Source organism: Dromiciops gliroides, chromosome 1 (assembly GCF_019393635.1).
Source record: "Dromiciops gliroides isolate mDroGli1 chromosome 1, mDroGli1.pri, whole genome shotgun sequence".
NCBI classification, from domain to species: domain Eukaryota; kingdom Metazoa; phylum Chordata; class Mammalia; order Microbiotheria; family Microbiotheriidae; genus Dromiciops; species Dromiciops gliroides.
In genome coordinates, this window is record NC_057861.1 from 656,402,993 (window position 1) to 656,475,081 (window position 72,089).

Genomic DNA, 72,089 nt, shown 5'->3' on the forward strand with positions numbered 1-72,089 from the left:
GTCACACAGCTAGTAAGTGTCTGAAGTGAGATTTGAACTCGACCCCAGGGCCAGTACTCTATCCACCTAGCTGTCCCAAATCCAATAACATAAATTAATGGAGGAAATATTTCAATTTTCACAACAATTTCTGGAAAGCAGCTTGGCAGAAATTAGATTTATACCAGTATCTTGTACTACATACCAAAATATGCTGAAAATTGATACAAATTAAAATACAAAGTATAATAACACACACATGCAAAATTAGAAGAGATAACTTTTACAACTCTACCAATGGGGGAAACTATTTACCAAGCAATGGCTAAAATAGCTCCTAAAAGATAAAGTAGATTATTTCAGTTGCATGAAATTAAAAGGCTTGTATAAACAAAAGCCATGGATGTAACATAATAAGAGAAACTTTAGAGTAGGAAAAATATTGTATCAAATATCACTGATAAAAATCTGTTATCTAAGATATATAAGGAATTGAAGCAAACACAACACCACAAATCATTCTCAGAAACTTTGAATGCTTTAGGAGGAAAAAAGAATAACAAACTATAAATGGTCATCTGAAAGCATGTTCCAAATCACTAATAGTAAAGAAAAAGCAAATTATAATAAATTTGAGATTACATCTCTCACCTGCAAATTGGCAAAAACAAGAAAGCAGGAACAATGTTGGATAGATGATGAGACTAGAGATATACTAGTACATTGCTGGTGAAGATGCTAATTTTTCCTGAATATTTGGGGGGGGGGGGAGTGGAGACTAAAAGGAAGCAAAACTGAAAAACCAGTGATGGTTCCAGAGAACAGATAATGAAACATGTCTCCTCCACCTTATGGCAAAGAATTGGATCCAATCAATCAAAAAGCAATTATTTGGCACCAATTATGTCAGGCACTGGGAATAAAAACATTAGAGAGTGAAACAGTCCCTAATCTCAAGGAATTTATGTTTTAATGGGGAAGGCTTCAAGGATATATAGAATAAGTATGAAGAAAATAAATATTAACACATTCAAAGTAAATAAATGCAAAATAATATGAGAAACAAGGCACTAGCATATGGGGAGATTAGGAAAGAATTCAAGTAGAACGAGAGTTTGTAACCTTCTTTGTGTCACAGATGCCTTCAGAAGTCTAGTGGATTCAGGATACTGTTTTTAAATGCATAAAATAAAAGGCATAACATTACAAAAAAAAATTCTATTTTCTCAATCTTCAATCTTCCTCACCTCTTCAACCTTTGACGATGACCCTCTTCTCTCTAAGTTTCTGTGACACTGTCCCACCCTCGTTCTCCTACTTGTTTAACATTCCTTCTTGGGTTCCTTTGCTGGATCTTCATCTAGGTGGTGTTTGCTAATGATGGGTATCCCAGAGAGTTATGTCCTGGATCCTCTTCTCCCTCTCTACTATTTCACTTGGTGATTTCAGCAGCTTCCATGAATTCATTGATCATCTCTATCCTAATCATTCTTATGTCTATTTATTCATTCCCTAACTTCTCTCCTAATCTCTAGGCGCACACCACCAACTACTTGTCATCTTGAACTGGATGTCTTCTTAAAATTAACTTCTTCCTGACTCTGTTTCCTCATCTGTAAAAGAAGGGTAATAATAACTCCTACCTCCTAGAGTTGTAAGAATAAAATGAAATAATATTTTAAAGTACTTTAAAAAACTCAAAGTACTGTGTAAATGACAGTTATTATCATCATTATTAATCTTAAACTTCAGAATTTAACTCATTATCTTTCCCTCTAAACTCTCCCCTTCTTCTAAACTTCTCAATTATTACCAAGGACACTACCACCTTCCAGTCACCCAGGCTCACAACCAACGTATCATTCTCTATTCCTCACTCTCTCTCTCTCATCTCCTCATAGCCAATCAGTTGTCAAGTCCTATAATTTCTCCTATAATAACATCTCTCATATATGCTCTCTTTTCTCCTTTGACACTACCACCACCCCAGATAGAGTGATGAGAGGCAGACAGGCAGGCAAGCAGAGACAGATACAGACAGACAGACACACAGACAGGCAAACACAGACATAGATGATAGATCTATAAATACCATGTATATGTGTGTATACATATATATATATATATGATGCATGTATGTATTTTAAGTAGGCATTACAAAGAACAACGAACTTGGGGATCAGATTGGATCACATTTAAGAAACTTCTTGATATTTTCAATGATCCCCAAGCTGTTGGCTGTAGTGAAAATCTATTTCTTTAATGCCAAAATTCTCTTATTGACACTACATGGCTGCAAATTATGAAAATCACAATATCAGACAAAAGAAATTAATAAATAACCCAAAGGGAAATTTTTTAAAAACATAGTGAAAAGAAGGTTTCCTTCCTGCTTTGGAAGAAGCATCCATAGGCATCACAAAGGAGATGTATGCCTAGTAAAAGAGTTGAAGTAGTCACAAGATAGGATAGCAGATAAGATTTGGATGACCTGAGATGGATGTAGAGGTACTAAAACAGAAGGTCTCTAGATCATTGGTTAGATCCTGTATGTAGCATTTATGAAGAGACATGGATAAGACGTTGACATGGGATGAAGTGTAGACCTGCTGTGCTCTGCATTAGTAGAGGAAATAGATATACCAATGAAATTTTGAATTCATTTAAGTATAAAGTCCTTTAACACAACAATGTCCCTCACCCCTGAGACCATGGCAGTATATGAGGATATTTGAACCAGCACTAAATGGTTCTAGACATCTGTGATTTTAGCTCATAATGTCTACTTTTTGTCATTTTCCATTTCATCCTTCACTCTCTGATTGCTAAATATCACTTTTTGTTGATTTCAGGATACCTGCCTCTAGCAACAGCCTTTACCCTCTTCCAGTTTGCTGTTTCTAGCATGTTGGGAAATATACGGGAAACCAGTTGTCTAAGTTTGTTAGAAATGTCTCTCAAATATGAATAAGTAAGAGTTAGGGTCTAAGATTCTCTTATGTAAATTGACTTTCATGCATGGATTCTGCAACATCACATTTAACTCTCAGAAGTTTTTTATTGCTGATTTCCCTTTAAAAAAAAAAAAAAGCTATGTCCAGAAAAGCAGTCTCTCATAAATAAGTTGTCACTCTATTTTGCTAGGGTTGTCAGGCTTTATAAGGTGACAGGAAGAGCTTATCTCTATTTAGTAGTAGGTAGCTAGATACTATAGTGGATAGAGTCTTAGACTTAAAGTCAGGAAGATCTGAGTTTGAATCTTGCATTAGACACTGTCTAGTTGTATTGTTGGTCATTAAGCTATTTTGGTCATGTCTGATTCTTCATGACCCCATTTTCTTGGAAGAGATATTGAAGTGGTTTGCCACTTCCTTCTCCAGCTCATTTTACAGATGAGGAAACTGAGGTACACAGAGATAAGCAACCTCCCCAGGGTCACACAGCTAGTAAGTGTCTGAGGCTGGATTTGTACTCATGAAAATGACTCTTCCTGATTCCAAGCCCAGTACTCTATCTACTTGATTATCTAGCTACCCATGATCTAGCTGTGTGACCCTCTCACTCTCAGTTTCTTCATCTGTAAAATGAAGATAATAATACTTACCTCACAGATTTGTACTGAGGAGGTACATGTAAAATATTTTGCAAACATTAAGCACTCTATAGATGCTAACCACTAGCTCTCAGTAGTAGTAACATAAATAAACCTTAAGCAATAGATGAAGGGGGGTTCAGAAAATAGGGTAGGGAGAGCACATTCCAAAAAAAACCAATTTCTCAGTTTATAAGTCATCTGTTGGCACAGAAGTCAAATTTCAATCATTTTTAAGACATTTTTGTTCTCCCATAACTCTCAAGTAGCTGTTTTCCTTTTTAAAGGGTATTTGTAGGCTCGCCTGTTTTATTATTCCATAACATGAAATGGTTTGGGGAGCGGGGCTGGGGGGGAGGAGGGTCCCTTCATGTTGGAAGAATAGCCTTGGTCCTGATTAGGCAGGCAGGCTGTCTGGTTTCTAGGTTGTAAAAGACTGAGCAAATCAGTGCCACCTGTTCACGCCTCACTCCAGAGTGGAAACTTAGGATCAGCTGCTTTTCTCAGGAGCACTTAGAGTCTCAATTGTGACCCGGGGCCAAAAGGCTCTGGATTTCACATGCCAGTCCCCCCCTCCCCCCTCCCCCCCCCCCCCGCCATGGTACTGCAGGCCATTAGACCCCAGAACAGAAAGGAATCTGGTTGCAGGTCTTCGTTGGCACCCTCTCTATTTTCAGATGTTTAACTCAGATTAAAAGGGTGTTAAATGAAGAAGCTCTTAATAGAGGAACTCCCCTGGTCCACAGTAGAGCCCAAGCAGGTGTGGGCTATAATGTACATTCAGCTGCTGTATTCTCTCATTACAATCTCCAGCTATATGGAGGAATGTCACACCTGCTCTCTACTGCTGGGTAAACCTTGATTCTACCCGTGCCAAAGAAAACTCTATCACCAGCCCCACTCGGATCCCCGTGGTTCCACCTTTTTACAGAGAAGAACTTCTGACTTCCCTACAAGCCACAAATGAATCATTTGGTTCCTTGACACGAACAAATGGCACACTGAAAAATCCCAAAAAGTCTTGAGTCTGTGAAGCCATACAGTGGCTAAAGCTCCTTTTGCTCATAGGCACCTGTGCAACTGAAACATACCTTTGGATTGTCTAGCTTAGTTTTATACATATATACATACATATATATACACATACACACACACACACATATATATATATATATACATACATATACATGCATACATATATATTTTGGGGGGAAACAGGGCAATGAGGTTTAAGTGACTTGCCCAGGGTCACACAGCTAGTAAGCATCAAGTGTCTGAAGCTGTATTTGAACTCAGGTCCTCCTTAATCCAGGGCTGGTGCTTTATCCACTGTGCCACCTAGCTGCCCCCATTAGCTATATTTTTTAATGGCAAAAATCTCACAAACATGGATCATTTGGAAGAAAAATTAAGTCACACTGTCTCCTCTAGATGCCTAAAAAATGAAAAATTGAGTGATATATTATTTGTAAAGTACTTAGCAACAGGCTGGCTACAGAGTAGGCACTTAATAAATGTTTATTACCTGCCCTTTCCCTAGAATGGAGTTATTTCTGTTATCATTTCTGTTTTATTCACCAAAACTTATTAGGCACATTCTATGTGCCAGGAAACTCTATTCAGAATACACGAAAGAATTCAATATATGTTATGGTAAGTTGGGGCCATCATTGTAAAAGGCTTTGATACCAAAAAAGAGTTTATGTTTGATCCAAGAATCAAAATAGTTTATCAAGTAAGGGCATAATGTGGAAAGACCTTGCTAGGTGAAAATCATGGAGATTATTGTAATAGCCCAAGTGAGGGGTGATGATGGTCTGAGTTAGAATGTTAGCTGTGTGAATGAAGTGTGGGGGATAGGTGGAAGAGAGGTTACCAAAACAGATACCATATTGTTTGTTTGTTTGTTTATTTGTTTTTTGTGGGGCAATGAGGGTTAAGTGATTTGCCCAGGGTCACACAGCTAGTACATATTGTCGTATAAGAATGTTGAAGAGTTAGAACTGGAAGAATTTGGTAACTGATGGTTGAGGGGAATGAGGGAAAGAAAGAAGGGAAGGACTACAGTGATTCCAAATCACAAACCTGGATAACTGGGCAGACTGTGATGTCTTCAATAGAAAGTAGAGGAGTAGAGATAGGCTTTGTAGGGAAGATCAGGAGTTCCATGTTAGACATGCTGAATTTGAAATCTTTGGTAGATCATCTGTGATAGGGAGTCAGAATATAGAAGAGGTGCAGATGTCCTAAAATTAGGTCTGGATATCCTACATAGAAGTAATGGTTGAATATATAGGAGAGAATCTCATAGACAAGGGAAGAAAAAGAAATGAGGGAAAGAAGAGGGGAGGGAAACAAAAGAAAGGGGAAGGGAAAAGAGAGGATAAAGACAAATCTGTTTGGAAGTGAGAAATGAATAATGATGAAACAAAGGAGCCTGAGAGATGTTCAGAGAGGTAAGAAAAGAACAAGGAAAGGAGTATCAGAGAGAATACCTAGGAGGAAGGAATGGTAGACAATGTTAAAAGCTGTATATAGGGGCAGCTAGGTGGATACATGATAGTAAGGATTCAGGGTCAGAGTACTGAAGCTAAATTAAAATGACCCAGAGCCAGTATGTCTTAAATGAAAAGAACTGCTATACTTTGGGAACTATAATGGAATACTTACTAACATCATAGGAGGAAACAGAAAAAGATAATGCTATGGGGTTTTGAAGTGGCTTCCTCTAGCCTTATATGCCACCGCAGCCACTTCCAAAATAAGATGGCTCCCACAAGTTATCACTGAAACATAATAATAGGTACAACTCACATGACTCTATGCACCTTAAAAGGGTTTGATCAATGAAACCTATTGGTTTCTTTTCTCAAATATAAAAAATATTAGAAAGAAAATTACTCCAGTTGATGACCTATTTCCTTTCACTACATCTCTAGGCTGTTTATTTGGACAGTCTAAAAACTGGTCAAAAACTCACATTTTTAGGGCCGCTAGGTGGCGCAGTGGATAAAGCTCTGGCCCTGGATTCAGGAGAACCTGAGTTCAAATTCCACCTCAGACACTGGACACTTACTAGCTGTGTGACCCTGGGCAAGTCACTTAATCCTCACTGCCCCACAAAATAAATAAATAAATAAAAATTTTAAAAAATAAAAACTCACATTTTTATAGCACTTTAGGCTTTCAAGGGCACTTTCATCACAACCCTGTGAGGTTGATAGTGCAAGTACTGTTATCCCCATTTTATAGAAAAAGGAATTGACATAGCAGAGGCAAATTGACCTGACGGTGGGCCCACTGTTACTTAGTTCCAGAGCAAAGATGTGAACCCTGGTCTTAACTCGAAATCCTCTATTATCTTGCATTATCCCTCAGTTCTTGAATGACTTCTTTCTTGAGTTCTTTTTGCCAAGAGTCTCAAGGTTTCCTTGAAAATGTTGTTACTACTATATTAAGTTTAATGTACTTTTTAAAAAAGATATTATTTTGGACAAGTTCAGAGTTTCATAAATAATCAACATTGATCATAAACAAAAGATGATAGTAGCTGACAAATGCTTTATGTACTGAAGCACTAGTGTTTGTTGGTATTTAAGTTCATAGTGAAAAATGAAGCTTTTTATTTTTAAAAGAAAAACAATAATAATGATGATGATGATAATAGCTAACATTTACAAAGACCTAACTATGTGACAAGCCCTGTGCTATATGCTTTGTAATTATTATTTCATTTAATCCTCAAAGCCAGTCTGAAAGATAGGTGCCATTATTATCCCCATTTTGCAGATGAGGAAACTAAAACAAACAGGGTTTAAGTTACTTGCCCAGGGTCACACAGCTAATAAGTGTCTGATGCCAAATTTGAACTCAGGTCTTTCTGACTCCAGGCCCAATGCTCTCTATCCATGAGCCACCAACTGCTTAATTAATTAGCCTTGTGCAATCTTTGAACCTAAACAGAAAGTTGGTGTGTCATTCCCAATCCTTCAAGACAGATCATTGAATGTTGAACATCACATAGCTCTCCTCCACTTTCTAAAGTGGGTATATTGGAGTAAACTGGCCACTTTCCCAGAGGTGGTAGTGTCTAGTGCAAGATTTCCAAATGATGCCCCTCCCATCTTTAAATCTATGGTTGTATGCCAGGAAAAAGGTAGTAAAGCTAATGGAAAAAACAATGTTCTAAGATTTGGGATAACTGGCTTTCAGGCCTGTCTCCACCAATATGTCTGGCTTTAGGAAGTGATTTAAAACTCAAGCTATGGGGTAGCTAGGTGGCACAGTGGATAAAGCACCGACCCTGGGTTCAGGAGTACCTGAGTTCAAATCCGGCCTCAGACACTTGACACTTACTAGCTGTGTGACCCTGGGCAAGTCACTTAACCACCATTGCCCTGCAAAAAAGCAAAAAGAAAAAACCAACCTCAAGCTATGCCCTTCATAGGCCAACCCCCAAGTTTCTTAGTTTCAAAGAGTACCAATTCCCTCCCCCGCAATATTCTACTACCTGTATAATATATGTGTGAAGAGATACATCACTTAAAAAAGCCAATTCCCCAAAATATGTTTTATTCATCAACCTTGTCAGGATTCAAGTCTAATTTCATCATTAATACAATAACTGAATCACCATAATAGATCCAAATGTAAGAAATTAGCTTCTGAGAGAACCCACTCCACCTTTAAGAAACATAAGGAAGCACAGAGTTTGGGAAGTATGGGGTTGGTGGGAGAGAGGGTCAAGAGAGGAAATTAGTCAATCATCAGTGATTAACTGTCATTTTCCTATAGTGAACTGAATCTCATTTATTCAGATTTTCCAGCAGGAACTAACCCCTGGGAATGATCGAGAAGGTCAAAGTTTTTTGAGGAATAAATCTCAACAGACTGTGTAATAAGTACTGTGAATTTTAGAAATTTTGTGAGAAAATTTTCAAAAAGGAAAAAGAATCAAGCTGTCACTGCTAGCTCTCTTTGGTTGGGACCATCTGGTCTATTTGCAGAAAGGCAACTGTTCTTCCTTGAGCCAAGTTGGTCCAAGTGGGACACAGGGCGGTATACTCTGTGGCCAAATGCGTCCACTTCATCAAAGGTGTAGCCTGGTGGCTCAGGAAATGAAGCGAGGCATTTCACTGGTTCCTTAGGAGTATAGCTGACGTTATAGGTTGTTTCGCCTATCAGAGGAGCCTGACACCGAGCAGGAGGAATAAAAGGTTTACAACTCTTTGTGATAATTGGTGGATGAGGCACAAAGTAGGTCTTGGTTGTCGTGAGGCAGTCCATGGGATCCTTGGGCAAATTGAATTGAGCAATGGGCTTGATGGGCTCTTGCTTGGCCGTGGGCCACTGCTTGAAGTCATCTCTGTTGGTAGTAGAGCTTTCGAAGCGCCCTGATTTCTTAGGTTGTATCACAGGACGGCAACACTGGGCAGGGCCCCCTTTCTGATATGTGTAGTGAGCCTGCACTGTTGTCATGAAATCCATCTTCTCATCTGGGGGGACATAAACAGCAGGGGGCCGAGAGAACATTTGTGGTATTGGCCACACCTGGTACTTTTCCCGAAACTCAGTTGTATTGGAGAAGGGGCCCTCACAATTGTTAATCTTGGGGTTAGGTTTCAGGGACTTGGCAGGCTCCCCAACCAATCCCCTAAAGGCCTCCTTGTGAGTAGTGAGGCCATCAAAGGGGATATCACAGGGCTTGAACTTGCTAACTTCCACTGGAATTCGTTTCTCAAGCGGATGTGCCACATAATTCAGCCTATAGTTAGTCAAGTCTTCCAGGGGTAGGTTGCACATCTTTTGCTGATAATTGGGCTTGCAACTCACTGTGGTCACTAGGCCCTTGAAGGGAAAATCATCCTGGTGAGTGGTTCTATAATCAAACTTTGTTGCTGCCGGGCGATAGGCTTGATCTGGTTTTATAGGCTCCCGTTTTGGTTGGTTCCAAGGCAAATAATCAGCTGAAATGAAAACAAATCAATATAGGTCATATCTTCTGGCATGCACCATATATATGTGCGTATACATATGGATTACTGAAAATTAGTAATCTATTACTAAATAGAATTTTGTTTCATAAAATACAAGAATTACCTAGCTGCTAGTTGAATTAAGGACTTCATGTTTCAAATAGATGACATTACTAAACAATGGACAACTTTATTTCTCACACCACTGTACACCCCTTGCATCTAGAAGATAACAATAAAAACAACAATAGTAACCTGATGATAAAAACAGTCTTGAAAAAAAGCAGCATGGTGAACTGGAATGGACAATAGATTTATAGTCAAAAGACTTCGTTCCTATCTTACTTCAGCTTCATCCTAGCTCTGTGTGGTCTCAGGCAAGCTGCTTCATTAGTGTTGACCATGCACAAGTCATTAGGTTTCATACCAGGATAGCTATGACCCGGTCCCCGGATCTCAAGAATCACATATTATAGTCTAATGGGGGCAGGGAACAGCAAGTGCCAAACATTTATGACACAAAAGTTGAGTTAGACAATTCAGTTAAATTTAACCATCAATTATTAAGGGCCTTTATATGTAAGGCACTGTGCCAGACAAAGAATAGGTCCAGGCAAAATGAGAAACAAAATGAGGAGGGAAAGCTCATTTTTACACAGGGGAAGGGTTAGGGGCAGAGAAGGCTTCCTTGGGGAAAAAAGTATATGGGATATTAGTTGAGCCTTTAAGATAAGGCTGGATAGATTATAGAGGGCCTTAAATTCTAGGAGCAGGAATGTCTACTTTATTCAAGATGTACTGGGGAACCACTTAAGGTTTTTTTGAGTAGAGGAATGACATGATCATAGCAGTGCCTCAGTTTCCACATTTATAAAATTAACCAAGGCCTCAGTTTCCACATCTGTAAAATGAGGGTAAATGACATATACCTTTGCCTCACATACCTTATTTTGTTAAGATTACATGAACTAATGTGCTCGTAAATTGCAAAGCATTATCTACCTCCTATCTAACATTATTATTGAATTATGGCTTAGGTAGGCAACAGAAATATTTTCCAATATAATCATTTATACATTTTAAGTAAATTACAGTTGTGAATTTCATCATTAGATCATCAATCTCCCAAGAATTCATTAAGTGTCCCAATATCGCATGTGCTTTGCTATACATGTGGAGAAGAGAAGGGGAAGAAGGGAAGCGAAAGAACATCTATTCAGTGCCTGTCAGGTGCCTGGTACTGAACTAAGTACTTTATAAATATATTCTTGGGGCAGCTAGATGGCGCAGTGGTTAAAGTGCTGGCCCTGGATTCAGGAGTACCTGAGTTCAAATCCAGCCTCAGACACTTAACACTTACTAGCTGTGTGACCCTGGGCAAGTCACTTAACCCCCATTGCCCCACCCTAAATAAATAAATAAATAAATATATTCTTATCTGATTCTCACAACAATCCTGGCTGGCATTTTACAGCTGTGGAAACTGAGGCAGGCAGAAGTTTAGTGAGTTGCCCAGGGTCACACAGCTAGTGAGTGTCTGAGGATGGATTTGAACTTGGGTCTTCTCAACTCTAGGCCTAAAGCTCTTATACATTGTACCACCTAAGGATTATAGAGTTCCTGACCTCAAAGAGCTTACAGTCTAAACCTGGTGACATTATAAGCTATTTTTCTAAAAGGCAAATGACTAAAAAGGTAAAATACTGAATAAATATGTTGCCATTAGAAGTAAATGTGGGGGGGCAGCTGGGTGGCGCAGTGGATAGAGCACTGGCCCTGGAGTCGGGAGTACCTGAGTTCAAATCCAGACTCAGACACATAACGCTTACTAGCTGTGTGACCCTGGGCAAGTCACTTAACCCCAATTGCCTCACTAAAAAAAAAAAAAAAAAAAGAAGTAAATGTGGGGCAGCTAGGTGGCGCAGTGGATAGAGTACCGGCCCTGGAGTCAGGAGTACCTGAGTTCAGGTCCAGCCTCAGACATTTAACACTTACTAGCTGTGTGACTCTGGGCAAGTCACTTAACCCCAGTTGCCTCACTTAAAAAAAAAAAAAAAGAAGTAAATGTTATTTGGTTGGGTGGCAAGTAAATACCACCACCACATTTCAGAGAATAAAGACAAGAAGAAAATTACCACACCTCTTCCAAGGAAATGGAAATGACCTTCCTGGAGAAGGCTGGGAGAGCTAGACATGAGGCCTCTAGGGAAGAAACTCTGACATGAGAGTCTCCTATCTCTGCCATAATAAAAAATAACAGCTGACATCTGTATAGTATTTTACAGTTTATGAAGCATTTTTACCAACACCTTGTTTAATCCCCACAACATCATTGTAAGAGAATACAGAGATGATCACCCCCACTTTACAAAGAAGAAACTGAAGCTCAGACACATTTAAGAAGCTGGGTATAGTCTATGCGACTTGTCTATATACTAGACAAGATAGGAAGAGACCTCAATTCTTCTGATGCCACATCTGATTGTCTCCAGAGAAGACAATCAGAGCCCTGAGCTGTGCAGACTTTATATGCAAAATGTCACTGACTAACTCAGCCAGTCATCCAAAAGACATTCACTGAGGTCCCTCCCTCTATTTGCAAGGTCCTAGGCCAGCAGGAATTCCTCCTAGAAGCATATACAGTTCTCAAGGTGACCAAGAAATAGGACTTCAGAAGAAGCAAAATAACAACTTAACTTCATCACTAGCATACTGTGTGTGATAAAAGACCCCCACCTACACCCTTCCCTTAGAGCAAAGTCTCCAGGGACTCCCACTAAGTTGTAAATCAGAAGGTTATAAGATTCCTGAAAGTCCAAAGTGTGAAAAATCATAGAATTATAGATTGTGAGAGCTGAAGGGGCCTTCTGTACCATCTAGGTAATACCATTGTACAGATAAGGAAACTCAGGCAAAGGAAGGTTTGACGACTTACCCAGGGTCATATTTTAAGACATCCTACTAGTGAAGTTTCCTAACATACAAAAAAGAGTTCAAATAGCTATGTTGGGAAGATTTTTTTTCCTAGGCCCTCACACAGACTTTCTAATAAAAGAGCCCCAAAAGGAGGAAATATGTTTGGAAATACTGAACACAGATAGCCTGTAAGGAAATGTGGAGGAGAGAAAGATGGTGGATCAGTCCCCTAAGGTTCCTGAATGAGTACATAGCTATAGAGAGCCAGAGGACCATATAAGGTGTCAGAATTTCAGATAAACTTCTCATAAATTATCAGGTTTGAAATAACTCATCTGAACCCCAGTGAACTCCCTGAAACTCCAAGGTTCTGACATCACTGTATGTGACTGTATTGGGAATTTATTGAGCTTACTGCCTTACTTAAGAAGAGAGAAAAAGGCCTGGGATGGGAACTTCAGTTTTATCCAGCTGCACGTGTGCAGTCCCCCTTGACACACTGTAAGTTTATTTTAGGCCAACGAGACTACCATGTATTCAAAATAGGCTACATTTTAATTGAAAGCCTAATCCTTTTCCCAGAGAAATTAATGGTTACATCAGCATCTTGAAAGCATTAGGGTGAATTGAGAGGAGACCTTCTCTGGAATCCAAACCACATGTTCCATAGGCAGACTTCAACACAGTCAACTAAGATGACAGTCAAATGGGGTGCTGTGCTTGTGGATCCCTACATGCTTGCTAGATGTAACAGGAAGGAGATGGGGAACTTTACAGACCTCCCCACGTGACAGATGGTGTGTTAAGAAGGCAAGCTCCCAAACTCTGAGCTACTTCTTATACTGTTCTCCTGCTCACCATTTCATATGCAAAACATTTGTGATGGACCCTGGCATTGAGATCCTGAAAGTCTACACAATTTTGCAGTATAAACAATTCACCAAAAAGAGTTTAGTAAAGCCAGGGCACTGAAAAGGTACAAAATGAGGGCACTGAACAGGTATTCAGGAAAAAAATATCCTTTCCAAAGTGGGTAGCAAAGGTGTAGCACAGAACAGGAACTTTGTTTTCTACACTATAGACTTTTTGAAAATAATGTAGCTCAATGGAAGGGCAACTAGGTAGGACAATGGATAGAGCACTGGGCCTCAGGGAAAACCTGAGTTCAAATCTTGTCTCAAACACTTACTAGCTGTGTGACCCTGGGCAAGTCACTTAACTTTGTTTGGCTCAGTTTCTTCATCTGCAAAATGAGCCAGAGAAGAAAACTGCAAACCCATCCAGTATCTTTCCCAAGAAAACGCCCCAAAAGAGGATCATGAAGTGTTGGACACTACTGAAAAATGACTGAACAAAAAGCTCAATGCAGGGCACCTAGGGCACTGAATAATTATACTCTACATCCTTCCAATTGCACATTGTTTTGGAAATACCACAAATTACAACCAAATGCTGTTCCAGAATATTTTACTGGCGTTCCTGTGCTGTAGGAGAGGTGCTGACCCTAACAGTGATAAAGGGAAAGATTTACATATGGTTCCTATGGAGTAAATGTAAGGGGAGTGAATATGTAGGCAGAACTTCCGTACATATTGCCTATAAGAAATGAGGCTTTTAATGATCTTTGTCTTTCTCCCTCCCCTGCTTTTTTTTAATCCCCATTTGGAAGGAGGAAGAAGTTGTGCCATAAAATAGTGAAGTTGCAAGGGAAATTACTAATGCAGCAAATGAATTGTAACAGAAAAAAAAAGTCACCTGACCTAGTGATAAAATAATAAGATAAGGTAAGAATGGTCCCTGAACACCTTCTAAAATTTCTGTTATAGTTCTAACCACATGTGAGCTCTCACATAAAGGAGAGGAAAACTAACCCTTGAATGTCAACCTGAACACTTTCCCAGTGCCTAAACTATAGCCTTCTGTGCTCAGTAGCCTTGGGGACTACTTTGATTTTATCCATCCTCTCTCACCTGAACCTCTAGGGGGCAAAGGCTAGGAAGAAGATCATGGTGTGGAGTTTCTGTGCTAAGCTAACTGGCTCATATATGCAAGGGTATTGTTTAGAGTGTTATCACATTCTTCACAAACAAGCTAAGCTAGACTTTAGACAAAACTAAAAGAAAAGGGCCAAAAAGAAAACTCTCCAAGGTGGGAGGGAGGTAGAAGGGGAGAGAAAGTAATATATGGCTAAGTTATACAGCTATGGATCATTTTTTAAAGATCACCCCTCTACCCCCTTGCAAATTTTCCAAGTTAGGGATCCCATAACAACTTTTTCACACAGATTATCTGAAATAGAGCTTTGCTCTCTCAGCTATTTGTGTATCTGCTTTGAAAGTATCTTGATATATTGTGGGGTTTTTGGAAACTGTTAATATGCATTTTTCTTTTTTCTTTTTTTTTGGTGAGGCAATTGGGATTAAGTGACTTGCCCAGGGTCACACGGCTAGTAAGTGTCAAGTGTCTGAGGCCGGATTTGAACTCAGGTACTCCTGACTCCAGGACCAGTGCTCTATCCACTGTGCCACCTAGCTGCCCCAATATGCATTTTTAAAAAGATTTTAAGGGCAGTTAGGGTGACATAGTAGATAAGAGTATTGTTCCTTGGAGTCAGGAGGATCTGAGTTCAAATCCAGCTTCAGACACTTACTAGCTGTGTAACCCTGGGGAGTCACTTAACCCATTCCCATTTTTTAAAAAAAGGAATTTGCATGCTCTTCTAGTTAGTGCATTAAGAAATAACAAAATAAATAAGATTTTTATAAATTTTCCTTAACAAACAAGGAGCTAAACTTTAGGGACCTAACAGCTGCATAGGGAAGATCATTGGATCATATGATTTATGGATGCAAGGGACTTTATAGAGCATCTAAGCTAACCCCCCAAGAAACTAAAGTGCAAAAGGACTTAGAAAGTGACTTTCCCAAGACCACATTGCTAGAGACGAAGAACGGCAAGAATTTGAATTTGGACCTTTGATGCTACTAGTGCTAGAGGTTGAGCCTTGACAGATAATATCTGTGAGGCAGAGAACATGAGATGAGACTCCAGACAGATCCACATTTCCTTTTTTAATTTAGTCTGCTTTGAGTGATAGGAACCAAAAAGGATAACAGGCAGAGAAAGGGAAGGGATCTTAGAGGTCATTGAGTTAGACTCTTCATTTTACAGATGAGATGAACTGGTCCCAGGAAGATTAAAAAGAGTTTCCCAGGATCACAAAGCTAGTAAATATATGAAGTGGGGTGGGGCTCAAATCCAGATGTTCCTGATTTCAAGTCCAGTACTCTATTCATTCTATCACATTGCTTCTAAATCCAAGGAATATTTCTGCTCCCAGTGTTGAGGTATGAATAGTCACACAAGCTGTGATGACACAGGACTCGATTCCATCCCACTCCCCACACTCCACCAGGCTTAGTTTGCTTATTTTTTTAAACTACTAATCATAGACATTACTGAACTGCTTATCATTTGTGCCCATTTCCTTATGTAACACAAAAATGATTATTCACATCATTACATATATTATCAAGGTAACATGGCTATAAGATTTGTTTAATAATGATTAATATACCCTGTTCATGGGTGCTCAGTATTTAGAGTATGTTATTGCCACAGCATGCTTGTCTGCTCCAAACTTAAACCCAATAAAGGTAACAATTCTAAAGATCTGACATCATTAGAAGTCATTATGCTGGGTAGATAATAAGTTATAACTAATGTTAACTTGAAGCTGAAATATCTTGAAGATGAAGCAAATTAAAGACAATCTTTTTGGGGGGCTGTCTGGATATGTATTTTTTTGATATAAGAAACTCCTTATACGGAAATCCCTATCAACACAGAACAATGACTTCTCTGCAAGTCCTTACTGACTTGCCAAGTGTCACACAACCAATATTTGTCAAAAGCAGGATTGAACCCAGGTCTTCCTCACTCACTGTTCACACTACTGCCTCTACAGAGCAGCCAAGTATGTCAATAATTTTTTTCTGACCTAAGTAGGATGGCCTGGTGAGAGAACTCCCCAAAGAAAACAATGGGGGTGGGCAGCTAGGTGGCACACTGGCCATGGAGTCAGGAGGACCTGAGTTCAAATCCAGCCTCAGGCACTTAACACTTACTAGCTGTTTGGCCCTAGGAAAGTCACTTAATCCCAATTGCCTCACCAAAAAAAAAAAAAGAAAGAAAAGAAAAGAAAAAAGAAAGAAAACAATGAGGGCATGATCATACCTTTATATGTGGCCAGAGATTCCATCTTGTCTTTACATGGATGCCTGTTTTCACGTGGTCTGACAGGATCTACTCGACAGACAGGGAAGGGATTGTAATCCTGTTTATATGTTGTGACCAAATCCATGTTCTCTTCATTTGGAATGAACTGTTCAGGTGGCTTTAACTTCACTGGTAATACTCTGTGAGGGCCATAATCTCTCCTATAAATAAAATCAACATGTTACTTTAATAGTTGGCTTAAAGCTAAGGCTTAGTCAGTGCTTTCTCCTATGTAAAATTCAACAGTTATTTATTCGATTCAATTTAACATGCATTTTAAGTGCCTACTATGTGTACTGTGCTAGAAATAGGGGATTTTTAAAAATTAACATTTTCTGCCCTTAACAGGCTAATGTTTTACAAGGATGCTTACTGTGTGTATAGGATTATGCTAGTCACTTTAGAAGTACCAAAGAATTATAAGGATATAAAACTTGCCTGTAAGAAATTCAAAATTTAATTGGGAAGACTTGTTTTTCCAATTTAAAACAATTGTTGATATACATGGTTTCTCCATGTATGTAGCATGTAGAAAGAAACAGAAACAAATGTAATATGTGAGAGCCTAGCACTTCATATTTATATAGTACTTGGTTTCAGTCCAATATGTAGCAATTTGGTGAGGCTTTTGGTCACGAATAACTTAGGAACTATAGTCATGAAGAGCTTTCTCATAAATAAAAGAGTATCTGGAGAGAGAAGCCACCAGGCTATGATTCAATGAACTTCTAAAAGTCAGAAGAGACATCAGAGTTTCCTTTAGTAACCAAAGTCAGTAGCAGAGATCACTGGAGCCAGTAGCAACAATATCTGAATGTGGTGAAGAGCCAGACCTGAGGAATAACCTGCTCTGCCAGACTAGTCATTACAGGACTGGGTTAAGCAGATCACTCCTCAGGACTGACTCCTCACTAAATTTAGCTACTGCCACAATGATGGAGACTCTGAGAAAGTAGAAAAGGTTTCTCAGGGCCAGAAGACCTAAGATATCTCTCTCACCTCAACATACTCCCTACATGTACCTCAGTAACTTTGTGCTTCAAGTTTGAGCTCACTCTTCCCAGGAAGAGTTTGCTCCCCTGTCTTGGGGTGGGGGGATATTTTTGTACTTCTGTCCTTGCAATGTCTTCTCAATAAATATCCCTTTAGAAAAGGTAATTGATGTCAACTGGTTAATGGAAAGCATCAGTTTCAGAAGATACAAGCTCTTGTTGGTTACCCCTAGAATCCTGAAGGGAGAAATAGCTAACCATTCTCTGGGGACCCATCCTGTCAGTGAGAGTGGGGAGTTGGGATAGTGAATTCATGGAAGATGTTATGCAACCCAGTATACAACCAAGACCCCAAATGAAAGTAGAGGAAATAAGTGCTATAGGAACTCTGAAAAGCGAGAGCTCAAGGTGAGTCAGAGCAGCCAGAGAGCATTGAGAGTTGTTGAGTAGGACTATATGGAAGAGGTAGGACTGAAGCTGCATCTTGAAGGACAGACAGGTGGATAGGTGAAGAAGAGGAATAGTTCATTCCAGAGAGAGGAAATGGCACGGGTGTTTCTGGAATCCATATATACTCAGCAAGTTCCATATGTACTCAGCAAGTTGACATTTCTTCTTTTTTTTTTTCTTTTTCAAAATCAGGGTGAAATTAGTGATGCAATAAATCAAGGAACTAAGCCTTCATTTCTGTAGCTGTAAGTCTCAAGCAATATCCACATTTTAGGGCACAGGGGATCATAAAAGCCTAAGACTTAGAGCTGGAAGGAATATAAAAGATTATCTAGTACAAATTTTTCATTTTGGAGATAGGGAAAGTGAAGCACAGAGAAGTTTTGACTTAGCAGAACCAACTTCTATCTGAAGCCAGGTCTTCTGATTCTAAATCAAGTGTTATTTCAGGGAGGTCAGTGGAGAGGAAAATATGTGCAATTCTCATCTAAACAATGTCAACTTCCCCACCCCCTTCACGAAAAACCATCACAAAATTTAGAAGAATAAATTAAGATTAACAATTCAGTGATTATCCTGGCAACCTGAGAGGACAGGGATATGTGACCCACCAGCACCCAAACATACCTGGCCTGGCTCAAGTGGTGGCCATCAAATCCCCTTCCTGTTACATTAAAACTTTTAAAAAAAATACAAAAATGCATGCACATGTGCACACACAAACACACACTAATTCTACCTTGCTGTCGAGCATATATCAACAGGAGCACATACATCCAACTGGGCCGGGGGAAAGCAGATTCCCCTTGACAGCACATTCCACAGCAGCTCAGCCAAAGGGGAAGGTTTCCGGACAGGAAAACATTAGGACCAAACACCAATAAAATGTATTTCCTGGACAAAATCTGGAGCAGCATTCCCCTAAACCATGCTTGACTAGCAAAGTTAACATGCTCCACTGTAATCTGTCTTGCACGAATTTACACACACACTTGTCAATAAACCAAAACCAAATCTTGTAAATATTGGAGGGTGGGAAAAAGGAAAGATGAGGCAGAGAGAAAATTAATCTTTCCAGGGGCTGAGCAAACAGGGGAAAGAGCCATTAGACACTTTCATTTAACGTGTACAACCCCAAGCTAGTATTTAAAACTTATACTATGACCATCAAAAATGCCTCCAATTTCTACAGTACGATGTCTGGTGCTTCTGTATTGTCAGTAAAATACAAAACGGGCAGCTATGTGACTTGTAGCATCTGGAAAATGGCTTTCTGTATAAATCTTTGAGGGAGGGAAATGGGTCCCCAAATGGGTAGAAAAACCCATACAGCACTACTTTGTATACAAGTATCTTCCACTGGCATCAATTCAACATTGTAATTAGATACAGCAGTGAAAATACCCTTGATGTAGCCTTGAGAGCAACTACCAAGTACCGAGACTTTCTATAATATAGTCCTATTTGGAGAACACAAATAAAACTGCATTTCAGCTTAAATTCAAGAGGAAAGGCTGTTGTCTGTCAAAAATGTCAACACTAGAAGGAGGAGAAGTGAGGAGGAAGTGGGATCTCCATTTTAAGAAGCCATTGGGTTGAGTTTGAAGGCAGCATTGGATCATACATCCCTGTATAAACATATCATTCAACTAAGTCAGAGTAACCGCTCTGTTCCATTTCACATTCAAGGGAGGGAATATCAAAGGATCCTAAAGGAAAGAAATGAAAGGGGGGAAAAACAATCTCATTGTATCATTCACTCCCCAGATAGAACAGGGCTATTCTCTGTTATACATTTCCTGGCTATGGGTGGCCTCAAATATGTAACAACTCTGTGGTTTAGAAAATAGGACTGAGAGTTGAGGCATTCAAAAAAAAAGTTGAGGCATTCATTCTAATCCAGAATTCCCCAACAAATGGTTGTAAAGAATGCTGACAACCGTAAAAATCCTCTAGTATTCATTTATCTTCTCTTATAAAGCTTCCTACAAAATTATATAATTAGTTTATTCCCCAGATAGCCTGGGGATATTCTCTGTTATATGTTTTCTAGGCATTTTTGTTGTTCTTTCATTTCAGTCACATCTGACTCTTCATGACACCATTTGGGGTTTTCTTGGCAAAGATACTGCTGCAGTGGTTCATCATTTCCTTCTTCAGCTCATTTTACAGATAAGGAAACTGAGGAAAACAGGGTTGAGTGACCTACCCAGGGTCACACAGCTAGTTAACTATCTTAGGCTGGGTTTGAACTCACAAAGATGAGTCCTCCTGACTCCAGGGCAGCATTCTATAAACTGTGCCACCCAGGTGCCCTAAGCATGGATGGCTTCAAATACATAATAAGCCTATGGTATAGTACATTGGATTCAGAGTCAATGTATTCATTATAACTCAGAATTATCTGTCAAAGGTAAAACATGACAACTATAAAATTCTTTAGTACTTCTGTTCTCTCATAAAGTTGCCTTTTAAGTAGTTAACAATTAGGTTGTTGTTTGTCCTTCATTCTCAAAGGGAACTATGACATTGAAGAGGTGATGTCATAACTTGCAATAAATTGGATTTAAATGAGGAAGGGCTGTGAAAAGTCAGCAGATTCACTCTTGCAGTGGATAGGGCACTGGGCCTGGAGTCGGAAAACCTGAATTCAAATCCAGCCTCAGATATTTACTAGCGCTGTGATCCAGGGCGAGTTACTTAACCCCGTTTGCCTCAGTTTGCTCATCTGTAAAATAAGCTGGAGAAGAAAATGCAAAACACTCTTGTATCTTTGACAAAAAACTCCCAATGGGGTCAAGAAGAGTCAGCCATGACCGAAACCGCTGTACAACAACAAATGTCAAGAGGCAGGATTTGAAGCCTGGTCTTAAAGCCCAGGACCAATGTGCTTTCTAACAGGGTAATTGCTGAAACAAGAAATAACAATTAGCAAATTTATCGATTGTGCTTTAAGTACTATTCTCTTTCCAAAGTTGTTTATCAAAAAAAGGCCTTCTGTCCTTGGTAAAGGGAAGTTTTAACCAAATCTTGTCTCCTGAAGTGAAAAGCAAGAAGTATAAGATGCAAGTATCTTCAATGAAATACAAACATTTTTAATTTACCAAAGCAAAAAAGCTTCATCTCTTTAACAAAAACAAAATACCTCTGAACAATACCAGATTAAGCACAATTCCAAAGTATTCAAATTCTTCCCTTTCAAAGATATTAGCTTATATATATATATGTGCATGTGTGTATGTATATACACACATATACATATATATGTGTAAATATATAGTTATAACTACATATTCTCATTGACATATAAAATATATCCTGTAGACAACATAAAACAAAAATGTTTCTGTTTTCTCAGTTGTCACTCAGATCTTTAGTTCATAAGGCAATAGATTCAAAGTTAAAGGGATTTTAGAGATCATTTAATCTAACCCCCTAATTTTACATATGAGCAAACTGAGATCCAGACTTGCCACAATAACACAGATAACATAGGGGCTGCTAGGTGGCGCAGAGGATAGAGCACCGACCCTGCAGTCAGGAGGACCTGAGTTCAAATCCGGCCTCAGACACTTAACATTTACTAGCTGTGTGACCCTGGGCAAGTCACTTAACCCCAATTGCCTCGCCAAAAAAGAAAAAAGAAAAAAATTTTAAAAATAAAAATAACACAGATAATGAGTAGTAGCAGAATTGGGATTGGAACTATCTAGGTCCTTTTATTCCAAATCTAGGGCTCTTTCCATTGTACAAGGTTCCTGCTGCCTACTTGCTAGTGTGGTTGTACTATCTACCTTGTATGCCTCAAATCCAATTTTCAGCCACTCCTTCCCAAGTACTCACTATAAGTTATGACCTAATAAAGGACATGGTTGAAGATATGATGTAGCAGAAAGAACACAGAGGGGGCAGCTAGGTAGTGCAGTGGATAAAGCACTGGCCCTGGATTCAGGAGGACCCGAGTTCAAATCTGGCCTCAGACACTTGACACTCACTAACTGTGTGACCCTGGGCAAGTCACTTAACCCTCACTGCCCCGCAAAAAACAAAAAACAAAAAACAAAAAAAAACACCACTAGATTTGGAATCAGAAACATTGAATTCACTCTGCCACTCACTAGCTATATGGCCAAGGGAAGGTCTCTTAGCTTCTCAGCCTCAATTTCCTCATCTGTAAAATGGAGACAATAATATTGGATTTGAGAGAGGATCAAATGAGATGATATGAGGAAAACCTTTGTATTACTAAAGTGCTAGATAGAGCTCAGCTATTAAGTTTTAATTAAATATACTATATTTATGTAGTTACAAAAGTTTCCCAGTATAGGAGGCCAAAAGCTAAGATAAAAATTAAGCAAAGGTTAAAGAAAGCTTGCTAAGGAAGAAGACTATAACAATTTAGCCAGGTGGTCTATAGAGTCCTGGTGTGTGGAGTCTGGAAGATCTGAGTCAAATCCTCATATAAGACAACTACTAGCTGTGTGATCTTGGGGCAAGGCATTTAAGATCTCTGTGCCAAGCTCAGTCTTCTCATCTGTTAAATGAGGAGTACTTGACCTATGGCCTCGAAGGGCATCCAGATATAAATCTAAGATCCAATGCTGCTATGATGTAACAAGGATAGATTGGGGGGGGGGGCAGGGGGAGTCTTTAGGAAAGGAACATACTGCAGAAAGGAGTAATGGAGAAAGTCGACTACAGAGACATTGGATATGATGACTAAGGGTCTTCAAAGTGGCCAAGAAATCCTTTCCCACACTAGTGTCATCTCCACCTTGGTTTAGCTACCCAAGAATCCTCTTCTGGCCCAGTAATGTTCTGATGGTTTAAGTAATTTTCATCATATGTATGTTAGTGACTGCAGGAGGAAAGAATGCATCCATTTGTTATGCTCAAATAAGTGAAATTAATAAACTGTAATTATATCCATTAAAAACATTAGATTTAACTCTGGCCTGAGGGGATGAAAGGAGAGAGATTTAGAACTTAGTAACATTAGGAGATGGTGAGATTTAAATATTTTAGATTATATTTTGGATCTGGAAAAACAAAGGTACCAGGCCTTGGCAGAGAAAAAAAGAGATGACTATCTTGAATGCAATAAGAATAGAAGAATACATTGGATGAGTTTTGATCCATATGATGTAGATCATTTATTGAGGGACCACTCAAATCAATGATTTATTGACCCATTTGACTACTTGAAAATACATATGACTTGAGAAAAAAAAGAAAAGGAAAGAAAAATGATTTGACCCCTAAAATCAAGCACTCTTGTTTCAGGGTGCAGCAGGGTGTGCAGGATTTAGAGTCAGAAAACCCAGGTTCAAATATCAGCTCTGCTATTTACTAGCTAGACTAACACCTTTGGCAAATCACTTTGCTGTCGGGGCATCAGTTTCTTTTTCTGTGTAATTAGGGTGGCTAGATTACATGAGTTCAGAAAGTCCCTTCTAGCTGTAAATCTATGGTTTTATGATCTAATAGAAACCTTTATGAAATCTCACTTCTTAAAGTAATTGCTAAAAGGAGCAGGGTGTTTCCCACTCCCAACCCCCAATAAGTAGCCATATCCTCCATTAAAATCCGACTCTGATGTCTCAATATGGTGTAGAAGTGTAAACTCCATTGGGTCCTACAACTATGGAAAGTCTTCAAATACAAGCCTAGGGGTAAACCAAATATATCTCTCATCCAATAAGCAACATTCCTAAGTCTGGAGAGAAAGGCCTGTCCTGTCACTAGAAAGCGAATTGATTTTTTTGGTCACAGAGATTCATGATAACCACCTAACTGAGGTATAGTAGGATAGCTGTGATCTACATGATAGGAGGGAATACACTAATGAAACCATAGCTTCTTGACATGATTAACGATATAAGACATTCCTAGAGCTCACCCAACCAGGTGAGGTTTTCAGCAATATGTAAACATAATAAGTGAAGAGTAAAAGGGTTTCCCTGGGTCATACCCTCCCACTGATAGGATTACCAGGCTATTCTTTTTTTTTTTTTAACATCTAAGACAACAGAAAGAGAAGGCCTCAGGTTGATGTCAGATGTATTTCCTTATTGCATGTCTCCTCTCTTCTGCTTCTCTTCTCCCTTCAGCTCATCAAGCATGAGGAGAGGTAAGTCAGAAAGACTTTGTTTTGCAACCCACTTCTCTAAAGTTGTGTGACCTTGGGCAAGTCACTTAACCTCTGTTTCCTCATCTTTAAAATGGGGATAATAACAGTACCTGTTGTGAGGATTTGGCACCATAGTAAGCATTAATATAAATGTTAGCTACTATTCTAATAACCAAAGAAGTTTTTACCTATCCTGGATCTTTTAGTTTAGCTAGTGGGGAATAATTTTGGGTCCCAGGACAGACAGAGTCACATGTCCCTTTTAAAATTTCCCTACTGCTTCCTCACTTGAAGGATTGAGAGCCATACTGGAGCATGAAGGTGACAGAAGGACCACAACCTTCCACTGACTGACGCTCAGGCAAAATAATCATCCTGTTCATGTTAACACTACTTTGAATTAAAACTGGCCAGTCCCGTGGCCAAGAGTACCACAGCTACTGAGATGGAGGGTAGACTACCAAAGACAACCAAGAAATTTATTGATTATCCTCACAAAATTCACTGAGCAACTGATTGGCTTTACCATGCTGGCAAAACCACAGAATAGCAGCATCTGAGACAGAAACTAAATCCAAAGGAGAAAGCCCAAGCAAATATTCAAGGTTACAAATCTTATCTAACCCCATCTTCCCACCCTACACAACCTTTTCCTGATTCCCATCCCTCCAAACCACCTCAAGATGCCCCCTACCCACAATGCAAGGGGAACTCATATTATTCATGGATATGACTGCAATGTTATACTATTATGTTATATTTTTAAATGATGAGGGAGATGGTTTCAGAGAAACCTGGGGAGACTTGTAGGAAGTGAGCAGAAATAGAAGATCTTATGCAATAACAACATTATAAAGACAACTTTGAAAGGCTTATAAACTGACCAATGCAATGACTAACCACAATTTCAGAGGACTTTTGTTTAAAAATAATAAACATTTTTATTCAAAGTTTTGAGTTCCAAATTTTATCCCTCCTTTCCTCCCTCCCTTCCTGCCTCTCAAAGGTGGTAAGCAATCTGATATAGGTTATACATGTGCAATTATGTAAAACATTGCCATATTAGTCATTTTATATAAGAAAACTTGAATAAAAGAAAATAAGAAAAAAAGGGAAAAATACTTCAGTCCATGTTCAGTCAATATCAGTTCTTTCTTTGGAGGTGGATAGTATGCTTTAGCATTAGTCCTTTGGGATTTTCTTGGATCCTTGTGTTGCAAAGAATAGTTAAGTGATTCACAGTTCTTCATCAAACAATATTGCTGTCTCTTGTACACAATGTTCTCTTGGTTCTGCTCACTTCACTATATATCAGTTCATACAAGTCTTTCCAGGCCTTTCTGAAATCATCCTGCTTGTCATTTCTTATAGCACAATAATATTCCATCACCATCATATATCGCAGCTTGTTTAGCCATTCCCCAATTGATGGGCATTCCTTTGATTTCCAATTCTTAGCCACCACAAAAAGAGCTGCTAGAAATATTTTTGTAAAAATAGGTCTTTTTCTCTTTTTTGGGATGTCTTTGGGAAATAAACCTGCTGGATCAAAGGGTATGCACAGTTCTATAGCCCTTTGGGAATAGTTAGTTCCAAACTGCTCTCCAGAATGGTTGGATCTTTTCACAACTCCACCAACAGTGGATTAGTGCCTCAGTTTTCCCATATTCCCTCCAATATCCAATATTTTCCTTTTTTGTTATATTTGCTGCTCTGATAGGTGTGGGGTTGTTTTAATTTGCCTTTCTCCAGAGTATTTATGATAAAACATTAGGCTACCTACCTAATGATGGAAAGGTGATGGACTCAGGGTTCAGACTGAGACAAATATTTTTGGGATATAGCCAATGCAGGAATTTGTTTTGCTTGACTATGCATATTTGTTGTATGGGTTTCATTTTTCTTTCTTTTTCAATGCAGGGAAAGGCAAGAGGGAAACAAGATAGAATCCTGTCCATTGATGAAAATAAAATTTAATTTAAAAAAGATCAGAGGTGGAAGACCTTCTAGTCATTTCTGGCAGGGTCTTTTTTTCCCTCTTAATTTTACCCCACTTGTTGTCAAACTCATTATAGGGCTGCACTAGTAAAGCAGTAGAGTCTCACCTTTCCAGTATGAGCTAGGTTTCTTCAAAGAAATTAACTTTTCTCACCTGTGGAATTAATTTGTAACTAGTAGAAACATAATTACCAAATCAATCAATCAACAAGCATTTATTAAGTGTCTACATATTCTAGGCACTGTACTAGGTACTGGATACACTAATGAAAAAAAAGTAAAATAATCCCTACTAGCAAAGTACAGTCTAATGAGGGAACACCAAGGGCTTGTGTAAGTATAAATAGCTATTAAAACTGTAAATAGGGGGGTAGTTAATTATAAGATAGATCAGGATGCCATTAGTAGTTGGAAGACCAAGGAGAAGGATGTGCTTTAAAAATGTCTTGAAGGGAAAAAAGGGAGGGATCCTATGAGATAGAGATGAGCAGGAGCCATATTTGAATCAGGCACAGATGACCAAACTGGACCAGAGTGATCTCTCAGGACATTTGTGTCTTAGTCCCACCTAATTATGGAGTATCAGAACTGAAAGAGATCTTAGAAAGCATCTGGTTCAACAATGAGTTGCAATTCAGAAGCTATTCACTCCTAAGAGAAGTGAATTATTCAAGGGCATATAGCTAACTAGGGTGAAAATTAAGATTAAAAATCTCATTCTAGTACCCTTTCCACTACACCAAAACTGCTGCTCATAAACAGTATTTCACATGACAAAATTTTACTAATGAAAAGGAAGCATGGAGTATAACTCTTAGTCTTACCCATAAATTTAAAAGTCAATCTAGCTAAAGGCAGATCCTTTTTAAGAGAGCATCCAAAGGTTGGTAGAAATAGCTGAAAATAACAACCATTTCCCTCAAGTGGCATGTGCTGTAAATTGCAAGCTTTTTAAGATTTATGAGCAGTAAGAGTAGTGTGCTATTCTAATGGTATCCCATGCTGTGATGATAACCTTTCCAGAAGCCAGGTGTTTTTTGTGTTTGGGTTAACCATCAAGCCAAGCAACCAACCACTGCGTTATACCACTGCCCAGAAGCAGGCTGCCAAGCTGCCTTGGGCACCAACCTCAAAAACTGAGCCAGGCCAATCTTTGGATAGTGAGAGTTCTTTCTTACATATTCACCATCCTAGAGGTGATGGCAAACACTCACCAAACAAGACATAGAACATTGTTTCAGGGCCACAGAGATTGGAAATACCCAGCTATAGCCCAGTTCTGTGACAGATACACCCCATATTCTCTGGTTATCAGTAATTGCCCAGGTCACATGCTCTTTTCAAGATCCATGAACTAGTGCTCTACTATGGAAGGAAAAGGGCTGGAGATATGATTTCAAGACTGACTCAGATCAACTCAGGTTTTGATAATACCTTCTCAACTCACCTTCAGTTGCCTCTCTGTTATGATTAGAGGGCTAAAGGCAGGAGGGTAGAGAATTAAACTTTTCCCAAAGCCTTTCTTTGTAAAGGACTCAAAACCTTCTGGGTAATTCCAATTTCCATCAGCTGCTCTGTTAGGCTTCAACCTCACATGCCCAAGGTAGTTCCTGGTCCCTACCCCCTGGTCCCTGCCACCACTTCCCCCCTTTTCAGCTTCTTTTTGTGTATTGTTTTGCCCCCATTAGATTGTAAGATCTCTGAAGGCAAAGACTGTCTCTCTTTTTCTTATTTGTATCCCCAGCACTTAGCACAATGCCTGGCACATAGTAGGTGCTTAATAAATGGTTATTGAATTTAATTGAATGATTGGTAATCTTATCCCTTCCAGTGCCTAAGCAGAATTCCATGATTTCTAAGGGTATAATAAAAACCATTATGAGATTCCCTTGACTTCTTTTCCCTTTATTTTTTTCCTTCTGAGATCACTGGTGGAGAGAGAGAGAGCTATTTTGTTTCACTCCCCCTTTTGCCCCCACTTTAAGGCACTGCATGTGGGTGTCATGTTCCTACCACCTTTCCTTAGTTTACTGTCAATCCCAAATCCCAAGATCACAGGAGAGTACCTAGAAGCTACCTTAAAGGACTTCTAAATTAATTCCCTCAATTTTACAAATAAGGAAACACTCTAATCTAATCCTTAATCTTAATAATAACCCCTAATCTGTTTAATCCCTGTGATCTGCTTCTTCATTCCATCTCAGCCACGCAAAGAAATGTTCACACCTTTTGATTAGTTTATCTCCACAGGCATTCTACTGCCACGATCAAGAATTCTGAAATTATTTTATCCAGTTGTAATTTACTATTATTAGATCTCTCCTTAGGCTTTACTCCTCTCCTAAACTTATTCTTCATCCCTACCAATTCTTTGTCCTAACTCTAACCTCCAATGCCTTTCTCGCTTCATTCCTTTCACAGGCTATCACCAATGCTGTTATACTTTGTTAAACTTTGCAATATGTCCTAGGGGGGTAGCTAGTTGGCACAGTGGATAAAGCACTGGCCCTGGATTCAGGAGGACCTGAGTTCAAATCCAGCCTCAAACACTTGACCCTTACTAGCTATGTGACCCTGGGCAAGTCATTTAACCCTCATTGCCCTGCAAATAAATAAATAAACAAATAAATAAAACCGTTGGCCTTGCAATATGTCCTAGACTCTCTTCCCTCTCTATCATCAGCTCACAATTGCTTAATTATTATCTCTAAATTGATAACACCCAGACCTAATCTCACTCCTAAACTCCATTTCTAACAATATATCCCATAGTTTTCTCAAACTCAATATGTCCATCATACCCAAAAAACTTAGACCTCTTCTATATTTCCCAATTTCTACCAAGGGTACCAGTTGTCCAGGTTCAAGAATTTGGATTTATCCCTGACTCCTCACTCTTTCTCACCCCCACATATGTAATTGACAAATTTTGTGTTTTCTACTTCCACAATCTGTCTCTCATCCATCACCTTTTTCCACTCACATAGCCACCAATCAGTCAATAAGTATTATTGAGTATCTACCATGTTCCAGGCACTATAGTAGATGCTAGGATACAAAGAAAAAAAATGGAAATAGTCACTACCTTCAATTCTTCTGAATGAAGTTTACATTCTTCTGAAGGAGATAATTTGTAAATAAACGTGTGTGTATATATATATATATGTATATATATATATATATACACATATAATTACCTACAAAATAAATAAGATAATTTGGGGAAGATAGGCACTAGGAAGTAGGGAATATCAGGAAACACCTCATACAGAAAAGTGATGAGGGGCAGCTAGTGGTGCAGTAGATAGAGCACCCACACTGAAGTCAGGAAGACCTGAGTTCAAATTCAATCTCAGACACTTACTAGCTATGTGACCCTGTGTAAATCACTTAACCCCAATTGCCTCTACACATACAAAAGAAAGAAAAAAAAGAAAGAAAAGTGGTGCTTGACCTGAATCTTGAAGGAAACAAAGAAAAAGAACTTCCTAATTGTTCTCCTTTGTTCAAAGTCCAAATCATCCTCCACACAACTGCCAAAGTGATCTTCCTTCTAAAGTTCAGGCCAGACTATGTCACTCCCCTACTCCATAAATTCCAGTTGCTCCCTGTTATTTCTAGAATAAAATATAAATTCTTTGTTTATATTATACATTTCAACCTGGTTTCATCGAATATATTAGTCCCCCTTTTATTTATTCTACCTTTGAAATAAAGTGGCCTTCTTATTGCTCTTCATACACAAGCACTCCACTTTGGTTTTGCACTGTCCTCCATGCTGGAATTCATTCTCTTCTCACCTCTACCTCGTAGACTATTCAAGATCCAGATCAAGTGCTACCTCTTCCATTTAGCCTCTCTTGACCTCCCTCTCCCCCCACCCCATCAGCTTTTACCTTCCCCACAAAATCACCTGGTATCTCTTTTGTAGGGTCTTTGCAGTATGCCCAGTTCTCCCAAAATGAAGGTATCCCAATAGGGGCTCACCTGGGCACACCCAGATCTCCTAAGTTGGAGGTACTCTATATTATATCAAGTGGGTGGAGGTAGCCTGCTTTGATTGGCTCCATATATAGGACAGTTGAAGTCTTTAAAACTAGTGAGAATGAGAATCTTTTTCTGCCACTTTTCTGCCTCAAGCTCTTTCCTTCGGCTTCTTTCCTCCTTCATACAGAGGGTGAAGATCACAAGTGAGGACACCATGAATTGAACCGGTGAGAAAGGACAGGTTTCCTTCCCCTACTCCCTCTTTTATCATAGCTCAGAGAAATGGACCTAGGAGTACTTGGTTATGTTTTGTTTTGTACATCCATCTCAGTTTTGGGTGCAAGAGATGATTCAGGCCACACCTGAGAGTTCAAACTATGGCATCCATGAAACCAGGATTGCAGGTGGGTTGGTGCAGCCAACCTGCCTGACAGAGAAGTGCAGAGAAGCCCAGAAAAGTCAAGATGCCTGAGACATGACCCCAAAAGGAGTTTTGGAGATGGAACTGGGACTCTATAGGAATAGAGCTAAACCATGAACTTAATCCTCTTCCCCTCCCCAGAGACTAAGGTGGTACAAAAGGGGAGGAGTGTGCCTTCCACATGTTTGGGGAGTAAGTCTGCATATTTGTGATTTTAAACTTTTGAATTAAATATTTCTTTGTAAAAGATAATCAACTGTTTGTGACTAAATGAAACTGTGGTGCAGGAGACCCTCCCTATACTCGGGGGAGCACCATGGGAGGGAGCTGGAAACATTTACAGAAAACAATAAATACTCCACCAGTCCCTTTGAGAATATTAAAGAACCCAGGGGGAGAAGAGATATGTAACCTACCTGATCTTCAGGCAGTGAAGGCCACAGTAGTCAAGTGTTATACCTGTATATTAAGTCAGTACAGTGCAGAGGATGGAGAATGGGCCATGGATCCTGAAAGACCTGAATTGAAATCTCACTGCTGACACATACTGGTTGTGTGATCCTAGGTAAGTCATCTAACCTCCCAGTGATCTGGGTGATTTTCTAATAGCATAAATTGCATAGCATGTATTGAACTTCCTTGACAGAGAAAGTTTCCTCACTGAAGAGTTCCCTTTTATCTGTGAAATCACAGGTCTAGTCTCTTATCTTCTAGAGTGTTGTTTCTCTGGTAAGCTCCCTCAGGGCAGGGACTCTCTCTTTGTCTTTGTATTCTCAGCACCTAGAATAATGCTAAACACCTAATGTCTTTGTTGTGGTTGTTCAGTCATTTATTCTTGTCTTTGTAACCCCACGGACCAAAGCATGCCAGGCTCTTCTATCCCCTGCTGTCTCTTGAAGTCTATCCAAGTTCATGTTCATTGTTTCCATGACATTATCCATCTATCTCATCCTCTCCCATCCCCTTTTCCTTTTCCTTCAATCTTTCCCAACATCTGGGTCTTTCCCAATGAGTCCAGTCTTCTCATTATATGACCAAAATATTTAAGCTGAGTTTCAACAGTTGACCTTCCAGTGAATAGCTTGGATTAATTTCTTCAAGTATTTACTGATTTGATCTCCTTGTTTTACAAAGGGCTTTCAAAAGTCTTCTCCAACACCACAATTTGAAAGAGTAGATTTCCTTATTTATAGTCCAACTCTCACAACCACACATTGCTACTAAAAAAGTCAGAGCTTTGACTATAAGGACCTTAGTCAGCAAAGTGGTGCTTAATTAATGCTAAATTACTCATTGATTCAAAAAGTGATTTGCCCAAGATGTTACAGCAAGTAAATGAATAATCCAATATTAGAATAGCTCTTCAGACACCAAATCCACCGGCCTTTCCACTATATACAGTCCTTATATATAGTCCTTATGATCATTTAAGGTTTAGTTTTGAAAATGCTTCAATGTCTCTTCTTTCCTTTTGGCCAAATGTTAATTTGACTGATATTTTTGTGTCTGTGGAAATTTTTTAGGCTTTGTTTTAATTCGTAACTGTAAAGAATATTTATTAGCATAAATAACATGGGTAACAAATAGTTCAATATCATCTACTGGGTAAATTTCATTTTATAGGTAGACAGGAGAGGGAGATTTTGATCCCAAAGAGTGAGGCAGGTTGAGCATTTCTTCTTCCCAAAATGTAGGGGTTTTCCCTTTCATTTCTGTTTATAGGCCACTACAAAGACCTCTCTGATTTTTTGGGGTGGGTGAATTTCCAGGGCAGGCATTATGGAATTCTGGGCTGTGTGCTTCCAATTGATACTTGCATAGTTCATCTTTTGGCTGAAATTTTAAATAGAATCAGAACTCTCATTTTTTAGTGAACTCTGAGATGCCACATGATTGATAACATCTGCCTCCTCTAACATTCCAAAGAAAAGATTCTCCTCCCAACCAACACCCCCAGGACTCCCTAAACTATTTAGAATGACTTCTGTTCAAATGTTAAACTTCAGTACATGTCCCAGTGGATACATCTCTGGGAAAAGGTTGTTGTTGTTGGGGGGCGGGGAACTTGGTTTGACTGGTGAAACTTCTCCCTCAGAGAAGTTTCTTCATCCAGGGGGATAAGAGAAGGAAGATACTAAGTAAACAAAGGAAAGTAATCACAAGAACCAGAAGAAAAAAGAATATGAAGGAGCAAGCTACATGACCCCTTCCAACCGATACATAAAACTTTCTTTTCTCTTCCTCTCTCTTACAAACCCCTTCTTTTGAGGATAAAGGTCATGGCTTCTGACCTTGCTGGGTTTAAGGAGCCCATGGTTTTAGGCCCGAGGGCTGGGTTTGATTTTAGGAATGATAAGACCTAGATCACAGGAGCATAAGACCCAGAAGAATTAAGTGACTTATCCATAAGTAGTAAGTACTTGTGTGTATTGGGGCACAGGAGTGAGGAGTGAATAAGATGGTGGAAATTCTTGCAGGGTCATCAATCTCCACAACCCAGATTGGATGCCAGATACACTGAGAGAAATCTTTTCCGAAAGAAGTTCAAGACTAAATCATGCTACCCATATCTCCCGACAGAGATGCAAAATGAAACATACATTTTTGGATATAGCCAACATGGAGATGTTTTACTTGACTAGAAATGCATATTTTTTTCCTTTTTTCCCCAATGAAGAGGAAAAGGTGGGAGGGAAAGAAAATAAATGTACTGAAAATCTATATTTTTAAAATTTTAATAAGCAAGTCTACATCTGCCTTAGTTTTCCAGACTACCCTGGTTGGAACAATTACTTTACTGCAAGGTGGATATTGCCTTGCCCTGAGGATCAATAATTCTAGTCCCAGCTTTGCCACTAACCAGCTGTGAGTGTGTAGCATCACAACTCACTTCCCCTTTTGGGTCTCAGCTGTGAGTGTGTAGCAACACAACTCACTTCCCCTTTTGGGTCTCAGTTTCCTCATCTACAACCTGATAGCTCTAAATTATCTACTTCTTGTTATAATGGGTTGTGATTCTGTATGTATTGAACACCTAACTAGTCTTATATGCTAACAAGGTTTCTGAATGGGAAAATGTCAAAGGCATGCTCCTCTTACTCTGCCCCTGGGTGGCTAGAGCAATAGCCACTGCCCTCCTTCCTAAAGGTTTAATAAGGTCAAAGGCATGATCATTACTGTGTGTAACTGAGGTGAGGGGAAGAAACAAGTCATGGGAGTTAAGGAGACTGATGAACTAGAAGATCAGGTATCTGAAATGATGTCGAACTGATGCTGAGTGAAGTAAGCAGAACCAGTAGAACATTGTGCACAGTAACATCCATGTTGTGCAGTGATCAACTGTGATTGACTTAGCTTTTCTCAGCAATATAATGATCCAAGACAATTCCACAAGACTCATGTCAGAAAACTCTCTGCCCATCCAGAGAAAGAACTAAGGAATCTGAACGCAGATCAGAGCATACTATTTTCACATTGTTTGGGGTTTTTTTTTGTTTTTCATGGTATTCTTCTTTCACAACATGACTAATGTGGAAATATGTTTAACATGATTGTACATGTATAACCTATATCACATTGCTTTCTGTCTTGGGGAAGGGGAATGGGAGGGAGGGAGAAAGATTTGGAACTCAAAATCTTATTAAAAATGAATGTTGAAAACTATCTGTATTCAAAAAAAAGATGTAAATTTGCATGTTGAAGCTTACAATTAGGAAAGTAAAAGGTGAAAAGGCTCTGGTCAAGGGCAGCTAAATAGTGCAGCGGATAAAGCACCAGCCCTGGATTCAGGAGGGCCTGAGTTCAAATCTGACCTCAGACACTTGACACTTATTAGCTGTGTGACCCTGGGCAAGTCACTTAACCCTCACTGCCCTGCCCAAAAAAAAAAAAATGAAAAGGCTCTGGTCCTGGATGGGTTCCTGATGGCAGAAGTCCTGATGCACAGAAAGTCCAGGCCCAGGCATTTGAGGAGCTCTATTAATGCCAACGTACATTCCACAAGCACCTTCTCTTCCCTTCTCTATCAACTGCCGTGAGAGAGTGAGACTACTATTCCCACCCTTCTAAAGAACATTCCAGGAGCAGCTAGGTGGCACAGTGGATAGAGCACTGGCCCTGGATTCAGGAGGGCCTGAGTTCAAATCTGACCTCAGACACTTAACACTTACTGGCTGTGTGACCCTGGGCAAGTCACTTAACCTAATTGCCTCACCAACAAAAAAACAAAAAAACAATATTCCAGAACCATGCGGAGGCTCCATCTACTCTGCCCTATACCACCTATATACCTCAGCCCTTTATCACCACCAAGCACCCAACAGAAAATAAAACTGGGAACCTGAACCCACTTCCACATGCATATAATCTACTCCATTCTACTTCTCTGAAACTGCATGAGAAAAGTACCAACTCCTCAACCTTCCATGACCATTGAACACTCAAACATCATGCCTACAACCATCAGGAAGCCATTTAGTGTCAGAGACTTCCACTCATACCCCTGCCATTGCCCTCCTCCATGGAGACTCACATAATCACACTGACAGATATCCCTCAAACACCAATCTCCCATCAGCCTCCTTAACTCCCATGACCTTTTAATTCACAGCACCTCAGTCACATACCCTTGATCTACCCCTCACACTTAACTGTTCTTCCATGATATAGAACTCTTAAATTCCCCTCCCTGATCACAATTTCCTTTCCTTTCCTTCTTTTTTTTATTTTTTATTTGTGTGTGTGTGTGTGTGTGTGTGTGTGTGTGTGTGTGTGTGAGGCAATTGGGGTTAAGTGACTTGCCCAGGGTCACACAGCTAGTAAGGGTTAAGTGTCTGAGGCCGGATTTGAACTCAGCTCCTCCTGACTCCAGGGCCGGTGCTCTATCTACTGCGCCACCTAGCTGCCCCACCTCTCCTTTCCTTCTGACTCACTCCTCCTAAACCTATTCTTCATCCTTCCCAATAACTCCACCCCGTACTTCCTCCCCTCCCTAATCTATCACATATGCTCTGCTCTCCTTTTCCTTCCTCCATAGTCCTGACTCTTGAATTATTTCAACCATATACTGACTTCTTCCTTTGAATCTCTTGAACTCTTGTCCTACCACCACTCTTCTTCTTCATCATCATCATCCCTAACATTTATATAGTACTTACTATGTGCCAGGCAATGTGCTAAATGCTTTACGATTCTTATTCAATCTTCACAACACCACTCTGGGAGGTAGATGCTATTATTATCCCCATTTTACGGGTGAGGAAGCTGAGGCAAGGAGTTAAGTAACTTGCCCAGAGTCAGACATACTAAGTATCATATTAGTAAGTATCTGGAGCCAGATTTGAACTCAGCTCTTCCTGACACGAGGCTCAGCATTCTATCAACTGTTCTACCCTTACCAGTACCCAACCTAGGATGATTATGCCATACCATCTACTTTTTCTGTCCCTACATATATATTTATGAACCCCCTGCTCCAGAAGAAGTCACATAATCAGATGGTCCACTATAGATTTATATTATTTAATACCAGCTGTATCCTCTCTGCTACATGGTAAGCTTATTATATTCCTGATTGCTCCACCATCACATTCCCCAAAGCACTAATCATAACTTCCACCCAGATAATTTCTCTTCCCTCAGTTTTCAGGACACTTCTCCTGCCTTCTTATCAGTCTAAACACCTCTGAGTTTCCTCTGCTGTATCATCATCCATCTCCCTTCTCATCACTCTAACCACAGGTGCTTCCTAAAGCTCTCTCTTGGACTTGCTTCTTTCTTTATACTTCGGCCTCAGTGATCTCATCAGCTTGCATCATGTTCAGTGATCATCTATAGACAGGTGATTCTCAAGTCTATATATCTGTTCCTATATAGCCTCAGAGATATCTTTAATTCACCCTCAGTTTCTATGTAATGGGATCTTGGTACATGTCCCAACCATCTAAGATAGCATTGTGAAGAGGTTGTGAACGGCTTCTGGGAGAATCATGAGGACTGGAACATATAAGGTCATTCTGTGTTGACCTACCAAGTAGTTGGAAGGAGACTTTCCATTGGTTCCATAGCTAGAACTTTTGGAGTCTTCAAAGTGTCCTGACTCAGAACCAGCAGAGGCTTTGCTGCATTCATGTCTAGGGGAGTAAGGTGACTCAAGTTACCATCTGCTTTGCTACTGCACCCTAAGGACCTTGGGACCTCTCCATTTGACTTGTAGCTAAAGTGTTCCCTTTAGTGTGGGGTTCCTGTCAAGCAGGAACTGTCTTGCTTTTCTCTTTGTATCCCTAGCACTTAACACGGTGCTTTGCATACTGTAAGTGCTTAATAAATTCTTTATTCATTCATTTTATCTAGTAAGACCATGTGGTAGGTAAGGAGGGAAAGGCTTAGGACCTCCTTCCCTCCTCCCCCCAACCTGAGAACAGATGGCCTCAAAGAAATAGGCCTGGGGTCTTGGGCCTTTTCATTCATTCTCTTCCATTCTAGGAACAGAGTGGAATTTCCAGTCTGGGCCAGGATCCAAGGGATCTGGAAGTCCCAGGGAGGCTATTATAGCCAGACTAGCTGCAATGTCTTAAGGACCAAAGGTCTGGGACTCTGGTCCAGCAGAAGACAACACCTATGCCAAATGTTCTTCACAGCCTTAGCCCTATTGTTAGCTAGTTGTGGAACATCCTTATTCATCTCCTACTTTACTTGAATACGGCCAAAATTGTACTTTGGGCCTTCATAGTCTCATCTGAACTATTGCAAATAGGCTCTGAATTGGTCTTCCTCCCCAAAATGGAACAGGCTGCTTTGGAGGCTCTTCCTCATTGAAGGTCTGTCAGGTAAAGACTAGATGACCACGTGGTTGTTTTGGTTTGTTTGTTTGTTTTGTTTTGCTTTTTTCAGCACAATGAGGGTTAAGTGACTTGCCCAGGGTCACACAGCTACTAAGTGTCAAGTGTCTGAATCCAGATTTGAACACAGGTCCTCCTAAATCCAGGGTCAGTGCTTTATCCACTGTGCCACTTAGCTGCCCCAGACCACTTGTACGTAGTATTGTAGAAGTCACCCCTTTTAACATGGGTTGGACTAGTTGGCTACTGAGGTCCCTTTTTAGCCCTTAAATTCTGCAATTCTATGAACCTGTGGTCCTATGAGTCATAGGCTTGGAGGGAGGGAGATCTGGATTCAAATCTTGCCTCCAATACTCACTAGTTCTATGAACCCAGGCAAATCACTTAAGCTCTCTGAGCCTCTGTTTCCTTATCTACAAAGTAATAAATTCCATTTCTGGATAGTTCTAGTTGTTAAGAAGATTTTCTTTAAGTCAAGCCTAAATTTACCTTTTTGCAACTTCTATGCATGGTTACTGGTTCTTGGCTCTTAAACCAAGCGAAACAAATCTAATCCCACTTCCAGGTGAAAGTCCTTCAAAGATAGGATGAGAGCCACACATCTGCCCTGAATCTTATCACATTTGGCTCAACATCCCCTGGTCTTCATATGACACACTCTCGAGACTGTTCACCTTCCTAGTGGCTGGCCCTCTGAATGCTGTCTAACTCAATCAATGTCCTCCCTAAATGCGGTTCCCATAACTGAACACAGTTGAGTACATGTGGTCTAACCACTCTACCAACTAAACCACAATGACTTTAAAGAAACTTCTATGGCTACCCAATGACTCTAAGACAAAATACTAATTCCTCAGCTTGGCACTTAAAGTCCTACACAATCAAGATTCCAGCCAAACTTCCTAGATTTAGTCTAACCAAATTGGCCTACTTGGAGGTCCCCCAATTCAGGATTCCATCGCCTACCTTTTATAAATGATTCCCCATCCCTACAATGTTCTCCTTTCTCCCTTTCACTTCTTAGAATGTTTATCTTCAAGGTTCAACTCAAATGCTCTCTACTACAGAAAGACTTTATTCCTCCAGAAATAACATTGTTAGTATTCTCTCCCTTCTCAAGAAATCACTTGTTGCTGTTCCAGTCATTTCAGTCGTGTCCAACTCTTTGTGACCCTGTAGAGTTTTCTTGACAAAGATACTGAAGTGGTTTGCCATTTCCTTCTCCAGCTCATTTTACAGATGAGGAAACTGAGGCAAACAGGGTTAAGTAACCTGTCCAGAGTCACACAGATACTAAGTATCTGAGGCCAGATTTAAACTCAGGTCATACTGACTTCAGGCCTGGCACTCTATCCACTGAGCCATCTAGCTGTCCATAAATATCGGTTACCCAGCTGCTTGTATACAATATCTTTCAATAATCTCCCTGAAAACAGCAACCATGCTTCATTTTTGCCTATCTCCCATGCCTTGTGCTTAATCATTTGTTTTTTGGGGACTGAATTAATTATGGCATCCTTGAAAAATAGAGTTCTGCTGTGTGACCCTGTGCAAGTCACTTAACCCCAATTTGCCTCACCAAAGAAGAAAAAAAGAAAAATAGAGTTCTGCCTCTCCTAATTATTCTATCAATTGGTCTAAGGTCAAAAGAGGGGCCACTAAAATTAGTTATCACTAAATATTTCCACACACAGATCTGAATATTGTCAATCCAATGCTCAAATAATTTATGAGAAAATTTTAAAGCAATCCAAGTCAAACGTATCTTAAGCAGGGTAAGCCGCTTTCATTTCCTTCCTAACCCCTGTAGCTGCTCGGACTGGGGAACTCTTCTCTCTCCCCATCCCCCAAATGTCCTACAATTTTGATATCTTTCTCTCATTCCAGAATTATCACCAAAACAAGGCACATATAACACTTTAAATTTTACAATGTGCTTTGCTCATAACCACTCTGTGAGGTAGGTAATAACTTCACTGAGGAAACTGAGATTCAGAAAATTGCCCAGAGTCATACAGCTAGTTAAGAATCAGAGCAAAGGGGGCAGCTAGGTGGCGCAGTGGATAGAGCACCAGCCCTGGAGTCAGGAGTACCTGAGTTCAAATCCGACCTCAGACACTTAACACTTACTAGCTGTGTGACCCTGGGCAAGTCACTTAACCCCAATTGCCTATCTAAAAAAAAAAAAAAGAATCAGAGCAAAGATTGGAATCCAGGTCTTTCAGCTCTCAATGGAATACCTCAACCATCACATCACACTGCATGGCTTCATCAGGCCTTTGTTTCCTCCTGCCTCATTTGTCTGACCTTCAACTTTAGAATCTACACATGGAAAACCTGTTGCAGAAGCAACAGGTTGTTTGTTTGTTTGTTTGTTTTTAACCAGAATTCTCTTAGAAATTGTGCTATACTTCCGAACTATAAAATAAGCAGACTTTGACACAGGACATTTTCAGGACACTCCTCCAAGTAAAAATAGGAAGTCCAGCTCAGGACTATTCTGCCTAAGCAGGAAATCTGGTCCTTAGCTTCCCAGACCACATGAAAACTTTAAATTATCTGTGAGGTATCTTTATTAGTAGATTATTATTAGAATCTCCACAAACCTTCAAAGTATATTGCTCATTTTTTTAGCTTACTTCTCCTGGGAGATATAAGTATAGCTAAAGTCAACTAGGAGGCCTGACCAATATCCTACTCATCTTAAAAGATGGTAGATAGTAATATCCTAGGGTCCCCTAGAATACCATAAGGACATTTTAAATAATAATCCTAGTTTTCATTATTATTCCCCCCCAAAAAAATATTTCCATTGTCTTACTTTGATGTAGAGATGCCTTCCATTGGTACAGACCCTTTCTGGTATTCTTTCTTGGGCTTGAAGGATTCTCTTGGTTGATAATGTTGATGGATACCATAATTCTCTGTGTACTCTGAAAGAAGGCATTTGTTCTCTGATTGTTCATAAATCTTGGTAGGAATATGTGGACAACGATGGCGCCTAAAAAGAAAGAAAAAGAAATTAATTACTCCATTAATGTTCTCCTCAGATGCCCAACTGTGGGTGCTTGAAGGCTTCAAGCTCTGGAAGATTCTACTAAGCAGGAAAGATTAAATTTTTGGAAGGGAGGAACAGACTCTGTATTAACAAACCATAGACCAACTTAACTCTATTCAGGGAGGGTCAGCAGCAAGAGAAGGTTAATAAAAGGGTACTGAACTTTTTTAGCCATGGCAATTGATCTACTGGGAAGACAATTTACTAAGGTAAAAAGAAGACCTTAAGGGTCATTGAGTCTAACTCCCTCAATTTATAAATAAGGAAACTGAGGCATAGAAAGAAAAAGTAACTTGCCCAGGATGATAGAGCTAAGTGACCTAGGTCTTCCCTACTCTGTGTCGGGTGGCCTGTTCACATAGTATTGAAGCAGTTACTCATTAGAGGACAAGGTTTCACAAGGGGTACCAATAAATTAAATTCACTCAAACTGTTACTGAAGGCTATGAACTCAAGTACATCAATGAAAAGTGTGACCCTCAAAAGGAGACTACATAGTGTCATGAAAAAAATGCATGAGATTGGGGGTCTGGACTCAGGTTTGATGCCAGCTATGCCACTGTGCTACCTTGGGCAACTCATTTCAAAATGGGAGGGTTGGTCTAGACCCTAAACAATCTCTGAGGTCCCTGCCAGTTCTAAATCCTAAAACAAAGAAGAATATGAACAATTACCCATCTTCTCTGAAAATATATCTGAAGTGGCTAGTATTAATGATAGAAGGAAAAATCGATTTTTAAAAATCACTTAGATCCTAAAATGGGTAAAACAACGCAAATAAAAAAGATTTTGAAAATGTTAGCACTAAATAGGGGGCAATGTCACAATCTACTTTTATTAATTCAAAGAATCCTAAATTAGAAACTAAAAGGGAACTTGGTGGTTGTGGAGCCACTTGAGAAAACTGAGTGACTGAGAGTTTAAGTGATTTGGCTAGGTACCTACAGCTAAAAATGGTCTAAGATAGTATTTGAACCCAATGGGTCTTTCTTCCTGACTCCAAGTCCCGACCTCTACTCACTAAACTATACTTCCCTCTTTGCAGGGAGATGGTAGAGATATGGTTCTTCAACTCTGTAATATCTTTAGTTTGTTAATCACACATGCAAATTAGGGTATGGGTCACGTTATTCTATTCTGAAAGGTCATGTTATTTTATTCTAATTATATTCAAATACAACAAATGTGGATTTCATTATATTTGAATACATTTTCATTATATTTTAATACAATTGGGCAGTTAAGTTCTGATTCATAAAATGGAAATCTGCATATCTTTGTGAAACTAATTGCTAAATTAATAACTGATACATAAAATAGTAATTTCAAGTTTACAGCAGATTTCCCTCATAACAATCCTCTGAGGTGGGAAGAATTATTAACCCCATTTTACAGATCAGGAAATTGAGGCTTCAAGAGCATCAGTGACTTCCCTGGTGTCACAAAGCCAGGAAGTGTCAGAGTCAGAACTCCAAGACCAGGGCTGTTTCTACCATATCACACTGTATCTAACAATAAGATATTTGAAAGTCTTCAAGGAGAGAGAAGTATCCCTGAGGACAGTAACAGAACAAAAGGAAAGGAGTTCGTTTCTTGTCTTTAGAGGCGATCCAGCCCAGAAATAGATTATCATCATACAAAGAAAATTTCATAAAAATTTATCCTTAAGGTATTTCAAATGGGGTTGACAACCTGCTCTCTTTAGTGGAACTGCATTGAACCAGATGCCCTTCTATTGGCAACACTGAACAGTGCAATTGTTCCCAACCTTTCACTTTTTTTTTTTCAGTGAAGCAATTGGGGTTAAGTGACTTGCCCGGGGTCACACAGCTAGTAAGTGTCAAGTGACTGAGACCAGATTTGAACTCAGGTCCTCCTGAATCCAGGGCCGGTGCTTTATCCACTGCGCCACCTAGCTGCCCCCTTTCAGTTCTTTTTAATGTAAAAAAAAGATTTTTACAGACTCCCATCACACTGTGAAATAACTGTACTATTCATATTGGGGGGGGGAATATAGGATGTTAAAAAACTACTATGAATTCAGTATTAACTATAAAAATGAATTTGTATTTTGTTAAATATCTATGTCCACTGGAAAAAGAAGAATATATGGATGATAATTCTTGGCATAAAAATAGATTTGTGGATTCCTGGGTCCACTAATTGATTAATCTCCATTGTAAAATATTTTCCTCTAAGGGTGCTATAGATCCTTTACAATAACTATAGACAAAGTGGAAAGAGCTCTGGACCCAGCATCAGGAGAGCTAAGCTCAACACCAGTTCTGATACTTCCTACCTGTGTGATCCTAGGCAAGTCATATAACCTCTTTGATCCTCAGTCTCCTGTAAAATGGGGATAATAGTATTTGTACTATTTATCTCACAAGGCTTTGCAGAAAACACTTTGGCAAACCCCCAAAAGTACCAAGTAAATGAGAGTTCTTGCTATCATGTCCTTTCAGGATCTCTTCTGGCTCTATGACCTATACTATTATTTCCCCTCTCTTGAATTATTTAATTGTCTGGAATATGGGTCATGTGAGCAATCAAAAGATTTCTTGACACTGCTAATAATGCTGATGATGGTAGGGACTTACAGACAAGTCCCACAACTCTGATAGTTCCAGGACTCAAAGAAAAAAAGCAAAAAGTGCTTCATGGGAGGAATATTGGGTTAATCGTTTTTAGATTTTTCCTTCTTAAAGCTATCAAGTGGAGAGAGAGAAGAAAAATGTCTGGAGTAATAGGAGAAAATTTTTAAGGAATGACATCTTGAAAAATTCAACAGTATTCAAATGTAAAAACTGAATCTGTACTAGAATCTGAGCATGTTAGAGCTAAAAAGGACCTCAGAGGTCCAACCTCCTCATTTTACATATGATGAGAGTCCCAAGGGATTAGAAGTAACTTGGTCAACTTAAGTTACAGCAGAACCAGAGCAAGGACCAAGCATCCTAAAACCACTGGCCAGGGCTCTTTCTTCTAAACCATGTGGATCGGATGCAACTAATTCCAAAATGACTTCTCTGCTTGAATCATACTACCCATGATTTGTAAGACCACTGAGGAAAAGAAGGTTATGCCAGTAACTTTAGAATGTCATAGTGCAAGTTTTGGAAAAGAAAGGTACCTTATGGCCTTCAAACATACAGAATACTGACACCCTCCCCAGAGAAGCTCACAAACCCCTGACAAGAGTTACCCTCTTAAAGTAAAACCAGCAATAGTAGCCCAACCCCACTTTTCCCACCAGTGGGAAGTTTGAATGTCAAGTAGCCCCTAGGAATCTTTCCTCCTCCAGAACAGCATCAATAAGAATCAGTTCCCAGGCTCGTTGTCCTCTGCACTCAATGCCTGGTCTTGCTGGACCCAGATAAGAACCCTATAAAATCCCTTCAAACCTTACTGGTTCCCTCTGAAACCCTAACAAGGATGCCCAATCCCCCCCTGCATCTGTTTCCATCATTCTCCTTGATTGCAGTTTGTTCTGTATCTTCTGTCAACTGGCTAGCTTTACTATCTTTGTTGGGAACTTCATGTTTCCTTGTAGAGGACTGTTGGTATTCTGAACCTCCCTCTGAGTTTTTTTAAACCATCAAGCCCTGAGAACAAGATTACAAAAGAGACATATGAGTCAACGGTCCCTGCTGACAGTATTTCGTTAGCTAATATCAAACTTCATGCCTGCCTCACTTGGTAGAATGAGAATGACTCCTCAAGGATGATGAAAAGCAGAATTTTAAGAAGTTTTTCATGATTCAAAGTGACCCAAAGAGTTGTATTTCATAAGGCCCTCCTGTACTTAGAAATCAATGAGGATAATATTACTAGGACATCCATCATTACAACCCAGAGTTTTCTGGGAGTCTAGAAAGCCTTACTTAGTCAGGCCTTTGACATTTACATCTTAACATCCCTATAACCTACATTTAGCAGGACTAAAGACAGAACACCAACTCATTGCCTTGATTTCTTGTTCCAACTTTGTCTACTCCTCCAAACCATGCTGATACCTACCAATAATCCATCCCCCAAAACCATACTGGTAACTAAAAAAACCCTAACAAATATTTTAATATACACATCTAAATAAAAAACATTTATTTCATAGAAATTTCTTTTCTAGCAAAGTATTTCCAGTCAAGACAGGGAAAAATACATCTGGATATTCATGTTTCTATTGTAAAGTGGGTATCATTACAAGGAGTTAATATCACTAGCAGCTGGGTCAACACATTGTATAATTGACTTATATTTGCAATGCAATTGTAATTTAAAACCACAAGGCTCATTCCTTTAAGGACTCTGAAGCCCATTTTTTCTTTCTTCCCTGTGACTAGGAATTTGTGCTAGCTACTGTAAAAGAAAGGAAAAACACATGCCATGCTGTCAGTCAGTCAACAAGTATTTAGGTGCACACTACAAGTCTAAATGCTGGGGTACAAAGAGCCAAAACCATTTTGTTCTCAAGGGCTTTATTATGTACCTAAATATAAAGAAGACAGAAGGTAATCTGAAAGGGAAAGATAATAGGTTGGAGGAGAGAAAGAGAGCTGGAAAAGGCCTCCTGCAGAAGATGAGACCTGAGTTTTGGAGAAAGTCGGGGAAATTAAGAGTTAGAAGTGTGGTCAAAGAGGGAGGTAAATGCCAAAGATAAGGGCTCTCTGATACAGGCTTCAAATGGGTCCATGATCTCTGACCCAGAAAAAAGAGGATGTCTCAGAAGATGAGATCAGGGATATATGATAAGATCTGTGTTTTAGGAAAATCACTTTGGCATCTGAGTGGAGGAGGAACTGGAGTGGGGAGAAACTTGTAGCAGGAAGACGTACCTGTGGTCTATTGCAATAATCCAGGAGTGAGGAGAAGAGAGTCTAAGTCAGGGTGGTATCAGGAGAGAAGGAGGCATATTAGATGTTGCAGTTGAAATCGACAGGCCGTGTTAACAAATTGGATATTTGGGGTTGGGGGGTTAGGGAGAGTCAAGAGTCAAGGATGGGGACAGCTAGGTGGTGCAGTGGATAGAGCACTGGCCCTGGATTCAGGAGGACCTGAGTTCAAATCTGGCCTCAGACACTTGACACTTACTAGCTGTGTGACCTTGGGCAAGTCAGTTAACCCCAATTGCCTCACAAAAAAAAAAGAGTCAGGAATGACACTCGGGATGTGAACCTGGGTGACTGGGAGGGCAGTAATAGGGAAGTATGAAAGGAGTGTTTGGGGAGAAAGATGAGTCAGTTTTGGACATCTTGAGTATATGATACCTATAGGACCATCCAGTTTGAGATGTCTAATAGGCAACTGGAGATTCAAGAATAGAGGTTAGGTTAATAGAGGTTAAAACTGGATACACTGATCTGAAAATTATCATGGAGAAGATAATTGAATTTTTAAATTTATTTTTGTTGCATTTCAAGTTCCCAACTATCTCCCTCTCCCTCCCCACATCACACTAGAGAAGACTACTGTTTGACACAGACATATATATACAAATATTTATTTATGTATATATGCATATATATGTAAAACCATACTGTGCATACTTTTATCAGTTATTTCTCTGGAGGTGAATAGCATATGCCTTCATAAGTCTTTTGTAGTTGATTTGAATATTTATAATACTCAGAATAGTTTAATTGTTTACAGTTATTCTTCAAACAATATTGTTCTTGCTTTATAATACATTCTCTTGGTTCTGCTCATTCTTCATTATTTCATGCAAGTTTTTTCATATTTTCTCTAAAATCAATCTACTCATTATTTCTTACACCTCAGTAGTATTGCATCTCAATCATATATCACAACTTGTTTAGCCATCCCCCAATTGATGAGCATTCCCTCAATTTCCAGTTCCTTGCCACCACAAAGAGAGCTGCTATAAATATTTTAGAACTTATAGGTTCTTTTGTAAAATAAAATTTTTATTTTAATTTTTCTCAATTACATGTAAAGATATTTTGAGTTCCAAATTTTTCTCCCACCCTCCCTTCCTTCCCCCCTCCCAAGGCCAGCAAACAATTTTTTTGTGTGGGGCAATGACGGTTAAGAGACTTGTCCAGGGTCACATAGCTAGTAAGTATCAAGTGTCTGATACCGGATTTGAACTCAGGTCCTCCTAAATCCAGGGCCACTGTTTTATCCACTGTCTAGTTCCCCCCCAGAAAACAATTTGATACAGGTTATACATTACTATCATGTTAAACATATTTCCACATTAATCAGAACAAAAGGAAAAAATTGCAAACAAGAATAAACAAGAATAAGAACAACAAAAGTGAAAATAGTATGCTTCATTCTGCATTCTGACTCCATAGTTCTTTTTCTGAATATGGATAGCATTTTCCACCATAAGTCTTTTGGCATTGTCTTGGATCATTGTATTGCTGAAAAGAGTTAAGTCTATTACCGTTGATCATCACAAAATGTTGTTGAAACTGTGTACAATGTTCTCTTGGTTCTGCTTATTTCACTCTGCATCAATTCATGTAAGTCTTTCCATGTTTTTCTGAAATCCATCTGTGTATCATTTCTTATAGCACAATAGTATTCTATTACATTCATATACCACAATTGTTTAGCCATTCCCCAACTGATGGGCATCCCCTTAATTTCCAATTCTTTGCCACCACAAAAAGAGCAGCTATAAATATTTTTGTACATGTGGGTCCTTTTCCCTTTTTATGATCTTTTGGGGATATAGACCTAGTAGTGGTCAAAGGGTATGCACAGTTTTAAAGCCTTTTGGGTATGGTTCCAAATTGCTCTCCAGAATGGTTGTATCAGTTCACAGCTCCACCAACAGTGCATTAGTGTTCCAATTTTCCGACATCTTCTCCAACATTTATAATTTTCCTTTTTTTGTCATATTAGCCAATTGGATAGGTGTGAGGTGGTACCTCAGAGTAGTTTTATTTTGCATTTCTCTAATAACTAGTGATTGGGAACATTTTTTTCATATGGCTGTAGATAGTTTTAATTTTGTCATCTGAAAACTGCCTGTTCATATCCTTTGACCATTTTTCAATCAGGGAATGACTTGTATTCTTGTATATTTGATTCAGTTCTCTACATATCTTAGATATGAGGCCTTTATCAGAAATACTGACTATAAAAATTTTTCCTAGCTTTCTGATTTCCTTCTAATCTTGTTGGCATTTGTTTTGTTTGTGCAAAAACTTTTTAGTTTAATGTAGTCAAAATGATCCACTCTGCATTTCATAATGTTCTCTAGCTCATTCTTCCCCTCTCCACAGTTCTGACAAGTAAACTATTCCTTCCTTTTCTAATTTGCCTATGGTATCACCATTTATGTCTAGATCTTGTACCCATTTCGACTTTACTTTGGTGTATGGTATAAAATGTTGGTCTATGCCTAGTTTCTGCCATACTATTTTCTAGTTTCCCCAGGAGCTTTTGTCAAATTGTGAAGAATATACAGGTTCTTTTCCTTTTCCCCTGATCATTTTGTGAATCATCTAGTTATGGTATTGCTGGGTCAAAGGGTATAGGTGGTTTAATAACTATTTGGGCATAATTCCAGATTGTTTTCCAAATTGGTTGGATCAGTTCACAGTATTGGTGTCCAGTTTTTTCACATCCCCTCCAACATTTGTCACTATCCCCTGTAAGAATTTATTGTGATGGGGGCAGCTAGGTGGCGCAATGGATAGAGCACCGGCCCTGGATCCAAGAGGACCTGAGTTCAAATCCGGTCTCGGACCCATGACACTTACTAGCTGTGTGACCCTGGGCAAATCACTTAACCCCAATTGCCTTACCAAAAAAAAAAATAAATAAATAATAATTTATTGTGATTTGAGGACCCCTATCTTTGGCTAAAATTAGAAAACCTTAGGCATGCCACGGCTCCCTCTGCCTCCCCCACCCCACCCTGGCATGCAAACCTTGGGCACGCCATGCCCTGCACAGAGGCCCCAAGCGCCAGTTCACTCCACCAGGCGGGGGTGTACATGGAGTCCCCATGCCCCGGCTGGCCTTGGGTGCAGCCCTGGGGTGCCAGAGAATTGGTTTAGGGGGCGTGGGTGGTTGGCCTGAGATTCCTGTGAGAGAAGGGGTTTTTTTAAGGGGAAGATGTAGAGCAGAGGGCAGGGCATGACCGAGTGAAGGGGATGTGGAGGAGACAGAGAGAAGGAGCTATGGAGATGCTATGGAGAAAGGAGATGGTAGACAAGAGGGGAGTGACCGGTAGAGGGGAAGTGCAGGCGGCAGCAGCAGCCAGCCATATCCACAGAGGGAGCAACTGAGGGGGAGCAAGTGACTGAGGAGACCAGTAGAGAAGGAGAGAGAGAGAAAAGTTCATGGCGGCAGGAGAGAAAGTTAAAGGCGAAGCAGCTGAGTCGGTGTATCAAGCTAACAGGTCATATATCCTACTTTTCTTTGTCCTTATCTCTAAATTGGTTCTCATAAATAAACCCTGTTTTTGTTGTTAAATTGAAAGGAGGCTTTTTAATCTCATTTCTTATAGCCTGGGAGAAGCAGTTGGGGATTGGGCAGGCCCTTACAGATTAACGAACCTGGGGGATTTTTTTAAAACCCCCTTACAGATTGGAAGCTCCAGCCAGGAAGAAGTTTACAGACTGACGAGGCAGATAAAAGCTTTCACCCCTTTTATCATTTCAGCCAATCTGATATATGTTAAGATATTATCCCAAAGTTGTTTTTTATTTATATTTCTCTAATCAATAGTAATTTAGAGCATTTTTTTATCTGACTATATATAGCTTTGATTTCTTCCTCCAAAAACTGCCTGTTCATATCCTTTGACCATTTATCAATTAGGGAATGACTCATATTCTTATAAATTTGACAAAGTTCTCTATGTATTTGAGATATGAGACCTTTATCTGAGAAACTGTCCATAAGATTTCTTCCTAATTTTCTGCTTTCTTTCTTATCTTGACTACAATGTGTATAATTTTTAAAATTAAATATAATCAAGACTATCAATTTTACAATATTCTCTCATGTTTATTCATAAATTCTTCTCCTATCCATAAGTCTAATATCTAATATGATCTATGTTCTTTTAATTTACTTATTTTCTCCCTTTATGTTGAGGTCATAAATCCATTTTGAATAAAATATTATTTTGGAATAAAATATTAGCCTATTCCTAGTTTCTGCCATACTGCTTTTCAGTTTTCCCCAAAATTTTTACCAAATAGTGAATTCTTATCCCCAAAGCTTAAAGCTTTACATTTGTCGAACACAAAATTAATACTGTGCATTGTATGTCTACTTTGTCACATTGATCCACCCATCCATTTCTTAGCTAGTACCAGATAGTTTTGATCATTGCCATCTTATAATACAGTTTAAGATGTGGTACTACTAAATTTTTTTCCTTTCCATTTTTTCATGAATTCCTTTAATATTCTTGATCTTTTCTTCTGAATGAATGAATTTTGTTATTATTCTTACTAGCTTTTTAAATTTTTTTATTTTTGGTAATTTAATTGGAATGGCATCCAGTAAACATGTATTTGATATTCCCAAGTCCATAAAACAAGGAGGAAAGGAAATATTAATCCATACTGTTGGTCAAATTATATAACAATATGGAAAAATGGATTAGAACCATAATTTATACCATATCCTATAATGAACTTAAAATGGATGAATAATCACATATTTTTAAAATAATAAAAACTGGAAAAATACAATCATAGCTGTCTGCATTTATGGCAAGTAGAAAATTCATCTATTTAACAAAAGAAGAAATTACAGAAAACAGAAGATTTTGTTGTACAAAAATAACATTATTCTCCACGAAAAATTAATATATCCAGAATAAATTTAAAAAACTATTTTAGACTAAAACTCTGATATCCAAGATCTGTAAAAAAAAAAAACAACCTGCAGCTTTACAAAAGTAAACTCTATTCCCCCAAAGAATAATCAAATCAAATAAATAGGCAATTTTCAAAAGAAAACAATAGAAATTATCAGTAACTGTCTAAAAACCTTAAAATTCTTGACTAGAGAAATATGTATTCAGAACTTTGAAATATCGCTTTATACCCAATTTAATAACAAAGAGTTTTAAATGATAAAATTCGAAGTTGGCAGTGCAATGGAGAAACTAGTACACTATATCATCCTGCTGCTTGAAGTGTGAATTGATACTTTTATGTACCAATGGCCATTGAATGATATATACAATAAACATTCTGAAATTCTTCATAACTTTAAATAGAAATTCCATTATTAGACCTATACCCTAAGGATGTTATTAAAGGAAAAAATAAAACCTATTTGTACGAAAATATTCATAGTACCATTTTTCATAACAGCAAAAGTTTTGAAACAACCCACATGTCCAACACTTGGGAGTTGGCTGAACAAAATGGTATCTACAAATATAATAGAATATTACTGCAGCATAATTAATGCCAAGTATGAAAAAAAGGGAAACGGGAAGACATATGAGGTGATGCAGAATGAAGAAAATAAAAAAGAATAACAATATTCAACCTCTCACCACACCTACAGGACAATAACAATGATATAAATAGCAACAAATTCAGAAAAAAAAATTCACAGAAGAAAAGGCACTTAGAAGGACAGGGGAAGCAAGCAGGACCTTTTGTTATCTTGTTGAGACTCCAAGAAGCTTCAGTGGGCTCCACTGTGGTTATCTGCATTTCCCCCTTTAGTGGAATGAGATTACTAGCAAACATTCAAAGAACTGAACAAACATTCAAAGAATTGAACTTTCTCTATCACTACTATAGTTTGCCTCCATGCCAGTTTTGTGATCTGCATCAGGAATCTATTATCCACTCCATTTTCCTTGTCTTTAAATAATGTTTCTAAAATTCCTTCTAGCTTTAAATCCTGTGATTCAAGTTCTGTCATGGTCTATTGTGGAGACTATTATCCTTGGGTAATCTTCCCCAAGGATAGAAGATGAGTTTAATTGTGAAAGACGAGTCATAATCACTCAGGTCCCTTCTTAGACCTACGGATTTTTCAGATAAATCTGAGACAACAGAATCATCATCATGGTAATAATAACTCCACAATCCCCATGATTTCCTCTTTCCCTAATCTGAGGACTAGGACCTTCCTCACCTAAGAGCAGGAAGAAAGGCAAGTCTTACCTGTAACAGTGGTCCCCTAACATAGAGATTCTTTGTTTTGTTTTGTTTGCAGGGCAATGAGGGTTAAGTGACTTGCCCAGGGTCACACAGCTAGTAAGTGTCAAGGGTCTGAAGGCAGATTTGAACTCAGGTTCTCCTGAATCCAGGGCCAGTGCTTTATCCACTGTGCCACCTAGCAGCCCTAACGTAGAGATTCTTAACCTATGGTCTGTGAACTTTAAAAAAAATATCATTTTGATAATATATTTAAAGATAATTGGTTTCTTTTCTATTTCTTTTATTCAGTTAAAAACATTGTACTGAGGAGGTATGCATAGGCTTAATCAGACTGCAAAAGGAGTCCATGACACAAAAAATGTTAAGAAATTCTGCCCTAACATTTCCATGGCTGGTGAGAAATCAACTATAAATTACTTTTTTTTTTTTTGGTGGGGCAATGAGGGTTAAGTGACTTGCCCAGGGTCACATAGCTAGTAAGTGTCAAGTGTCTGAGGCCCGATCTGAACTCAGGTCCTCCTGAATCCAGGGCCAGTGCTCTATCCACTGTGCCACCTAGCTGCCCCCTCAACTATAATATCTTAATGTTCACTCTAATAATCAAAGTGGGGAATATTGGGAATAATCTGAACGTATCTTATATTTTAGAGACATTTCAAAAAGTTCAGAGAAATGATATATTTTAATTTAAAAGTTAGTTTTTTAGCATATTACTAGACTAATAATTCAAAGGAATGCTAGAAATTCATTTTAATTCAAGAAACATGTGTTACATGTTCAAATGTATAAAATGTTAAACAAATGTTCCACTAAATGAATGAATGAACAAATAAATAAACAAATAAATAGATAAATAAATAAGTGGATGAATAAATAAATGAATGAATAAATGGATGAATGGATTAATTAATTAATTAATTAATTAATGGACGAGTGAATGAATGAATAAACAAACAAATAAAGAAATAAATGCACTACATACAGTAGCCATAGTGCTAGGCAATAGGTATACAAGGACAAAAAAAGGCCCTGCCCTCAAGAAGCTTATGTTCTTCTTTGAGGGAAGAGGGAAGATAACCTGAGAAGGCAAATGCTTAGGAGACTTGGGAACAAGCAGGTGCCATCAGAAATTCCCTTATAGAGATAAGTCAAAACTACAAAGACAAGTAGAAAGAATTCTAAAGCTTGACACCCCTCTGTCTGCTCTCTTGTCTGCTCTTCTTATCTCCTTTTCACCAAAGGAGCTAGGAAAAAGCTGCTGGAAATATCCCTCCAAGAGGCAGGAATGAACAGCCTACCTAAAAATTCCCCAAGGTTGTCCCGGGCTTTCTTTTCTTCTTCCTCTATTATATGGCTTCCATGTGAAAGAAACTAGAAAACCTCCAGATTGCAGTTCTCCCATTTACAATCACTACTATAGGAAGAACAGAAAAGAGAAATTGACTTGTGGACTTGATTTTATTTTTCCCTCCCCTTCCTTAATCTGCTATGAAATTACTAGTTATTTGAATTACCTTGCCCTTTTGGTCTGTATATAGGCCCCACTACTAAAATGAAAATTCCTTTAAAAGAAAAAAAGACATAGTTATACACTGAAAAATGACAATAAATATAGGTTACACTGAGGTTTTATGAAAATCAGATTTTCAAGGAAAGAATGACCTATATTTGCACCAGGATAGTAGAATCATGGGTTTAGAGTTTAAAGGGGCCTTGGAAGTTGTTGAGTCCAACTCACTCATTTTATACATTAGGAAACTGCCTCCACTTCCTCTCCTCTTTCACTTACTCTTTAACCCTTTGCAGCCTGGTTTCTGACCTCACTCAATGTTACCAATAACCTAACTGCCCAATCTGAGAATATTTTCTCAGTCAATCCATCTCAACCTATCTTGTTGCATTTGACATTGGTAGCCACCATTCTCCTGGATATTCTCTCTCCTCTCTCGATTTTCATGACATTATTCTCTCCTGAATCACTTGTCTGATCAGTCCTTCTCAGTCTCTTTTGCTGAATCATCATTCATACCATGTCCCCTAACTATGAATATTCCCCTCTTTTCTTCTCCCTCTATTATACTCTCACAGTTACTTCATCAGCTCCCATTGGGTCTGTGCAGATCAATCCCCATCTATATATTCAACTTGGTTTCTCCCCTAAACTTCAGTCTCTCATCACCAATTGCATATTGGACATTCAAAAAGCATATCCCAGGGGCGGCTAGGTGGTGCAGTGGATAAAGCACCGGCCCTGGATTCAGGAGTAACTGAGTTCAAATCCGGCCTCAGACACTTGACACTTACTAGCTGTGTGACCCTGGGCAAGTCACTTAATCCCCATTGCCCTAAAAAAAAAAAAAGCACATCCCGGGGACATCTTATAAATTCAACACCTTAAAATTAGTCTCATCTTTCCTCCTAAATCCTCCCCTTTTCCAACACTCCCTATTTCTGTTAAAGGTACCATCTTTCTTCTCATGTTCTCAGGTCTATCATCTCAGTTTTATCCTGGAATGCTCATTCCACCTCACTTGTCCCAATCATTCAGTTTCCATATCTTGCCATCTCTATCTTTCATGTTTTATGCACCTGACCCTTCATCTCTATTCATAACTACCATCACTTCTCAGCAAGATTATTCCAAGATCCTCTTATGTGTTCTCCCTGACTCATCCCTACCCCCCTTCCAATCCATATTACACACTGCTACCAAAGTAATTTTTTTTTGGTGAGGCAATTGGAGTTAAGTGACTTGTCCAGGGTCACACAGCTAGTAATTGTTAAGTGTCTGAGGCTGGATTTGAATTCATGTCTTCCTGAATCCAGGGCCAGTGCTCTATCCACTGCACCACCTAGCTGCCTCATACCAAAGTAATTTTTAAGGCAGATCTGACCATGTGACTTCCCTACCTACTCAAGCAACAATGACTTCTTAGTGCCTCCAGAATCAACTCTTCTGTTTATCTTGGAAATCCCTAAACAATATGGACTCGATTTATCTTTCAAGTTTCACTGGACATTACTCTCCTGTGTGTAGGGTGTGATCTAGCCAAACTAACCTTTTTCTATGTACCTCATATACAACACTCCATTCTCCCATCTCCCTGGCTTTGTCATTCTCATACCTGGAATTCACCCTATCCTTATCTCTGCCTTATGTAGTAGCTCTCTTTCTTCAAAATAAAGCTGAAATATCATCTTCTGTATGAAGCCTTTCTTATCCCCCTCCCCAACTACTGGTGTCCTCCCTCCCAAATTACCCTGTACTTAACTAATGTGTATATTTGTAATTTATTATGTACTTATCTCCCTTAATAGAATGTAAGCTCACTGAAAGAAGGGATCATCACCTTACAGCTAAATAGCACAGTGAGTAGAACACTCACTTGAAGTCAGGAAGACCTAAGTTCAAATCTTCCCCTGAGACATTTGTTAGCTGTGACCCTTAGCAAATCACTTTACTTTTGTGTGCCTCAGTTTACTCATCTTAAAATGATAATAATAGCACCTACCTCCCAGGGTAGTTACAAGAATAAAATAACATAATATTATAAAGTGCTCTGCAAACCTTAAAGCACTATATAAATGCTAGTTATAATGTTTTTATTATTACTGTTACTTGTATCCCCAGAAGGCACAGTGCCTGACACATAGCAGGTCCTTAATACTTTTTGTCTGATTGCTAACTGATTGAGTCCCTTGTACCAAAATCTGATATTCCATTCGTAATTATCCCCTAAAGATCTCCCATGATAGAATTACTCCATTCTCAGGGGGCATCAACAGCCTTGTTAATGAATGTATAAGATCATGGGCTAGTTGACAGGATGTCCTTGTTGTAGAGGGTAGAAATCTTTTTAATTTTGTCAGCAGATACTTCTATCATCCTAATAACAAGTACACTAAAGTTGCCACTGAACAAACTGGGCATCATTTTAGACGTACTGATTGCCTTCCTTGGGTTTCCTACCCTAATGCCTCTGCTCTGAGAAGCAACTAATAAAGTGGGATCTGAGGGCTGACTAATCTTATGAGATGGGGCATGAGAAATAGCAAGCACTGTCCACCTCTGCCCTTAGAAAATCATCTCTTTCTTTGCCTGATTGCATGTGACTTCTTGGCAGGTACTATCAACTCTGGAATGATTCCAAGGCAATTCACATGTACTCCATACAGTCATTACTCCCTTGTTCTATTGCTAATTGTATATCTGTAATTGGGCAAAGAATTTAACAAAATATCTCCTAATATTTGAGAAAGAGATGGAAAAATGTGGAATATATTTATGACTGCGTTCAGCAATAAGTCCCCCGAGTATTTCATTAATCTGTATCAACTTGGAGGAAAGCCTCTTCAGCATAATTTTATCAAGATATTCTTGTTGACTTGAATGAAAAGATAAATGCTGTGTTTGACATGTCTGTGGGCAACAGAAAAGTATTAACAATAGCTAATAGATTAGATGACAGAATCATTATCCAAAAGTTCTTGACAAACTAGAACAATTGACAACATCAAACAAGATGAAACCTAATAGAGATACATGTTAAATTCTGCTCTTAAAAATCATCAAAACAGGGTAGCTAGGTGGCACAGTGGATAGAGCACCGGCCCTGGATTCAGGAGGACCTGAGTTCAAATCTGGCCTCAGACATTTGACACTTACTAGCTGTGTGACCCTGGGCAAGTCACTTAACCCCAATTGCCTCACCAAAAAAAAAATTCTTCTAAAAAAAATCATCAAAACAACTGTTCACATTTTAAAAAAACAGATTTGCATGAACCGTTAGTTCAACCTGAGACAATAGTATGATTTATCTATCAACAAACTGATGAAACCTTAAGCTGTATTAATGGAGGTTGTGGAGTAATAAATCCACTCTACTCTAGGCTGATCGGAACATACCTAAAATGCTGCATTCAGTTTTGGAGACCACATTTTACATTGGTAAATGTTTATAGAGAAGGGCAACAAAAATGACAGAAAGACTTAAAACTATGTCATGAAAGGAATGGCTTAAATAACTAGGGATGTTTAACCAACCTAAAGAAGACTTGGGGTACAATGGAGAGGGCCGGAGGGCAGAAGGTGTTGAGAAGATATGACTTCTGGCTTCAAGTATTTGAAGGACTTGGGGGGAGCTGGGAAGATGATCCTTACCTGGAGGGAAGGCTGTCTTATAAAAGACAAGTTAGGCATGTGCTACTCTAAAGAGCAGGACTAGGACCAATGGGTAAAAGTTATAAGTAGTTTTATTCAAGTAGAAGAAAAATTTCCTATTAGGACTGCCAAAATATGTAAGGGTATGAATCATGAAATGGTGAATACATCACTGAAGTCTCCAAGCAGTGACTATATGTCGACTAGTGCTTTTCAATTTACTAAGCATTTTACAAATATTATCTCATGTTATCCTCAAAATAACCCTTGGAGGTAAGTATTGTTATTATCCTCATTTTACAGATTAAAAAACAAAGCAGGGGCAGCTAGGTGGCGCAGTGGATAGAGCACCGGCCCTGGAGTCAGGAGTACCTGAGTTCAAATCCGGCCTCAGACACTTAACAATTGCTAGCTGTGTGACCCTGGGCAAGTCACTTAACCCCAATTGCCTCACTAAAAAAAACCAAACCAACAAACAAAAAAAGCAGAGAGAGGTTAAATGAATTGACCAGGTTCACACAGCCTGTAAGTGTCTAAGGGTAGATTTGAACTCAGGACCTTTTAACTCCATTTCCAATATTCTATCCACTAAGCCACGGGAAATATACAGAAATTACTAAAATACAATTTCAATTATCTCAAATTGTTCACTGCTGAAAAGGCTCTTTTTAATATCAATGTTTCCTCATGCTGTTATATGGCTGTTTCACAGTAGCTACTAATTAAATGTTGAATTATATTGAATTAATAAGGCTTTAGTTTAATCACCCTGCACTCTGATGCCTCGTCTTGGTATTGAGGTAACATGGTTCTTGAAGACTATGTCTGTGGAGCATTAGTTAAGGCAAGTTCTACCAGGCTAATTTAATGCTTGGTAGAATTGTGGCATTTGCCAATTTGATGAGCTCCCCAGTCAACTTGATGACCTTACATAGGCGTCTAAAAATAGAATGTTAGAATTGAGAATCAGGAAAGGCTTGAGTGTGAATCTTGCTTCAGACACTTACTAGCTATGTGACCCTGGACAAGTCACTTAACCTCTCTCAGACTCGGTTTCTTCATCTGTAAAATGGGGTTAATAATAGCACCTACCTTCTAAGGTTGTTGTGAGGATCAAATGAGATAAAATGTATAGTTCTTTGTTAAGTTTAAAGTGATATGTAAATGCTAGCTATAATAATTACTGTTATTACTATTATTGCTTTAAGATCCCCACCCCATATAATATGGGCATGCCCATCAGTGCCTTGCTGTCAAGTCAGAGACTCAGAGGCATAGATGAACTCTAAAAGATGGCCTCTTAGACCCATCACCCAATTGGAGAAGCCATCTCTTTAGTATAAAAGTGAGGTGTGGAAGAAGCAAAATTAATGGAAATTTGAGGCAGATACACAGGTAAGAGGGTAGACTCGTGTTTACATGGACAGTGTTCATGAAACATAACTCCTCTGTAGAGGAAAGGGATTTTAAATTCCCTAGACAGTATAATATTGGAATCTAGCCTCCTACCCAGAATAATTTCCTAAGCAGCACCAGTTTTGTGAGTTGCTTTCTGGGTAACCCCCTATTGAAGAGTTCTCAAATTCAAGAATGTGGGGATCAAACTTTCTAGAGCAGGAGCCCTTAGCTTGGGGTCAGTTAACTTGCTTTTAAAAACTATTTTCTTAATTATATTTCAGTATAATTGGTTTCTTTTGTAACCCTATGTATTTCACTTCTGTATTTTTTAAACTGTTCTAAAAAGAGGTTGTTAGGCTTTCCTATAATACCAAAGGAATATGTGACACACACACACACACACACAAAATTAAGAAGCCCTGTCCCAAAGAAAAAAAAATTCCTGGTGCTACATGCTCCTTGGAGAAAGAAGATAATAGTGCAAATGGTACCTACATAGCCTTCTAATTGGAAAACAAAGTTAAAGGTTGTCATTTAGACAATGCATAATGGGAATCAAGGTCAGCTAAGTGGCACAGTAGATAGAGTGCCGGTCCTGGGAGTCAAGAAAACTCATCTTCCTGAGTTCAAATTTGGCCTCAGATGCTCATTAGCAGAGTCACCCTCAGCAAGTCCCTTAACCCTATTTTCCTCAGCTCCTCATCTGTAGAATGAGCTGGAGAAGACAATGGCAAACCTGTCCAATATCTTTGCCAAGAAAATCCCCTACGTGGTCATAAAGAGTAGGACACAACTGAAGAAGACTGAACAACAATAACAAGAATAATAGTAATCTCCTAATGGGAAGGAGATTGCTTGTTTAGAAGTCTCAAAGTATATTTGCCTTGTAGGGAGTTTATCAACCATGCCATGGGTTACATACACTAGAAAGGTTTCAAAGAATGGGTGCCATGATGCACTCTAGTTTCTTATACTCTGAACTAGATAAGTTCAAATAGACTCATCACCAGGTTGGTGACATAATGAGGGTGGTTGGGGGTTTTTGGGGGGGTGGAGGTTTGTGTTGGGGAGGGGAGCTAGGTTGGCCACTCTCAAAAACCATTTACTCAACAGTAGAGGAGGTTTCCATCTGAATCAGTGAAGGGAATAGCTGCCCAGATGAAATGAAGTATTGAACCACCGGGGATGGAACATGATCACAATCTATGTTGACACCATGTGTAGAAGGAATAGCAGCAGGAATTTTCCTTTCTGGCACTCTGAAATTTGTGTCAACTACAATATGCTTGATCTAACCATGACCTTCTGGTATCCTCCAGAAACCAGGGATCTCATGAACTGCTTGTTCTCTTTTTAAGAAATCTGGTATGCTGAACTTCAAGTGAAACCAGACGACGACGCTTCACAAATCTCTCCGAGCCTCTTCTGTTTGGGAATAAAAACCTATTGTTCTAAACTTAATCAGAAGTCTTGTGATTTAGGCTGGACCAGCCGCATAAACAAGGTATGACATGTAGTAGTGATGATGATAACAACTCAAATTTACAGAGTATTCTAAGGTTTGTAAAGTGCTTTCCTCACAATTCTAAATGGGAATCATGTGTTATCACCCCCATTTACAGAGGAGTAAACAGAGACTCAGAAGCTAAATGGTTTACTCAAGGTCAAACAATCAGTAAGTACCAGAGATGGAATTTGAACTGAGGTTGCTCGGAACTCCATGTTTGTCACTTTTTGACTCTACAATGATGACATCTATTCTCTATGAAAAAAAGACTTCTGGACCTGGGGCCCCTAAGTTATTTCCCAGAGGGACATAGTGAGAAGAAGCTTACATGTGGGAAGCAGGAAAAGAAAACGATCATCTTTCACATCAAAATCCACATCCTGTTGAAAGGACCTCCACATCTCTCATATTTGTAAGATCCTCTCATAGAACAGAAACTCCTGGAGAGCAAGGCCTGTCATTTTTGTGTTGGTATCTCCAGTATCTAGCACAGTGTCTGACACACAGTAGGTGTTTAAGAAATACATTTGATGTTTTTTTAATTTCCCTTGTCACTGTCCAAGAACTCATTGCTATTTGTCTTGAATATTGCCACAACCTCTTTTTTTTAATAATAAATATTTTTGTTTATAGTTTTGGGTTCCAATTTTTATCCCTCTCTCCCTCCCTCTCCCCCCACCCCAAGGCAGCAAATGGTCAGATAACGGGTTATACATGTCTGATTGTGTGAAACATTACCATATTTGTCATTTTATACAAGAAAACTTGATTAAAAGACAAAAAAATGAAAAAGTGAAAAATAGCATGCTTCAGTCTTCCATCAATATCAGTTTTTTTTTCCTTTGGAGGGGGATAGTATGTTTTATCAATAGTCCTTCGGGATTGCCTTGGATCATTGTATTATTATGAATAGTTAAGTCATTCACAGTTCTTCATCAAACAATATTGCTGTGCACAGAGTGTGCACAATGTTCTCTTTGTTCTACTCACTTCACTATACATCATTTCATACATGTCTTTCCAGGCTTTTCTGAAATCATCCTGCTTGTCATTTCTTATAACACAATATTCCATCACCATCACATACCACAGCTTGTTTAGCCATTCCCCAATTGATGGACATTTCTTTGATTTCCAATTCTTAGCCACCACAAAGAGAGCTGCTATAAATATTTTTGCACAAATAGGTCCTTTTCTCTTTTTGGGGATGCCTTTGAGATATAAATCTATTGATCATATTGCTAGATCAAAGGGTATGCACAGTTCTATAGCCCTTTAGGCATAGTTCCAAATTGCTCTCCAGAATGGTTGGATCTTTTCACAACTCCACCAACAGTGGATTAGCATCCCAGCTTTCCCACATCCCCTCCAACATCCAATATTTTCCATTTTTGTTATATTTACCACTCACCACAGACTCTTAATATGCCTTTCTGCCTCTCTTCTCAGCCCTAATCTGGACTTCAAACCACTTCCAGGATAATTAATTTTATACATAGATCTTATCATGATAGTCCAATCCTCAAAAACAAACTCTTCCACAAAATGCACTTAATAAACATTTATTGACTGACTGACATCACATACCACTTGCCTCTTGGACCCCCTACCTTCTGCTTCAAAGCTCAATTTGAGCTCCACAATAGAGGAGGACTTCATTGGCTGTGCATGTGCATGAAGTCAGGAATGCGGCGGCGGTGGCATGAATCAATAATGCCCCTCTGTGTACAAAGAGAGACTGATCAGAATGGTCCCAAGCTGGAATTTGTGGGGTCAGGTTATCCCTAACATGGCTCCATAAAAACTCCTCATATCAACTTGGCTCTAAGCTTAGTTGGTGAATTAAGTTTGGACTGAGTCCAGAAAGAGAAAAATACCAGATCATCCACTAACTGGTAGCATGCGCCACTGCTTCTTTGTTCCTGTAATCATCCTGAAAAATTGTACAAGCGATTTCTTGTCTGACTTGCAGAAGCTTTCTTAATAAGGTCTAGAAAGCCCAAGGATCGAGAAACAGGACATCACTGCTGCCCACCTCCTTTCAAATGGATGACCATCAGAAACCTCTTAAACTGGTTCTTCAGGGACTCTTTCATGTGTCAAGTTAAGTATGTAGGCTTGTTTTTGTGATAAGCTATGAACCACTTTGCTAATTATCCTAAGTTGTATATTCATGCATAACAATATATTAGTTCAACAAGGTCCTCACTTATTCACTCAACCAACATATATTAGTTATTTTCTATATGAAAGGCACAAGGTGGTGTTTAGAATATTGCTATGTTGTTAAGTGGGAGAAACTTGGAGGCAGCCCAGGGAAAGACACTTTGCAGCTTTGGGCTTTCAGCCAAATAACATTCCTTGTCTAAGTTCCCCTAAGTAAAGTTTCCCCAAGGCTCTTGCCCTACCACCACAGCCTGAGACCCTGTCTCAGAATCAGTTCTTCTCATCTTCTCCTCCTCTATACCATCCACCTTTGGTCCTGCCCCTAAGTTGAGCCCCATCCCTATATGAAATATGGTCACTTTTCTCTAACAAGACTTGGCTGCTGTGAAAAGATACCAAGTGGGGCTCCCTGACAAAAAGCTATAGGAATTCAGGAGAAGGATCGGATCTGATTCCTGATTCAAACAGTGAGTCTCCCTTTACTTCTGTGTCCGTTGACTTTACTGATATAAATTGTACCTGTTGTCTTCTCATCTTTGCATGTTCCATCTTGATGCCTTAACAATTCCAATTTGTTCCAAAAGTCCAACACCTGCTACGTCACCCACAGAAAAAAGATTTGTGTGGTACTCTGATAAATCAAGGATTTTCCCTCTGCCTTCAGAGAGAGAGCTTCCCCTACTCTCAACCCCAAAACCATGCTTATTACACTGTCCTTCAAAATGAAAAATCTGTAAAACAATGAAACAACATTAGAGCAAAAGTTTTATTTAACTCAATTTTATTCCTCCATGTGCCATAAATAGTTTTAAATAAGCGCTTGATTCTTAGATGTTGATGTCACTGTTATGAGACACCCCCCCCCGAAAGGCAGAAAGCTGGTTTCTGAGTTTTAACAGTCACTACAGCTGAAGAGAAAAAAAGGAGATGACCTCATTGCTTTGTTGTATTCAACATGTCAAATTGTGCTTAGGGCTCCTCAATGATTTCCTAGATTTTTCCTTAGACATTTGCCATTCAATCTTAGTGGAATTTTCAAATAAGTTGTATAAGTGCCTTCTGTTTCACCGGTCATTCTCAATATATCCCCTGCCGTTAAATCCTCCCTTGTTACAAAGGAAAGGTAGAAAATTACAATAACTGGTAGCATATACTGTCCCCAACCTTTAAATCAAGAGGTGAGAAGTGTGTTTCAACATCTGTTCTCAGGGACAGAGTTTGATCAATGCAATTAATGTGAGTTTGGCTTTCTTAAAAGAAATAGTTTTTTAAAAAGCCTTTCTCAACTATCTACTTTTCCTTTTTTTCTACTTTTTGCCCAGCGCTATCTTTTACAGATACTGTTAAACCTACTCCATTAAATATAGCATTAGAAGACATCCTTAAATAGTATACGCTAATTTGTTTCCTTGAAAAGATATTAAGCTCCATTAATTGTAAAATTAACTAAAAATTAAATTACAGATTTGGTTTCATTACTTGAAAAACACGTTTAGAATTTTTTGTTCAAAGAACGGTATTCTATACCAGTGCTGATTTCGAGGGTAGAGAGAGGGTGGTAAGGGAGGATTTTTCAGTTGAAATCAGAACTTGTTAAACCCTTTGGGTTTCTGGAAGAATGCACAGAATTTAAAGTTTCTTATTAGACCTCCCAGATGCTGGCAAAAATACTAGGGCTCAAAGAGGTGTTAGGGGAGAATAGACAGGCATTGGTATGAATTCACATTTTGATTTTCACATCATGTAAGAGAGAAAAGTAAACTTTTCTCTGTGAAAAGAAAGATGCACTAAAATAATACCCTGCTCTCTCTGCTTTCTTTCTCCCAGTCTGACTCTGGGATTTTTGTTTGTTTGTCTCTCACTTTAGATCTTCTACTATTCCCATGAATAGTAGGAAATTGTTCTCAGACGCTGATGAACTTGATGATGTGGGTCTCAATGGAGATTTAAGGGTTCATAAATTGATGGTTTGTTGGATCATTCCACTAAGAAAAATACAATTTGTGTTCTGTTACAAATAAAGAAGGAAAAAGATGTTTCGGAAACTGGGAAGTCTAAATATGTAAATCAAAATGAGTGTGGTCTCTTCTCTCCTCCAATTCTGACCCCATGCCAAAAGCCTGGGATTTAAGGAATCAGTCAAATGTTTAAATGGATGTCTCAGATGTTAGGACCACAGAAATGTAGAACATAATGATGGCCACTGCCTCAGCATCAATTCAATGCTATTCAATGCAACAAACACATTCTTAAGCACTGATTCTTTTTGTTTGTTTGGTTGGGGTTTTTTTGGTTTTTTTGTTTGTTTGTTTTTTGGGGCGGGGTAATGAGGGTTAAGTGACTTGCCCAGGGTCACACAGCTAGTAAGTGTCAAGTGTCTGAGGCCGGATTTGAACTCAGGTCCTTCTGAATCCAGGGCCGGTGCTCTATCTACTGTGCCACTTAGCTGCCCCCCTTAAGCACTGATTCTAATGGTCTAAGCACTGTACTGAGTGCTGGCAGAGATGCGTGATCCAGTCTTTGCCCGCATGGGCCTCAATAGTCTGCGACCTTCTTAAATGAAACATTCTTGGTCCTGCCTCTTCTGAACTTGCAACTAATACATAGGAAGAAGAGAGCACCAACAAAAGAGATGAGTGACAAGTAATAGGACAGATCATATGACAGGCAAGCATGTGGGAAATAGGTGACAGGAGAAGGGGTTAGGGAGAGAGGCTGTGGTGTTACTGAGTAGCCCCTTAGTCAACTGCTTTCTAAGTATGACCCTCTTTCCTTTCTTCTTGTTCTTTTTTATATTCTTTCATTCCTTCTGTAAAATGAGGGGGCCAGATCATATGAGCTGTGAGGTCCCTTCCAAAACTAAATCTATGATCTTATAATGAGGAAATTTCCTCTTCCATATACATTGGTCACTAGTACTGACCCTCTGATATCATAGGCACTTATAGCCTAGGGTAGACTCTTCCGTACTTCTAACAGTTCAATCATTTTCCACATCTCTGCCATATGTCCTAATGTCCTCTTCTCTTCACCTACATATCCACCATGTAAGTTCAGGCCTTTATCCCCTCTTACCCGGGCCATTGCAAAAGCCTCCTGACTGGTCTCTCTGCCTCAAGTCTTTCCCTACTCCAATCTAGCCTCCAGCTAGCTGCCAAAGTGCTTTTCCTAAAGCAGAGACCTGACCATGTCACCCCCACATAATAAACTCCAGTGGTTCCCTATTACCTCTAGTATCAAATATGCATGCCACTTAGCACCCTTCACCATGTGACTCCTTCCTATCTTTCTAGTCTTCTCACACATTTCTCCCCATCCACACACACTACAATCTAGCCAACTGGCCTATTCTTCACACATGATACTGTCTCACTCACTCATCATCTTTGTGCCTTTTCACTGGATTTCCTCCATTCCTAGAAGGCTCTTTCTCTCTCTTTTAACCACTAGGGATTCTTAGAATCCCTGGAATCCAAGTAGTACAAATATAATTATCTCTATTTTTATAGTATGAGAAAATTGAGGCTCATGAGGTTAAAGTAACTTGCCCAAGGCCACACAGCAAGTGGTGAAACCAGTATTAAAACCCAGTGCCTCTGACCCAAAGTTAAGTGCTTTTTCCATCTCTCTGCTGTCTCCCCCTGCTCATTTCCTTCTACAAAAAGAAAAAAAAGTGGAAAAAAAGAAACTTAAAAGGGAACAGCAAGAGTTTTAAGTGTGCCTTCCATTTGCTTTCATAATTTAAATACTCCAATATTTTAGAGTATCATAGATTTAGAACTGGAAGGGACCATCTATCAAGTGGAAACCAATTATTTTACAGATAGGGAATTCAGGTCACAAAAAAGCTACATGACCTTGCCCAAGATCCTTGGGGCAAAAAGTAGCAGGATATGAAGCAAGGTTCTCTGATTCCCAATTCAGTGCTCTTCCACAGTACTATACTGCCCCATGATCTCACACACATAGGTACACCTCCCAACAGGGTATATCACAACAACACAACTACACCTTCACATTCTATGTAATTTTTGTTCATGTCCTCCCTTCCATCCTCTACACAACACCTACTCAGAGGTCTAGAGTCCTTCCTCTAGCTAATTCAACATTCCATGGTACCAGTGAAGTACTTAGACTATGCATTTGCTACTTTTCCCTATCATTCCATAATCAGCTCATTTCCTTTTATGAACCTATATTTCCTGAAAAATATACCATATGCCACTTCTTCCAATACAAGTCATCATCAGTAATGTCCCTTCATGCCCAACACCACATGGTGGGGCAGCTAAATGTCGAAGTGGATAGATTGCCAGGCCTGGAGTGAGAAAGATCAAAATTCAAACCTGGGATGAGGCATTTACAAGCTGTACGACCGTTAGGCAAATCGCTTAACCTCTGTTTGCCTCAGTTTTCTCATTTGTAAAATGAGGATAATAGCACCTACCTCCCAGGGTTGTTGTGAGGATCAAATGAGATAATAATGGTAAAGTTCTTAGCACAGTGCCTGGCACATAGCAGGCACTACATGAACTTTAGCTATTATAGTATCTCTATTATATTTTGGGTCACCAAAGTTTTTGACTATTCAGAGATTATATTGTTTCATAACTCACAGATATATAGCATCAACAATCTTTTGATCCCTTGATTAGCATTAACAAGGAAGGCATAAAAAAGAGACATGTATTGACCAAAATTATCCCCTACTCTCATGAAAGATAATCTGCTCAGAACCCTAATAGAAAAGAGAGACAGAGGTTTAGAAGGACCAGTATTCAAAGTAAATCACTGCTTAGCTTTGAGTTATTGGCAAAGGGCATTATGGGGGAGAGGAAATTTTAAAAATTCTTTGAATAAGGGAATTGAGAGAATGTGGAAGTTCTGGGCTGAGAGTGTGGCATTTGAGCAGACTCAGGGGCAAGAGTGGGATCCACAGACAAAGAAAGCCGTGAACAAACGCACAAAGCTTTCTCTGACCCCATAAATCCTAGCAAAAGCATTTGTTGAGTTTCAACAATGGCACTGTAATAATGATTTCACCTTCACTGAAGCTTTTAAATGAATCTTCTGTGATCTTCTCCCTAAATATTAATCAGGCAGAGTTTCCACATATCAGGAAAATGGACATAATCACTAATAAATAACATTTAGTAAAATAACATCTAGTAAAAGAATGACAACCAGGGGTCATTCAAAAAAATAGAAACCTGCATAAAAAACCCATCTCATAACTTTGCAGAAGCAATATGGTAATATGGAAAGAAAATAGGACTGGTGTGGCCAAGCTATTGAGGTTCCAGATCCAGTTCTGCTCCTAATGGGTGGTATGACCTTGAATAAGGCCTTCTCCTCTCTCATCCTCAGTTGCCTCCTCTCTCTAATATGGACAGTTTTGGACTGAATTATTTCCTAAAATCCATTCCAGCTCTGACATTCTATGTCCTACTGTCCCTTCCAGGTTTGATTTCTAGGTTCTAAAGGGCTTTTCTTTCTCTGCATATTTTATGCTGCATGTTCTAATATCTCTACCAGTTCTGACATTCTCTGCCTATGTTCTAAAGTCCCTGCCACTTCTGACATTCTAAGATTCTAAACCTCCCCCCCACACACACTCAGAAGCCAGGGTACAATCAAAGATCACAGAAAATGATAGGGAAAGATCAGGCTGTACATGTTAAGCAGTCATAGTGGGATAAAACCTTCCATATGCAGTATATCGACATGTATCATATCCAGAAATTTGGTAATAAGATTGAGAAAAATGAAAACACATTGTAGGTGAAGCCTTGTGGAATGTATAACATTTTGTTTTAAGATATTGGATGTTTTTTAAGTAAAGCTTTAAAATGTGCCATAAAAGCAACTATTCCTCTGGGAAAAGAGAAGTCTAAGTGTGTTTGACTGTAGCTACACAAAAAGACTTTCATGTGCAATTTTTACAAGGTTAATTGCAACTCCTATCAGGTTCAAAAGTCCCTTTCTGAATGTTGTAGTTACAATCTTACACCCTGCATGATAAATTTTTCTTCTTCAACATGCAAAATGTTGAAAAAGAAATATGGTTCTGAAATCACACTTAAATGGAAGCTGGTAAAGAGAGAGTCTATTTGTCTGACAGCCAATGAGCTTGCTTGTATGCACAACACACACACACACACACACACACACACTTCTACTTCTGGCCTCTGGTGAAAAAAAAACACTCAATCCTTGTGAATTTTCATTTTTCTAAATATCTTGGCTTAATTAGGAAAGTTGATTAGTCTGGACCATTTACTCCTTTGCACTTTCTCCAGCCCTCCAAATCACTGTCAACAACTAGGAACTCAGAATCTTGTCCACATTTACATCCTTGTAGGACTGGTGTGCACACTGGAACACTGCTTTATGTTTCATCTTCTTACCAACCATGATAAGGTAAAGTTATGGTTCTCTTTTCCAGGAATCTGTAGCCATAGAAGAAGTACTTTCCCCACCCAACCTTTGGTCGTTTGTTTGTTTGAGGGTATACTTTGTAGTTAGTACAAAAAGAAGACAAACTTTTTGAACTATTCATGTTTTGAAGTTGCACTAGCTCATTCCAATTTCTTAACGCTCAATGAATGCTTTGCTTTGTAGGTTTCAGCACAGTTTCCATCACAGAGTACATGTTCTTCCCTGGACTTAGAATTTCTAAGTTAAATTATTAAGAAAGTTGGCCATAAAAGACTAACTTCAAAAATGATTTTAAAGTTAAAACTGAACTTACAGGTCAAAGGACTAAAATTACTACCTTTCTTTCTGAAGAGGGTTTCAGGTTAGTAAAGTTTTTTAATAGAGACATTGTCAAGATTTTAAAGCCTACAGAATTCAAAGGAAGTGTCCTTCATTTTAATTAACTGTAACAGAGGGTGATCCCTGGAGTGAGGCATGCACACTAAGTCTGACTGAGCAACATTGTCCCTTGTTGAAATGATGCATGATTGGACACATGACTGGACACAACTGATAGGGATTACATCAAAAAATTACTGGCCACAGAATCAGGAGAAGCTGCCAACCTCAGTGGGCTATAAGAGGTGCTGAGATGAACCAGCCCTACCACCTTCTCCTTTGGGACTCTTTCTAGTACTTTCTTTCCATCAGACTTTGATAGAGGAGAAAAGGCTTTCTTTTCCCTTCCCACCCCCAATGGCAATGTCTGCTCCAAGCACATGGCTGGCAGAAAACTTATTTACATGACTATCAATCAACAAGCACTGTGCTAGGTACAGGGGATGGAAAAAACAAAAAAGAGAGAGAGAAACGATCCTTGCTCTCAGGAAGTGTACATTCAATTGGAGAAAACAACATGAAATTGTATATGCATACATGAGTATATAAAAATAAATATAAGGGAGAGCACTAGCATTTTCAGGGATCAGGAAAGGGATTGTGTAGAATGTCATACTTGAGCTGTGTTTTGAAGGAGGGAAACGGTTCTATGAGGAAGAAATGAAGATTCCCAGAGAAAGGCACAGAGATGGGAAATGAAGTACCATGTGAGAGGAATCCCCATTCTTCACAGAAGTCTTTGGCTGGACTATTGAGTGAGGTAAAAGGAATAGTGTATAATCAGGCTCAAACAATAGGTTGAGGCCAGATTCTGAAGGGCTTTAAAAGAAGAGTTTCTACTTGATCCAAGAGGCTATTAATAGGGAGCCACTAGAGTTTAATGAGTTGGGGGAGGACATAGTTAGGCCTGCACTTAAGGAAAATCACTTTGGCATGTGTGTGGATGATTGATTGGATTGGGAAGACACTTGAAGCAGGAAAACCTAATTGGAGGCTATTCCAATATTCCAAGCAAAAAGGGTCTGATTAAAGTGGTAACTCTGTGATTAGAGTATGGTCCATTTCAGATTGTTTGCCACCTTGGGGAGGGGTGAGTGGAGGGATTATTCTCTAATACTATTCTACTATATTGTTGAAATGTTTGTTTCATTTGAGTTTAGAATAAAATACTTTTTAAAAGAGAGAGAAATAATGTGGAGGAAAAAAGAAGTTTTGTCAACTGATTGGATACACAAACTGAAGAAGAGGACCTGAGGATAAAGACAGGGTTATGAAGCTTGAAGACTAGAATAATGGTGATGTCCTCAACAGAAATAGAGAAGTTCAGTAAAGGAGTAGGTTGGTAAGGATAGGGAAAATGATGAGATCATATTTTAATATAATGAGTTTGAGATATCTCCTGGACATCCATTTTGAAATATTCAATAAGTGGGGCAGCTAGGTGGCGCAGTGGATAAAGCACCAGCCCTGGATTCAGGAGGACCTGAGTTCAAATCCGGCCTCAGACACTTGACACTTACTAGCTGTGTGACCCTAGGCAAGTTGTTTAACCCTCATTGCCCCACCAAAAAAAATTAAAATTAAAATTAAGAAATATCCAATAAGCAATTAGTGATGTGGGACAAGAACTCAGGAGAGAGACTCCTGTAAGAGATATAGATACACACACCTTGGAGTTACCTGCATTAAGATGAACAAATAAATCCATGAAAGCTGATGAGAATACTGAAAATGGAGAGAGAGGAAAAACAAAGGTATACCCAGGACAGAGCCTTGGGGTACAACCAAACGATTAGCAAGTGTGATATGGATAATGATCCATCAATAGAGAATAAAAAGGAAAAGTCATGAAGGTAGGAGAAGAATCAGGAGATAGAAGTTATGAGAAGCTAGAGAGTGTATGAAAGAAGAGAGGATTATCAAAGTGTCAAATGTTGCAAAAAGAGAAGATGCCTTTTAAAAGGCCATCAGATTTAGCAATTAAGATATCATTGGTAACTTTGGAAAGAACAGTTTTGGTTGACTGATGAGGACAGAAAACAGGTTGGAAAACACTGAGAAGTGCTCTAGAGGACAAGGAGTGAAGGATGTGAGTCTATATAGATTTTTCTGGGCATTTGGTGAAGAAAAGGAGAGAAATATAGCACAATAATTTGATTGGATGGTGGAGTCTAATGAAGGTTCTTTAAGGATGGAACAGATTTGTTCATATATGAAGGGAATAGAGAAGGAAACAGTAGAGTTTAAAGACTGAGGGAAATGGATGGTTAAGGTATTGATCAGTTGGCAAATTTGGGAGTAGAGGGCATCAAAGGAATATGTTCAAAGTTGACCTTAACTTGGAGATGGGTTGCGTTATTATCAGAGACTAGAAGAAAAGAGAAGAAAATGGAGGGTTATATCAATGGATTTTAAGATGAAGAGAAGGGGAGAAAAAAAGAACTCAATGAATAGCCTCAAATTTTACAGTAAAGTAAAAGATGAGGTCCTCAGAAAAGGGAAGGCATAACTTCAAGAGCCTAGAAGACAGAAGTCACTGCCTTCCGTCTTTTTCTTCTATGAACATAGATCTGTGACTAGCAGCCAGTAGATCCTAAGGAATGATTGTTTCCAGCCTTAGCTGCTGCTTCATGAATCCAAGTTTCTGAGTTTATGATTCAGTGTCATCTGCCTAATGGAAGATGATTCCTGAAACTACACCTATTCTTGGAGAAGACGACCACCAAAAGATCATCCTGATCAACAAAAGACTAAAGATCCATACCTGGCTGGCCAAGAAACCTGGACGTTGAGAGTTGCTCTATAACGACCCACTATAGATCCAAGATGAAAATGAGGGCCCACAAAATGACTTCTTTCTTTCAAGGAGAGTATGATGGTAACGGGTTATTGTTTTAGGTTTAAGTATTTATTGATGCATTTTGTGAGATTTTTGTGTTTTAAGCATTTTTGTAATGGAAGAAATATTTTTCTTATAACTAATGTCTGTTTTGGACATTAAGCATCTTTTCCCCCTAGAAACAAGCATATTATTCCTTTTTTGAGAAAACCTTAGACATGAGCCATACCTAAGATTTAATTTAATGGATTTTTCCCTGGAACTCTGGGGCAGAGGCAACAAGACAGAGAGACAGAGTGAGAGAAGCCTGACCCCACTGTTTTGCTCTTCAGGCTCTCCTTGGGATGGCTGCAGACACAGAGCTCTTTGTGAGAAGGGTTGCCCCAGAGTCATGGGCCATACTAAGTAACCCTTTATCAGTATTGGTGTGGCCTATTATAAATGAAAAGATAAGAAAGATACTA

General features: G+C 39.0%; 1 protein-coding gene across 1 annotated transcript; it reads right to left on the minus strand.

The window, feature by feature from the left end:
• Nucleotides 1-8,524: 8,524 nt before the first annotated feature.
• Nucleotides 8,525-48,861, minus strand: SAXO1 (stabilizer of axonemal microtubules 1). The gene is made up of 5 exons (XM_044000591.1): nucleotides 48,822-48,861; nucleotides 48,546-48,678; nucleotides 40,379-40,558; nucleotides 16,699-16,901; nucleotides 8,525-9,537 (listed from the first exon to the last, which is right to left on the minus strand). Exons 1-5 carry the CDS (start codon nucleotides 48,859-48,861, stop codon nucleotides 8,525-8,527), a joined length of 1,569 nt encoding a protein of 522 aa, XP_043856526.1.
• Nucleotides 48,862-72,089: the final 23,228 nt, after the last annotated feature.

Bases quoted from the DNA above. Each gene is read 5' to 3' on its own strand.
- SAXO1 (XM_044000591.1), bottom strand. From the start codon at position 48,861: ATGGCTGGCTGCTGCTGCCGCCTGCACTTCCCCTCTACCG. The intron at 48,679-48,821 runs GTCACTCCCCTC...CTTCTCTCACAG, and splicing joins CCTGCACTTCCCCTCTACCG to GAATCTCAGGCCAACCACCC. The intron at 16,902-40,378 runs GTAAGACAATGG...TTTTATTTATAG, and splicing joins GAAGGCATCTCTACATCAAA to GAGAGATTATGGCCCTCACA.